Source organism: Quercus lobata, chromosome 10, assembly GCF_001633185.2.
Source record: "Quercus lobata isolate SW786 chromosome 10, ValleyOak3.0 Primary Assembly, whole genome shotgun sequence".
NCBI lineage: Eukaryota > Viridiplantae > Streptophyta > Magnoliopsida > Fagales > Fagaceae > Quercus > Quercus lobata.
Window position 1 is genome coordinate 59666929 of NC_044913.1, and position 54690 is coordinate 59721618.

General features: G+C 34.3%; 7 protein-coding genes and 2 pseudogenes across 8 annotated transcripts; 4 read left to right on the top strand and 5 right to left on the bottom strand.

The window, feature by feature from the left end:
- Positions 1–2936: 2936 nt before the first annotated feature.
- On the bottom strand, positions 2937–6516 carry LOC115962925 (2-alkenal reductase (NADP(+)-dependent)-like). Its single transcript, XM_031081808.1, has 5 exons — positions 6262–6516; positions 5153–5330; positions 4673–4839; positions 3785–3867; positions 2937–3315 (listed from the first exon to the last, which is right to left on the bottom strand). The coding sequence occupies exons 1-5, from the start codon at positions 6514–6516 to the stop codon at positions 2937–2939; spliced, it is 1062 nt and encodes a 353-aa protein (XP_030937668.1).
- A 4072-nt stretch (positions 6517–10588) lies between these two features.
- LOC115965111 lies at positions 10589–13449 on the top strand (annotated as a pseudogene).
- Positions 13450–13633: 184 nt separating this feature from the next.
- LOC115965112 (2-alkenal reductase (NADP(+)-dependent)-like) lies at positions 13634–14716 on the top strand. Its single transcript, XM_031084305.1, has 2 exons — positions 13634–13638; positions 14122–14716. The coding sequence occupies exons 1-2, from the start codon at positions 13634–13636 to the stop codon at positions 14498–14500; spliced, it is 384 nt and encodes a 127-aa protein (XP_030940165.1). The 3' UTR covers positions 14501–14716.
- Positions 14717–15607: 891 nt separating this feature from the next.
- On the bottom strand, positions 15608–22139 carry LOC115965113 ((+)-pulegone reductase-like). The gene is made up of 5 exons (XM_031084306.1): positions 22094–22139; positions 21911–21990; positions 17875–18052; positions 17139–17233; positions 15608–15769 (listed from the first exon to the last, which is right to left on the bottom strand). The coding sequence occupies exons 1-5, from the start codon at positions 22137–22139 to the stop codon at positions 15608–15610; spliced, it is 561 nt and encodes a 186-aa protein (XP_030940166.1).
- Positions 22140–22244: 105 nt separating this feature from the next.
- LOC115962919 (2-alkenal reductase (NADP(+)-dependent)-like) lies at positions 22245–27195 on the top strand. The gene is made up of 5 exons (XM_031081799.1): positions 22245–22609; positions 23997–24174; positions 24850–25016; positions 25855–25937; positions 26487–27195. The coding sequence occupies exons 1-5, from the start codon at positions 22352–22354 to the stop codon at positions 26863–26865; spliced, it is 1065 nt and encodes a 354-aa protein (XP_030937659.1). The 5' UTR covers positions 22245–22351; the 3' UTR covers positions 26866–27195.
- Positions 27196–29058: 1863 nt separating this feature from the next.
- On the bottom strand, positions 29059–33186 carry LOC115962921 (2-alkenal reductase (NADP(+)-dependent)-like). The gene is made up of 5 exons (XM_031081802.1): positions 32624–33186; positions 31719–31896; positions 30865–31031; positions 30071–30153; positions 29059–29728 (listed from the first exon to the last, which is right to left on the bottom strand). Exons 1-5 carry the CDS (start codon positions 32870–32872, stop codon positions 29350–29352), a joined length of 1056 nt encoding a protein of 351 aa, XP_030937662.1. The 5' UTR covers positions 32873–33186; the 3' UTR covers positions 29059–29349.
- A 5622-nt stretch (positions 33187–38808) lies between these two features.
- LOC115962924 lies at positions 38809–42408 on the bottom strand (annotated as a pseudogene). The gene is made up of 5 exons (XR_004085638.1): positions 42030–42408; positions 41296–41473; positions 40570–40736; positions 39788–39870; positions 38809–39311 (listed from the first exon to the last, which is right to left on the bottom strand). The product of XR_004085638.1 is annotated as a 2-alkenal reductase (NADP(+)-dependent)-like (transcript).
- A 2136-nt stretch (positions 42409–44544) lies between these two features.
- On the top strand, positions 44545–48195 carry LOC115965114. The gene is made up of 3 exons (XM_031084307.1): positions 44545–45844; positions 46041–46922; positions 47033–48195. The coding sequence occupies exons 1-3, from the start codon at positions 44545–44547 to the stop codon at positions 48193–48195; spliced, it is 3345 nt and encodes a 1114-aa protein (XP_030940167.1).
- Positions 48196–49701: 1506 nt separating this feature from the next.
- Positions 49702–53470, bottom strand: LOC115962926 (2-alkenal reductase (NADP(+)-dependent)-like). The gene is made up of 5 exons (XM_031081809.1): positions 53214–53470; positions 51925–52102; positions 51474–51640; positions 50627–50709; positions 49702–50278 (listed from the first exon to the last, which is right to left on the bottom strand). The coding sequence occupies exons 1-5, from the start codon at positions 53460–53462 to the stop codon at positions 49900–49902; spliced, it is 1056 nt and encodes a 351-aa protein (XP_030937669.1). The 5' UTR covers positions 53463–53470; the 3' UTR covers positions 49702–49899.
- Positions 53471–54690: the final 1220 nt, after the last annotated feature.

Here is a 54690-nt window from a genome sequence, read left to right on the forward strand (position 1 = left end):
TTGGGTTCTCAGAGATGGCTTTCAATGATGATTTGCAACTTACAAGTAGAAATGGACACATTGGAGGTGGTTAACCTAGTCAAGAACTCTCACTCACTGAATGTAATAATCAAAGCTACTGTTTCTTGAATGCAGGAACTTGTTGAACAATTTCCCTATATTGAACGTGTGTTCAGGGTGGCAAGTAAAGGAGCCAATGCTGGCCACTAGAAATTTTTAGAAAATATGGTCCATTTTCCCATCTCCCAAACAGGTGTCAAGAAAATGAAAAAGGTCAAGATCCAAGGGTAGCGCTTTCTTTTTTTTTTTGGTAAGTGTAACACTTTCGTTAGGTGTAACAGCTTTGTGCGCACTTGAACAATTGTCTCTGCCTTTCCAAACCACGCAAAACAACTATGCAGCCTACCAAATAGCCCGTAACTACCAGATTCTTTTGCTTCAACTAAACCTTCATCCTATGATCCTAAACAATCTAGTAGAAGAAATGACAGGAGTCAGGACTCTGTCAAACAAAATGGTTTTCAAGAAGTTGGACTGAAGGAGAGGAGTGTGATGTTGGAAGTGATGAAACTGATCATATGAGTGAAAAATGTTAAAAATAGGCTGGCTACTCAGGACAGGTTGTTGCATTTGGGTTATAATGGAGGTTCTATGTGCCTATTCTGTTGTAGGGTGATGGAGAATAGTGATCACCTGTTCTTTGAATGCTTATTTACTGGTAGGATTTGGAAAGAAGTAATGAGATGCAGCTTGATGAGTGATCCAAAGATTAGCTATGATGAAGTTGTTAGTTGGGGTCTGCATAGTTCGAAGGTTACTAGCTTCAGAGCTTTAAGCTGCAAATTGAGTTGGCATGCGGTCATGTATCACATATGGATCTCAAGGAATGCAATGAGCGTACTTCATTTTTGGAAACTTAACTTTGAAGGCAGAATTTTGTTAGGTCCCCAGTGTGGGGGGACCGACCTTGATTCTGTCGATTTATAAGCAGTGAAAGGTGCATGAGTAGTTCCAGGTACACCTCATCAGTTGGATCGATAAATTCAGTGTCTGCTGTTATGCAAGAGTGCATACCGCCTACTATATAAAAGCACATACATAGGATTACCATTTGTTCTGGACCGAATGGACCTTGTAGGATCAAAGTGGACCGAATAGAACCAAAGTGGACTGAATAAGACCAAAATGAAATAAATAGGACCGAATAAGACCAAATTGGACCGAATAAGACCAAATTGGACCGAATAAGATCAATGGGGATCGAATAAGACCAAATTGAACAAAATAGAACGAATAGGACTGAATGAGCCGAAGTGGACTGAATAAGACAAAAGTGGACTGAATAGGACCAATGGGGACTGAATAGAACCAATGTGGACAGAATGGACCGAATAGGATCAAAGTGGACGGAATGAGACCAAAGTAATCCGAATAGAACCAAGTGAAATGAATATGACCAAAGTGGACCAAATGAACCCAGGAGACTGAATAAGACCAAATAGGACAGGAATTTTTTTTTTTTTTTTAATTTATAAATATCAGTCTACACCTAAAGTATTTTTCTTATCTATATTTCCTAAGAAGTATAAAAAGTATTATTAAAGGGTTTGAATTTTATTGCTCTGTTTTTTTACTTTATTTTCCTTTACATATATGTTATGTGCATGACTCCAGTGCAATATGCAGGTTTTTTAATTAATAAATGAATTAGACTGTATAATAAAATGTAAAAAGTTACTCTATAGTGAGTAGTCTACTTATTCAATATTTTGAAACCAAATGGGTTGTAAAAGAACCACTCAACTTTGTCAATAGTCTTCTGTATTAAATTTAAGTTCTATAATAAATTTTTTAGAAAAAATGAGTTTTATATTAACATAATTTTGTGAATTTCACGACTTTCATATGACAAAATATTTTGTCAACACTTTTAAAATGCTTGAATCTGCAAAAGGTGCCCTTAAAAATTAGAACAACTAGTAATCCATTCTGGTTTTTTCTTTTCTTGTCATTCATGCACAAAAGACAGGAAAAATAATAAGTCAACTCTTTGAGCTCTCATTGTATTTTTATCTATAACAAGCTCTGCATATTGAACGTGCACGATTTTCTTACTATTGGTTGATACAGAAGTGGACAATTTGCTCCTAACAACTATTATTAAAGTGCTCTTTTAAGTAATTATACTCTTTTTTAATAAAAATTTTAGCTTATTTTTCTTTTTCTTGCCTTGGAAAGAATGACAATCCTAGCATATAGAAAGAAAATATTAGAGACAAACAAGTCATTTGTCATGTCTGTATGAGATTTATCTTGGCTGTTGGTGGCTTCCATGTGTTTTAGAGTTGTAATCTGGACAGTTTCAGGGAGACATTGGTTGTTCAAAAGATCTGAAAAAGTTTTTTGTAGAAAAATGTTGACTTAAGAAATCTCTAGCTGAGAATAGTTGAGGTTGTTCAAGTTTTGTTTAAAAAAAATTCATGTAGGTCACAATCAACTAATTGTTGAGTAGAATGGTTTTACAACCCTACAAATATTAGCAAGAAACTCATGAATTATAGCCACGACCATCAATTTGCAACTGTAGTCACATTCTTCAATGATGAAAGACATATGATTGAGTTAAATAGAGTAAGACAATTAAAATCAAAAATTTTGGCAGCAACCAAATATGTTTAAGTAAATTTGTGGATGCAAGGTCAATAACATCTGCTAGTTTGTGACCTCAATGACAAAACATCTATTCAGGAAACACAATGACAAAACATTTATTTGGGGAAAGAAATCCTTTACCTCAATGACAAAACACCTATGTAGGAAACACACTTCCCGATGAACATGGATACCTGAACACATCCTAAAAAGGTATAGAAGTACAAGGTTTATTTGCTGTAGGAATCTTCCAAGGGACTTTAGCTTTTGGTCATTGAATTCAATCACTCCTGGGTAATAAAAACTACCTGTTTACCAATATTGAGGCCAGAAAATAGGCGAATAAGTGCTGCCGGGCCACTCTCAAGGCCTTCAGCTGTGTCTTCCACATACACAATCTTCCCTTCAGCAATTTGAGGCAGAACCAATTCCAGAAACTTTGGGTAGAGGTGATCGTAATCAAAAACAAAGAATCCTTCTATACGAATCCTTTTGTAAATCAGATGCATTAAATTGTGCACACCTTCAGGCTTGTCAATGTTGTGCTGTGAGATCATGCCACAAGCAGCAATGCGACCATGGGCTCTCATGTTGAGTAGCACTGCATCAAGCATCTTTCCCCCAACATTCTCAAAGTAAATATCAATACCTTCTGGAAAGTACCTGGAAAAACAGTACAACATTCATACTAGACAGAGACCAGCAAATATGATATAGAAGTAAAAAAATAGTCCTGGTTTCCCGAGTAAATAGACTAAAACTTAATATATCATACGCCTTATTGTTTCCCTATCCTTTCCTTTTCTCTAACCACTTTTTTCTTTGAAACAGAATCAGAAAACATTTATCAAAAGATCTATTGCCAATAGGGTAGTCAAAACCCAAAACAATTTCTTTAGTTAGCCTATTAGAGAATCCCCGTATTTCTAATGAAGGCATAAAATGGACAAATTTGTCCAAAATATAAACAATGCTCTTTTACTGCAAAAGATTCAAAGGCACTAAATATGAAAGGATGTCCTCTTTCTTGAGAATAGGGATGTCTGATGTTTACTTCAGTATCAGAGCAGTTGCCTTGTTAAAGACTGAAAGTATATTTTGTATTCTGATTAGAGCATATATTACTACTTACCTTTTCAAAGCTGCATCCAAGTCAGGCTCTTCTTTATAGTTAAAAGCCTCATTGAAATTGAATTTGTTCTTCAGCAAATCGACCTTGTTGCCAAAAGGATAAAGGAAACAAACAAAAGCAAACAGAAAAATGCTGGTTAGTGAAGGTACTCACTCTAGTCAGGCACACCAACTCCTAAATAAGATCTAAAATTGCCAAAGTGGCAACCAGCAAGATTGATCAATATCTACTATGATTTTTGGAAATGGACAAGGGTGGCATATCATGACCTGAACCTTTTATGTTTGGTAAGGTGACTATTGAATTTTTAGACACAGGGGACAAAACAAGAATGTTAATTTTGTTAAACATATGTGTTTATACTTGTTATAGTGTCGGTTCGCATGCATACAAATCATCAACACCAAGAAAAATTTAAATTTATAATCATTAATACTTACTATAAAAAATACATTACAATTTACAACCAAATAGTTCTGTAATAACATTAGGTAAAGAAAAGAGTATTTCTACAGTTCAAAGAGTCTTAGGGATGACTAAACAACAGTGGCCTGATCACTCTTGTGAAACATGCTAAATTTTCTTGTTCCTTTTTCTGTCTTTTGGCTGCCTAAGGACATGGCAAATTTTGGAGGAAAGATTCCTACTGTTTATTATGGAAATAAATTTGCGTTAGACGCTAGTGTACACTTAAAAGGAAGCAACTATGCTCTAGCCATATTAGAGAAGAGTTATCAGTTAGGCATTAAAAAATATTTCAACAATAGAACTGATTCAGATGCAATGCAGATTAGTTGAAGGACACAGCTAATTGGATCAAGCAAAAAATGTTATAAACAGAACATATTAATTAAATTGTAGCATTGGCACTCATATTCAACAAGTCACCTTTTCTTTGCTTCCAGCACTTCCAACAACATAGCAACCTAACAGCTTTGCAAACTGCCCAACAAGCTGACCAACTGCCCCAGAAGCTGTTGAAATGAAGACATTCTCTCCTTTCTTAGGAGAGCAAAGCTCATAAAAACCAGCATAAGCAGTCAAACCAGGCATACCTGCATAATTGAATACCTTAAATTAGCTTTTGGCACCAAGCAAGACATAACATAGCATATTAGAAAATCTATAGCTAAATTGCTAGCATTATGTGACCTTTAATGGTAATAAGTACTATGAGATGGCCTCAATCTCCAGATATAATTACTATGAGTTAATACTGACAGTTGAAAGAATTTGTCCCACTTGCAACGTATAGTTCGACAGTCAGATTCACCATAAGAAAGGATATACCCCACATACTTTATTAGTTTCCTAGAATTGTGTATTTCATCTCCCAAGTAAATCAATATGGAAAGAAAATCGGCTTACCAAGAATGCCAGTATAGTAGGACATAGGCACCTCAGTGTGTTGGATTTTAAACATATTCTGAAAATCTGTAATCAAACTATATTCTTCCCATCCAGTTCTTCCCCAAACTAAGTCACCTTTCTTGAAATTTGGATTCCCAGAATCCAAAACTTTTGCCACACCAAGTCCAAGAATGGGCTGCATAATTTCAACATCAATGTAATTACAAAACTATAAAGTACACGACCTCTTCATGAAATCATAGTATGTGTAAATTTAGGCTTCTAGTTTGCCAAATGTTCTATGATAATCAAATCATTATTTTGTTCAATTTAATTAATGATTTTAGAAATTGACAACGGCTTGCAACTAATTACCACAAATTGGACAAAATGCAGCTTGACACATTTCTACACAAATTCACTACATATCTTTATCTCTATATATAGTAAAACTAATGGTAATTTTAATGTATTTGATTGACTAATAACTTTACAATTCATAAGAATCTGAATTAGATTTATGTCACTATACTATAACACTTTATTAATATTAATTATCAGTACCGTATCCTGATTTTCCAATAGAAAAAGAGATCAGCTAAGTTCATGTTACAAGCAATGTATCTGTTACTTTGAATAACTCTATCTATAGATATAGTTCTTTTTTTTTTTTTTTTTTTTTGTGGGGGGGTGGGTGTAATTTTGAAATTGTACATAGAATATGAGTTATGGACTAAGGTGGTCTGTGGTAAGAAAGAATAGAACATGTAATTATGTAATCAATGAATAGCTAAAGTTATTAGACAGTATGGCATTAACAAATAGCTAAGGTACAACACAATTTTTTATAATCATTTTCATAACTGTTGAGATGACATGTTGTGATTGATGTACATAAAAACGGTGTTAAATTGTTAATGAAAGGGATGTTGTTTGAATCACAACTTACCATATTGAGATGCCAGATAGTGATTTATGTTAATAAAAGTCGTTTCAATAACGGGACTATGTGAAAGTGATATTATAAAATATTGTGCAGAATTTTGTAAATTAAAAAAAAAAAAAAAAAAAAAAAAAAAGATTAGCAGAGCTATATAAGTGGAACAAGTGTGAGTCTATTGACTCACTGAACCAGGCTTGAAGGAGTCAATGTAATAATTGCCAGTGATGGCCTTGTTCTTAATCATACGGCTACGCATGTAGGGATCACAGGATAGGTAGAGGTTCTTCACCACAATCCCATTGGAACCTTCTGGGACCTTCAACTTCATGGTACCATTGCTACTCACGTACATGTCTGATTCTTTAGGGAAACCAGACACATAGTCCTTTAGGATCACTTGCTTGTTCCTCACTAGCTCATTATCATTACCACTTTCCATTTCTAATAAAGCTCCAACTAGACAAGACTACTGTGAAATCAAAATGTGGTTGGTCTAGGCTCTATTCCTTTGTTTTCAAAATTAATGTTGCTAAAAAGTGTTTCTTTTTGGTTTGATTAAATTGTTGCAACGAGGACGGGGTTGTTTTATTTTATAGTAGATAGTGATGTGAGTGAATGCGTCAGGGTTAAGGAAAAAATTGAAGTGATGTGAGTGAATGCGTCAGATAATGTTTGCATGCAGACTCTTTTGAGTTTAATTTGTGGTATATTTATACTCTGTTCAACTTTGGTCAAAGAATAGTCATTAATTAATCACTACAGCACTCTCCAGCGGCGGTTCCATGTATACTTTGGGCCAAAGTGATAAGTAATTAAGTTGAGGCCTTTTTATCGGTTTGTATATTTAAATATCAATTAAACAAATTTTTTAACTTAATAAAATTATATTTTTGATTTCTCTACTACTAATTAGTTATATATTTATTTGAAGTTAAACTTAATTTTTTTTTTTCTGTTAAAAACTAGTGTGTGTATATATATATATATGTGTGTGTGTGGAAAGAAACGAATAAATAAAATATATTTTTAATATATAAAACTTATACTATGGTCTATCCCACTCCAAATTGTGAATGCCTTTTATTAAAAAAAGAAAAAGAAAAAGAAAAAGTACTTGAGTTTAGGAGTGTTGGACTTGGACCCAATCTCTCACCTAGAGAATATGAAGATTTAGGAGCACATCCCACGAAGATTTTTTTTTTAAAAAAAATGAAAAATTAATATTTTTTTAATCTATTGGCTAATATTTGAGGATTAATGAATATGTCTGCAGTTAAAGAGATATTCCTATTGGTTAAAATTCAAGGTTCTTCTTACTCTTAAGAGGCTTAAGTGACTGCCAAACTCACCTAGTAGAAGAGTCGGCCCTCCTATTTTCTAATCATATTGGACACAACATTTTTAACCACATATGATGTGATAAAATTCAAACATGAGGTTATAAAATTATAATTTTACTATAAATTTTTGTTGACAATAATTAACTAGTTCAATATACAATATCACTCACAGTTCTCAATATAATATATCAAAGATCTTATAATTTCATATCTAATGATTTTTTGTGTTTAGATAAATTTTAGTCACCATTTACGTGAAGTTATCTTGAAATTAGTTAATAAAGATTCATTGAGAGTGCAAATTAAAAAAATTTTTAAAGTTCATGGTTTTATTTTTATTTTTTTGAAATTTAAGGTTATATTTGTAATCATGCCAAACAATATATAGGGCATTGCAATTTACTTTCTATGTGATCTATTTCATTCATATTATATCTAAAATCTGAAGTGTAGTATATATTGTTGTTATACTTCTGTTGAGCTAGTAGAATTTTGATTCATCTCAGTCCATTCGATCTACTTTGGTCAATTAGGTCAATTTCAGTCTATTTTGGTCCACTTTGGTCCAATTCAGTCCATTCATTCTACTTCAGTCCACTATGGTCCATTTTATTCAACTTCTGTCTACTTCGCTCCATTTCCATCTATTCAGTCCTTCTGGTCCACTTCGGTTCTTTTTCGGTCTACTTCATAATTTGAACTTCGTGATTAAGGCCATGGTGCAACAAAAGATCGCAAGACGTAAGGAAAATCTTTTTAACTAGTAGTTTGGTGTTGAATCTGTTGATCAAGGCAGCCATCTTAGACTATATTATATTATGCAGTGTGTCGCTCTACTTTAAAAAGTTTGTCAAGAGTTGGATTGTCCTAATAGAAATTTCCTATGGGATCACTTCCTGAGAAGAGTAAAATGCATCTCATTAGTTTAAGTATAGTACATAGCTTGTTCCTCTCAGTAGCTCATAATCACCACCACTTACCATTAATTGCTAATAAAGTAAGCTCTAACGTACAACTACTATCTTTTTTTTTTTCCCTTTATTTTGAGAAACTATAACTACTATCTTGGAGTGTTAATAGGCACGATTACTATGAAATCAAATTAATAATTGTGGTTAATGGTTAGTTTAAGACTTTCTTTTCTTTCCTTGTCTTCAAAATGTTGCAATTACGTTTGAGGTAGGGACATAACTTAGAATTAGAGGGGTAGCTTCGTTATTGGTTGTTTTAGGTAAAATTGGTTGACTAAGCTTTTTTTTTCTTTTTAGTTGTATTATTGGTAATTTTTGTTGTTGTACTAATGTTTTGGGTTTGTATATTTCTTTTTTAGATTTTAGACTTATAAATTTTTTAATGGTCTTTAAAATGAGGAAAATTTTTGAACTACAAATTTTTTATAAATTGTTGACAATATAATTGATGGGCCCAAATGTGAACCAATAAGAATTTGCTACCTTAATAGTTTGTAAAAATATTATAGAAAAATTTGTGACTATAACAATACTTTTAAAAAGATCAATGATACTTTTGAAGGGGCAAAAGTATAATTTTATAAAATAAAATTACTAAAATTAGTACTCATATACATAATAAATTTTTTTTTTTTTAAATTTGGGGTGGCCATTGCCCCAAGTCCAACCATGGCTCCGTCCATGGTTTGAGGTTGTTTTATAGTGGGGAAAAGTTACTGATGTGAGCGAATGCGTCAGATAATATTTGTATGCAGACTCTCTTGTGATGGAAAATGTACAATTTCGGATTTTCTTCGACTTTGAGCAGAGAGTAGTCTTTTTTTGATAAGGTGCCCAAAGAATAGTCTCGGATAGTCTTTTTTCTGATAATTGGGCAAATAATGGTCATTAAAAGCTATTAACTACAGTCTCGGATAGACTCTCTTGTACCCAACGTTTTTTACTACATTCAAAATTATTCATTTGTTCGGCAAAGCCCGTGTGAGGTTGGAATAAAATGATTTTAGGTAATTTATTATTAATATTTATTGTTCTCCTTTGTTACTTTAAAATGAAAAAGGTGAAGGAGTTCCATTTGTAATGAAGTTTTGGTTGTTGATGCATTTTATATTTTATTCATATATATATATATATATATTTAATTAATAACCCGTTGGCGTACTATTAAGAAGGAATGATAAGTAAATGAAATAGCATTATGTATACCTTTGAATGCAAAAAAAAAACTAAAATGGAACTCTTTCACCTTCATTTTAAATTAAAAGAAAAAGAGAAGAAAATTTTCCAAAAATAAAAAAGAAAAGTTTAGGGATACAACATTTTTCACTTTTTTCTTGTTAACATGACCTCTTGAGATTAATAAAAAAATAAAAATTAAATTAAATTTTATAAAGATATAATGTAAAACTTAAATTTTACTTTTTTAATCCCAATATTTCACATCATCATATTACATTTTAAAGAAGAGAAATGCTAACGAGCGCCTTTAGGATATTGGTTAACAGTTCATTTTAGGAAAATTTTGACATTACTTATATAGAAAATGAAAAAAACTGTCAAAATATTAATTTTTTTTCCTATAAAAACTTTCTTTAATTGGATTGCTAACTAATGCTCTAAGGACACTCGTTAGCACGACCCTTTAAAGAATAGTAACACTCATACTCAATCAATTCTAATATCCATTTGAAAATTTAACTTAACTATGAGTTTAATTATTAAGATATTATTATGTGTGGTAAAATATATTGAGTTTTAAATAAAAAGTTAATGTGTCAATTTTTAAACAAATGATATAAAACATGGATTTTATAGCCCATCCTTTCCAAATTCAGACTCAATAAAAATACTCTGAAAAAATGTACATGCCTAGAAACTATAAAGTACTCTATCGATTAATGACAAGTCTTTGGCCAAAGTTGATAGAGATTGACAATGTAAAAATACCGCAAAAGAGTCTGCATGCAATATTGTCTGACGCATTCGCACACATCACTTTAAATTTTTCCTTAACCTTGACGCAGTCGCTCTCACATAACAATTTTTTTTTTCCTACTATAAAACAACTCCAAATGTTGTTGCCTTAACCAACCACACGTTAGTTTCATTTCACAGTAGTCTTGTGTAGTTATCTCAAAGTTTTCTCTCTATATTTTAATACTTAAAGAGATAGAAGTAGTAGGAGCTTAATTTATTAGCAATGGCAAGTGGTGGTGATGATGAGCAAGTAAGAAACAAGCAAGTGATATTCGAGGACTATGTGTCCGGTTTCCCCAAAGAATCAGACATGTACTGATGTACGTAAGTACCAATGGTACCATAAGATTGAAGGTCCCAGAAGGTTGCAATGGGATTGTGGTGAAGAACCTCTACCTGTCCTGTGATCCCTACACCCGGAACCGCATAACGAAGCCCGACACTGGCAATTATTACGTCAACTACTTGAAGCCCGGTTTGGTGAGTCAAAGAGTCCCTCACTTTTTCCTTGCGGGTTTTATTTATATTTAAATCCATTTGTTTAAGTAGAAAATTTTGTGTGAAAATAGTTTTTTGTATTTTTCAATATTTGATGGCATTAGAAGTATGACTTTTTTTTAAAAAAAAAATTTCTCCTAATTTTTTTGGAAAACGTCTTTATCTCACAACAAGTTAAATAAGAAAAGTTAGGAGATCGTTTTTTAACTCATTTAATGATGTTATCAAAAATAAGAAGACAAGATAGTTTTATATATAGAAAGTGTTTCTTGAAAAATGACTAATTTTCTAGAAAATATTATGTCTAACCAAATTAACAAAGACAAAATCACTTTCACATACACTTATTGCACCATCATTAATACTACTTTTATTAATACCAATTACACCATTACTTTCACATAACTCCATTGTTAACGCCTCTTTTATATAAACCAATCAACATGCCACCTTAACAATTATGAAATCTTGTGTGTCAATTTGTGGTTAAAAAATTTATACAACCATATTGCAAAGTATAGGTAGGGGAAAATAAATGACATGGGTAATATGGATACAAAAGGTAAACCCTAACAAGAAAAACCCTCCAGGAGTTTAATGATCACCCTCAAAGGAAGAATCCACTAATGAAATCAAATTATAAAATATAAAACTACCCAATCCTAAATTGTTACTTCCAATAGAACTTACTATAGTGAACCCACGAGCTTACAGCAGTAACTTGACTGTGTTGTTTGTTGCAGTAACTTGCATGTAATTACCAATCTTCAAATCTTCAGTTTGTTGGTGATGGAAGAGTAAAAAAAATTTACATCTACTATGATTTATGAAGGGGTTGTGTCCATTAATAATGACCTTAATGTTGAAATTATGCAGCCCATTAATGGACTTGGTGTGGCTAAAGTTTTCGATTCGGGGCATCCAAATTTCAAGAAAGGCGACTTAGTTTGGGGAAATACTAGATGGGAAGAATATAGTTTGATTACAGATTTTCAGCTCTTGTTTAAAATCCAACACACTAACGTGCCTCTGTCCTACTATACTGGCATTCTTGGTAAGCCGATTTTCTTTCCCTTCTGATATACACGAGAGATGAAATAAAAATTTTTATGAAACTATTCAAGTCTATGAGGCAAATCATTGTGTGTTAAGTTCACCTAAATCATTACAGTTATGGTGATATGTAGAAGGGATTTTCTTCAAGTTGGATTTCATCTTCATTAAAGCAGCATAATCATGACTGCTCTTGTTAAGTTTGTCGATACACATCTTTTTCCTGCTTGATCAACATTCATGAGATAATCTTGTAAAACCCAATTATGGTGAGTCTGATTGTAGAACTAAGTTGCAAGTGGGAAAAATTATTTTAATTGCCAGTATTAACTCACCATTGAAGATCACATCTTGCTAGTATTAAATATGAAATGTTATGTCTTTCCTGCTGCCAACAGCTCATTTAACATTTTCGTTGTGTAGGTCCGCCTGGTTTAACTGCTTATAGTGGTTTTTATGAGGTATGCTCTCCTAAAAAAAGGAGATTATGTCTTCATTTCAGCAGCTTCTTGGGCAGTTGGTCAGCTTGTTGGGCAGTTTGCAAAGCTGTTAGGTTGCTATGTTGTCGGAAGTGCTGGAAGCAAAGAAAAGGTGACTTGAATATGAGTGCTCAATGCTTCAATTCAATTAGTATGTGCTGTTTATATCATGATGTGCTTGATCTAATTGGTTGTGTCCTTCAACTAATCTGCATTCCATCCATGGCATTTCTACTGTTCATAGTCTCCTTAATTCCTAAATGGACAACTCTCTTCTCTGATTGGGTAAGCATAATTGTATTTGTCTAAATACACATGTAAGTGGACAAAATACTGGTGAACCATTACAATCTAACTCAAATTGTTTTCCCCAATAAATAGTAAGAATTTTTCATATAAAATTCACCATGTCCTTAGGCTGCCAAAAGACAAAAAGAAGTAAAATATAAGGAACAAAAAAACTTGACATGTTTCGCAGAAGTAGTTGGGACACTTTTTTTTAGTCAACTCTAGCACTCATTTTTATTGTAGATATTCTATTTTCTTTACCTAAGATTTGCACAGAACCGTTTGAATGTAATTTTTTTTTTATAGTAAGTATATATGATTGTTAATTTGAAAATTGTTTTGCTATTGATGATTTGTAAGCATGCAAACTGACAATATAACAAGCATTAATGTATATGTTTATCAATATTAACAAATCTGTCCGGTACATTGTGTCTACATATCGTAAGTCACCATGCCAAAGATAAAATATTCAGGTCAACACATGCCACCCTTGTCCATTTCCATAAATCAGAAAAGATATTGATCACTCTAAGTGATTGCACACTTTGGCAATTTTCAATCTCATTTCAGATTTGGTGTGCCTGACCAAAATGGGCAGCTGCACAAACTAATATTTTTTTGGTTCGCTTTTGATTTTTTTTCCTTGATGCTTTTCTGCTACAAGGTTGATTTGCTGAAGAACAAATTCAAGTTCAATGAGGCTTTCAACTATAAAGAAGAACCTGACTTGGATGCAACTTTGAAAAGCTTAGTGGTAATTTAAGTTCTAATCAAAATACAAACTTTTATTTCAGTCTTCAACAGGGACACTGGATTGATACTGGAGTAAACATTCGACATCCCTTCATATATAATGCCTTTGAAATTTTTGTGTTACAAAACATGGTTTTATTTTGATTACTGATTGTCCAAACTCTCACATGTGGACCCAGACTCCTTTTTAATAAATGGGGTTCAACACATTTCATTTTCAGCTTTTTAAATGGAAGGTAGAGTTTCATAGTCTATGACCACTTGTTCTAATACCATGATAAATGTTGCATTTAATCACTAAATCATTTTTCTTAAATATTTTTGATTAATTTCTCTATTTCATTCCATCTTTAGAAATACAGGGATCTCTAATAGGGTAAATAAGGAAATTGTGTTGTTTTAAGGTGTTAACTCAGAACTCATAGCTCATTTATGGACTGTTACCCCCCTAAAGTCCCCCTCAGGGGGATTGAGAGCAGTTAAGCTCCTTTGGGTTTGACCATTTGATGATTGCTTTCCAATTCTGTTTCAAGAGAGAGAGAGAGGGACTGAAAAAGAAACGATTGGGAAAAAATAAGGAAGGATTATGAGTGCTAGTCTATTTTCTCAGCAAGAGTATTTTTTACTTCTTTGTCACATGTGCTAGTCTCAATCTACTATGAATGCTGTATTGTTTTTCCAGGTACTTTCCGGAAGTTATTGACATTTACTTTGAGAATGTTGGGGGAAAGATGCTTGATGCAGTGCTACTCAACATAAGAGCCCATGGTCGCATTGCTGCTTGTGGCCTGATCTCACAGTACAACCTTGACAAGCCTGAAGGTGTGCACAATTTAATGCACCTGATTTACAAACGGATTCGAATGGAAGGATTCGTGGTTTTTGATTACTTTCACCTCTACCCAAAGTTTCTGGAGTTTGTTCTGCCTCAGATTGCTGAAGGGAAGATTGCATATTTGGAAGATATAGCTGAAGGCCTCAAGAGTGGCCCGTCAGCACTTGTTGGGCTATTTTCTGGTCTCAATGTTGGCAAACAGGTAGTTTTAGTTGCTCAAGAATGATTGACTTCATGACCAAAAGATTTAGGTCCCTTGGAAGCTTTCTATAGCAAATAAATCTTGTACTTCTATACCTTTTAAAGAAGTGTTCAGGTATCAGCGTTCATCAGGAAGTGTGTTTCCTAAAAAGATGTTTTGCCCCTGAAGTCATGGATTTCTTTCCCCAGATAGATGTTTGTCATTGTTTTTCCTAAATAAATTTTGTCATTGAGGTCACGAACTAGCAGATGTTATTGATCTTGCAAGCACAAATACATAGCCATGTGGATTGTTTTTTGATATAAAGGACCTAGTACTTTTATGAACTTTATACTCCTCATCTATACACTATATAATGGACCTTGGATTTGATGAACTTCTTGTGAAACCTGTTGGATTATCATACTAGTGGTTGATATGCATGTGGAAATTTAGATCCTAACATCTATTATCAAAGCACTCTCTTAAGTAATTATACTTTTTCATCTGTCATGTACGTATGAGATTTGTTATCTTGGCTGTTGGTGGCTTCCATGTGTTTGGAGTTGTGATCCAGCCAGTTGTGGGCAATGGTGGGTGTTTGAACTTAATTCATTAACATTTTGAAAGATTTTGGACAAGTATTTTTTCAAAAAATTTTAGAATTGAGAATTTCTAGTCGGGTTTAGTTATAGGTTGTTTAAGTTTTGTTTGACTTGTTTTTTTTTCAAGATAGTAGGAGGAACACCTAATTATTGAGTAGATCTTGAGGAAAATGGTTATACAACCCTACAAATATTAGCATGGCACACATATTACAGCCACAATTACTGATTTGCAAGTGTAATCAACACTCTTCAGTGACAAAAGAAACACATGATTGAGATTGAATAGAAAAGAACCATAAAACACAAGAATTATTGCATGAACTTAGTATGTTGAAGTGAATTTGTTCTTGTAACATCAATAAGATCTGCTATTTTGGAAATTCATGACATCTACTTATTAAACTCAATTCTTTACCACATCGTTTATTTGCAATAAGAATCTCCAAGGGACCTAGAGCTTTTGGTCATGAAGTCAATCATTCTTGAGCAACTAAAACACCCTTTTTACCAACACTGGGGCCGGAAAATAGCCCAAAAAATGCTGCTAGGCCACATATACAATCTTCCCTTCAGCAATGTGAGGTAGAACCAAATCCAGAAACTTTGGGAAGAGGTGATCGTAATCAGAAACCACACCTTCTGTATGAACCCGCTTCATAACCAGGTGCATTAAATTGTGCACACCTTCTGGCTTGTCAAGGTTGTACTGTTAGATCATGCCACAAACAGCAATGCGACCATGGGCCCTTATGTTGAGTAGCACTGCATCAAGCATCTTTCCCCCAACGTTGTCAATGTAAATATCGATATGCTCAGGAAACTACCTGAAAAAGCAATACAGCATTCACACTAGATTAAGACCAGCAAATATGATATAGAATTCCAAAAGACTCTTGGTTTCCCAAGTAAACAGAGTAAAACTTAGCTGCTACATTATTGTTTACCATCTTTTCCTTTTTTTTATATTATTTTTTTTAATGTAGGCGTGAAATAGAAAAATTAATCCACAATTAAACCATGTTTTTTTTCCCTGTAAAGTTTCTATGGCATAAAATATATATGAAGGGATGTCCCCTTTCTTGAGAACAAGGATGTCCAATGTTTACTTCAGTATCAAACCTGTGACCCTGTCAAAGACTGAAATGAATTCTATATTCTAATTGGAACATATATAACTAATAATGTGTTCAAAGCTGCATCCAAGACAGGCTCTTCTTTATGGTTGAAAGCCTTGTAGAAATTCAATTTGTTCTCCAGCAAATCAACCTTGTTGCAGGAAAAAAAAAAAGACAAATGCTGCTTACTGAGGTTGCCCACTCTGGTCAAGCACACCAACTCCTAAATAAGATTTAAAATTGCCAGTGTGCAAGGGAGATCAATATCTATTGCGAATTGTGAAAATGGACAAGGGTGGCATATTTAGAATTGAACATTTTGTCTTTGGCATGTGACTCACAAATAATTAGACACATCATAGGACAAGTATGTTGATATTGATTGCTAAACATATATATATATATATATATATATATTTAAACTTGTTATTGAGTCTGTTTGTAAGCATATGAACCATTAATAGGAAAACAATTTTCAATTTAATAGCCATATATATACCATAAAATATGCATAAAAATCAAATGGTTGTGTAAATCTTTGGTAAAGCAACTGGATTCTATACACTTCAAGTGAGTGTTAGAAATGACTTAAAAAAAGTGTCCTGTCCACTTGCAAAACATGCAAAAATTTCTTGTTCCTTCTATTTTTTTTCCCCAAGTACATGGCAAATTGGGCAAAAATAATTGAGTTAGACTGCAATTGTTCACTAGTTTTTGTATGCTTATATATGTAGTAAGACGAATGCAATATATCAACAGTAAAACTACTGTGGATCAAATGCAGATTAGTTTAAGGAATCAACCAATTGGATCAAGCACATCACGGTATAAACAGAACGGAATATATTTATTGAATTGAAACATTGAGCACTCATATTCAGAAAGCCACCTTTTCTTTGCTTCCAGCCCTTCCAACAACATAGCAACCTAAAAGCTTTACAAACTGCCCAACAAGCTGACCAACTGCCCCAGAATCTGCTGAAATGAAGACATGATTGCCTTTCTTAGGAGAGCAAACCTCATATCACCAGCATGAGCAGTTAAACCAGGCATACCTACACATAATGAATGTCTTAAAATTAGCTTTTGGTGCAAAGCGAGACATAATATTACTAGCTAAGTTACTAACAATATGTGACCTTTAGTTCAGACAGGTAGTTAAAAGACTTTTTTTCCACTTGCAACTTATTTACAATCACTCAAAATAAGAATCAATGGTAAATAAGTTTTATTTTCAATAAATAACTAACTACTTTATTAAAATGTATAAAGAGGTACTATGAAATGGAAAATTTCGTATTCTTATTTTATAATTGTGTGAGACGAAGAATTTTGAAAGCCATCTGGGGTAGGCTACTTGAAATAGTTAGATTTTACAAGATTATCTCATTAAGGTAGATCAAGCAGGAAGAATGTGTGTATCAACAGTCATATGTTATCCGTTTACTGATAATTGGAATCATCTTGAACACAAAATTAACCAGAACAATCATGATTATGATGTTATTATAATGGAAGATGAAATTCAGCATCATGAAAATCTCCTGTTCCTTTGGATCACATATCACAATAACCATAATAATTTTTGGGGAACTTAACACACATTGATTTTCCCCATATATTTGAGTAGTTTCCTAGAATTGTATATTTCAGCTCTCAACTCAAGTATATCAAAAGGGAAAGAAAATTGGCTTACCAAGAATGCTAGTATAGTAGGACAGAGGCACATCAGTGTGTTGGGTTTTAAACAAGTGCTGAAAATCGGTAATCAAACTATATTCTTGCCATCCAGTACTTCCCCAAACTAAATCGTCTTTCTTGAAGTTTGGATGCCCAGAATCCAAAACTTTAGTCACACCAAGTAAATTAATGGACTGCATAATTTCAACATTGAAGTCATTATTAAGTTACAAAACTCCTTCATAAATCATAGTAGATGTGAATTTTCGCTTCTGGTTGGCCAAAAGATCTATGATAGTCATAGTGACTTGCAACTAATTTCTACAAAAATTACCGCAAATTGGACAAAATGCAACTTGACAATTTTTGGACTCAAATTCACAACATATCTTTATCTTTATATATAGTAAATTAAATGGTATTTTGAATGTATTTGATTGACTAGTGACTTTCCAATTCATAAGAATTGGATTCATGTCACTTCTAGTATATTAATAAGATTTTTACCCTCAATACCTTATCATCTGTTTCCCTTTAGAAAAAGAGAGCCAAGTTTTAGTTATATCCAATGTAACTCTTACGGTTAATGACTATATCATCTATAAATATAAATTCATTTTTTTTGGATGTGAAGAATCCAATATTTCAACTTGTCTCACCCAAGCATGTACCCAACTTAATTGATCTACAACAACTCTATACATCAATCGGCTTGGTCTTGCACCCCACATTCTGGAAACCCCTTTAGATGAACCACAAACAAAGCCCCTAATTGTGAAACAATTAAGTTCAACCACAGTTTTCCTTGTCACTCTCCAACTATAGCAATTAACCATCCTCCTCTTGCCTTCTCTGTTTAGATAAAAAGACACTCCAAAAGACAGGCATCTCCTTTTAGATAAAAAGACATTCTCTTAATAAAGTTTCTAATGCTAAATTCTCTTGTCGTTAAATATGAGATCTGGGTTTGATTCCTGCCTACACTAAATATCAATTGGCATCTCGGTCTAATGATAAAGAGTAATTATCAGGAGTAATTATCAGGAGTAAGTGTCATGGGTTGAAATCATCTCTAAACAAAAAAGGACATCCTCTCGCATTGACTATCACACCAATGCTTACACACATAAACCAAAGAATTTTATTTATACATTAGTGTACTTACTACAGAAGCTTTGCTTCTAAAAAAGGTTCAACGTCAAAAGAAATATCTAGAGTGACCTTACAGCAGATAGAAGATCATAAAAGGTCATCCAAATTTTATTTAGGTCTTGAATTAGCATAAAGTTATAATAAAGTTTCTCATATCTTACTAAACATTTAATAATTTACTCTATATTTATTTAAACTTGTAGTTGACTTTTTGTTAATGATATGCTATAATGGTTTAGTTAGTTCACAAAATTTCCATAGTTACTTTCAAACAATATTTTGAACAATTAGTAAACGAAACACAAGGCCACGGAATCTAGTGGTGAAGTAGGGAGCTAATTACCAGGAGCAAATAAGAAGACGAGTTTAATCAACACCTTCCCACCAAGCCATGGAAATTAAAAGCATATAACCAAAGCGTTTCAATTCTAGCAGAGCAAATCACAAAACAAGAAATAGTTCAGTTGTTGGGAAATGAGACAGACTTAGAAATTGTAATTGGAAATATACTGTGCCTTTGGTTTGTGTCGTATGGGACTTGACTTTTGGAAGTCGATTTCCATGTAAATTTTATACGTCGTTACTAGACTGAAGTAGATTGAATTAAACTGAGTGGATCGCAAATAGACCAAAATGGATTGAAATGCTAAACTAACGTTACTTTAAATTCAAAATTATTTAGTAAGGCCTGTCAAGTGTGAGGTTGGAATAAAATCACTATTAGGTAATCCATTATTGATACCATTTTTATTATTTACCATATACCAACCTAAAGATGTCATGTGAATGGTTGTGAAAAAAAAAATGTGAAAAATATTGTGGCCTAATAAACTTATTTTATTTTTTATTTATAAAATTTATTCTCCGTTTTACTTTAAAATGAAGAAGGTGAAGGAGTTCCACTTTTAGTGAAATTTTAGTTTTTATGCATTTTATATTTTATTTAGGGGTAATTACACCCACCTTCCTTGAGGTTTGGGGGAAACTCCACCCCAAACTTGAAGGGAAAAAAATAATGACCTCCTTTAAGGTTTTTAATAGATTAACACTCTCTCACCCTTTTGTTTATATTAGGAATTAAATATTCTAAATTTTTATAAGAATTTCTTTACAAGAGTGTAACTGTGACCAGTAAAAAAATAACTAATAAATTTAGAATAAAGATTCAAAATTTATCAAGTATCAAAACACTTGCAACCACAAATCTTGCCATAACCTGTTGAAAAAAGAAAAAAGAAAAAACCAAAATTTAGATTTAATATTTTAAAATGCACTTTATTTAAAAAATTAAAATAATGAATTTGAGTTATGAAATAAGATAATTTTAGAAACCTGTCCTTATGTAAAGGGTTGGTTAGTGCACAACATTTTGAATATTAATTTAATGAAGCTTTTTTAATTAAATGTCTAGGTGGAAAGTGTTTTTTTCCCTTAAAGTTTGAAGTGAAGTGTCATTTCTCCCAAATCTTAAGGGAGGGGAATGCCATTATCCCTTTTTTATATACAATTTTAATTAACCCATTGGAATACTATTAAGAAGGAATGATTAAAAAATAAAAATTAAAACAAATCTGAAAATTGGAATCATAATTAAATGATATAACATTATGTATGCCTTTAAATGCATAAAAAACTAAAATTTCACTCTAAAATGGACCTCTTTCGCCTTCTTCATAAATTTAAATAAATAGAAGAAGAAGAAGATTTTCCAAAAACATAAAAAATAAAGTTAGGGACAATATTTTTCATATTTTTCTTGTTAATATAACCTCTTGATAATTGATATTGGTACATAATAAAAATAAATGCCGTCAATATATAGCTTTGAAAAATCTATATTCATTTTTTTTTAATTGAGTTTCTTTTTAGTAATTATTATATTTTTTTTTTTCAAAGGTTGGCATATCTCAGTAGCCCATTTTGTTTAATGTTTTGAGTCTTTACTTTGTTGTGTCTTGGGCTTAGGCCCATCTGTGTCTCGTCTTATTTTGTCTTGGGCCATCCCTATTTTATCTAGGGGCATTAAGCCCACCTTTGTGTCATCTTGGGCATTAGGCCTGTCCTCACCTTGTCTTGGGCCTTAGGCTTGTCTTTTGTTGTGTATCGGGCTTTGGCCCATCTGTGTCTTCTCTAGGGGCCGTAGGCCCATCCTTAGTTTTGTCTAGGTTTTGAGCTTTCCTTGTTTTCGTTTTAGGGCCTTAAGCCCATGTTGTGTGTCATCTAGGGTTGTTACCTTATCTTGTCTATTGACCAAATGGCATAAAGTGACCAAGATATTGTGAAGCAAGTAGAGGAAATTGTTGTAAGGATAATTGCTCCTATATATCCTTGAGACGTTATGTTGTCTTGAGAGTATTTAGACCAAACATGAACAATTAGGGCAAATAGTCCAAGATCTTATCTTTGATAGATATGATGAGGGCAAAAGGAAGCTATATCTTTCTAAATAAAAAGACATCTTTTCTCTCACATCAACTGACGTACCAATGTTTACATGCATAAAGCAGAGATTTGATTTATACACTAGTACACTGACAACAGTAATAAGTTCATAAAATAGTTTTTTTTTTTTTTTTGAGAAGAAGATCATAAAAGAGTTAACCAAATTTTATGAAGTCCTGAATTAGCATAATAAGGTTATATTATATAAAACATTTCTCATATCTTATACTAAAAATTTAACAATTTACTTTTTATTTTTGCTTAAAATTGTACGTAGTTGACTTTTTGTTAATGATATACTATATATAATGGTTATTTAGCTCATAAAATTTCTCATTCTCAAAAAAAAAAAAAAAAAATCATAAAATATCTATATTTACTTTTGAATAATATTTAGAACAATTAGTAAACGAAATACGAGGCCACGGAATCCAGTGGTGAAGGAAGGAACTAATTACCAGGACTGGAGCAATAAGAAGACGAGTTTGACCAACACCTTCCCACCAAGACATGGAAGCATATAAACCACCAATAAACGCTGTCAATAGGTTTGAAAAATGTATAATCGTAGAAACTAGAAGGTACTCATTCACTGACAATTCTTTGGCCGAAGTTGATAGAGATTGACAATGTAAAAATACCGCAAAAGCGTCTGAATGCAATATTGTCTGACGCATTCGCACACATCACTAAAAAATAAAATTTTTTCTTTAACCTTGAGTCCTTGACATCACTAGCTAATTTTTTCCTACTATAAAACAACCCCAAATGTTGTTGCCTTAAACCAACCACACACATTGATTTGATTTCACAGTAATCTTGTCTAGTTATCTCATAGTTTTCTCTCTCTATATTTAACTCTTAAGAGATAGTAGTAGTAGGAGCTTAATTTGTTAGCAATGGCAAGTGGTGTTGATGATGAGCAAGTGAGAAACAAGCAAGTGATCCTAAAGAACTACGTGTCTGGTTTCCCTAAAGAATCAGACATGTGCGTGAGTACCAATGGTACCATAAGATTGAAGGTCCCAGAAGGTTCAAATGGGGTTGTGGTGAAGAATCTCTACCTGTCATGTGATCCCTACATCCGGAACCTTATGAAGAAGCCCATTACAGAAAATGATGACATGGAATCCATTGACAACTTGAAGCCCGGTTTGGTGAGGATGTATCATTTCTTTTACATAATTAAATAATGGCATACCTCCTAATAACTTTAGCTAACCATCAATTACATAATTGCATGTTCTATTCAATTTTACCATTCACCTAGGGGTGGCAATTTTTGACACAACCAAATGAACATGACACGGATTTTTGAGGGTTATGATATAGCCTCAAAAGTTCAGGTCAACCTGCAACTAACACTATTAGATATGGTGTCACTGTCAACCCGCAACTAAAATTATTAGACATAGTTATTTATTCATGTTGACACAAAATGATCCACTTTAACACAACCCGTTTCGCCGGTATAACAATTAAATATTGATGTTATGAGTTATAGGTATCTTGATGTTATGAGTTATGTCTTTGTATAAAATTTTTTGTTTATTAAATTTAAAATAATATTAATTAGGTCAAAAATGTTGAAATGGGTCGTGATTGGAGTGGGTTAAATGGGTTGTATTTGTGTCAACCCAACACAACTTGTTTAATATTCAGCGGATTGAAATGTGTCATTTTGCATTCATGTCAACCCAACATGAGTTCTTTATTAAGCATGTCCAGTAGGTTGTGTTGTGCTAACCTATTTCATAAACAAGTTGTGTTAGGGTTGAAACACAATTATTAAGTGGGTTACATTTGTGTCGAACTATTTAGTTGAATACCTCTAACTCAACATGACAACAACACGAATTCCCAAAGCTCAATCAATCGAGTGGTGTCAAGCCAGGAGTCCAGCTGAAGTGAAGTTGGATCAGTAGAGTTCAGTAGAGCTAGTAGTTTCTTTGGGCAGTTCATGAGCAGACTTTGTAGTCTTTGTTTTGGTCTTCAAACTCAACTCTTAGACCCCACAGACTTACAAATGTACTCAACACAAAGTACCATGGAAAATGTTTGGATACGCTGCAAAAATCACTTGCACAACAACACCTGTACTATATATTGAAATGGTTTGTCGGTAGAATTGTTTCCACAGGTGCCCCTTCTTTTAGTCTATCTACATTCCAGGAAATTCATATGCTCCATGGATGGAGCAAAAAGTGGAGTCTTGGTCAGAGCAACTCGCCCCAATCTATTACTATACATAATTGGGAGAAGCTCGTCCAAAACTGAATCTAGGAGTGACATGAATCTAATTCGTATGAATTGTAAAGTCATTAGTCAATCAAATACATTCCAAACACCATTTAATTTACTATATATAGAGATAAAGATATGTTGTGAATTTATGTTCAAAAAATGGTCAAGCAGCATTTTGTCCAATTTACAGTAATTAGTTGCAAGTCACTCTCAATTTCCATAATCAATTTATTTAATTTGAACAAATATAATGATAGGTTTGTGTACATTAATAATGACCTTAATGTTGAAATTATGCAGCCCATTATTGGATTTGGCGTGGCTAAAGTTTTGGATTCTGGGCATCCAAGTTTCAAGAAAGGCGACTTAGTTTGGGGAAATACTAAATGGGAAGAATATAGTTTGATTACAAATTCTCAATTCTTATTTAAAATCCAACACACTAACGTGCCTCTCTCCTATTATACTGGCATTCTTGGTAAGCTGATTTCCTTTCCTTTTTGATATACTTGAGAGACAAAATAAACAACTTTATGAAACTAATCAAGTTGTATATGAGGCAAATCATTGTGTGTTAAGTTCACCTAAATTATTATAGTTATGGTGATATGTAGAAGGGATTTTCTTGATTTTGAATTATGATCTTCATTAAAAAAGCATAATCATGACTGCTCTTGTTAAGATTGTGGTCAAGATGATTCCAATTATCAGAAAACGGGTGCTATATTTGACTGGTGATACATGCCTTTTTCTTGCTTGATCTCCCTTCATGAGATAATCTTGTAAAATCTAATTATTTGAAGTAGGCTACCCACAATAGCTTTCAAAATTCTTACTACAATTAAAACAAGAATACAGAATTTTCTAATCCTTAGTACTTCTTTATACATTATAATCAAGTGGTTAGTTTTATATCCAAAAGAAAGCTTAATTACTATTGATTCTCGCAGTAAGTTGCAAGTGGGATATTATATACAAAATTTTCTAATCCTTAGTACCTCTTTATACATTGTAATCGAACGGGACAAATTCTTTTTCACCGCCAGTATTAACTCACCATTAATAATCACATCTTCCTTGCCAAGTTTTTTAATATGAAATGTTATGTCTTGCCTGCTGCCAAAAGCTCATTTAACATTTTCATTATGTGCAGGTATGCCTGGTTTAACTGCATATGTTGGGTTTTATGAGGTATGCTCTCCTAAAAGAGGAGAAAATGTCTTCATTTCTGCAGGCTCTGGGGCAGTTGGTCAGCATGTTGGGCAGTTTGCAAAGCTGTTAGGTTGCTATGTTGTTGGAAGTGCTGGAAGCAAAGAAAAGGTGACTTACTGAATATGAGTGCTTGATGCTTCAATTCAATTAATATGTTCTGTTTATAACACGAAGTGCCATATCTATTTGGTTGTGTCCTTCAACTAATCTGCATTCCATCCAAAGCATTTCTACTGTTCATAGACTTCTTAATTCCTAAATGGACAACACTCTTCTCTAATGGGTTGGCATAATTGGATTTGATTAAATAAATATTTAAGTGTTCAAAATACTAGTGAACCATTGTAATCTAACATAAACTGTTTCCCCAATAAATAGTAAGAATTTTTCATACATAATTCACCATGTCCTTAGGCAGCCAAAAATTAAAAATAAAATATAAGGAAAAAAAATCTTGGCATGTTTCACAAAAGTAATCAGGACATTTTTGTTTAGTCAACTCTAAAACTCATTTTTCTTGTAGAAATTCTATTTTCTTTACCTAAGATTAGCACAGAACTATTAAATTGTAATTTTTTTTTTTTTATAGTAAGTATATATGGTTATTAATTTCAAAATTGTTTTGCTATTGATGATTTTTAAGCATGCAAACAGACATTATAACAAGTATAAATGTATATGTTTAACAATATTAACATACCTGTTCGGTACATTGTTTCTAAATATGGTAAGTCACCATGCCAAAGAAAAAGTGTTCAAGTCAAAATAAGTCACCCTTGTCCATTTCCACAACCCATAAAAGATATTGATCTCTCTTGCTGATTGCTCACTTGGCAATTTTAAGTCTTATTTAGGAGTTGTCAAGCCTGACCAGAATGGGCAGCCTCACTAACCAGCAGTTTTCGGTTTTCTTTTGGTTTTCTATTTTATCCTTTTCTGTTTCAAGGTTGATTTGCTGAAGAATAAATTCAAGTTTGACGAGGCTTTCAACTATAAAGAAGAGTCTGACTTGGATGCCACTTTAAAGAGGTTAGTAGTAATTTAGTTTTAATCAGAATTCATAATATCATTTCAGTCTATAACAGGGCCACTAGTTTGATACTGGAGTAAACATTGGACATCCCTTCATAATTTCAGCCTTTGAAATTTTTGTGTTACAAAACATGGTTACATTTTGATTACCGATTATCCTAACCCTCACGTGTGAACCCATCTCCCCCTTAATAAATGGGGCCAACACATTTGATTTTATGCTTTTTGAATCTAATACCACGATAAATTACCGATTATTCCAAGAGTTTAACTTGTTAGGAAAAGTTGAATTTAATCACTTCATCATTTTTCTAACAAATTGTTGATTAATTTGTCTCTGTCATTCCTTCTTTAGAAATATGGGGACTCTCTAATAGGGTAACTAAAGAAATTGTGTTGGGTAAAACCTTTTGACAATTGCTTTCCAAATCGGTTCCATAGAAAAAGTGGGGAAAGAAAAAAAGGATTGGGAAACAGAGTATTTTTTTACTTCTTTATCACATCTGCTAGTCTGAATCTACTGTGAATGCTGTAATGTTTCTCCAGGTACTTTCCGGAAGGAATTGACATTTACTTTGAGAATGTTGGGGGAAAGATGCTTGATGCAGTGCTACTCAACATGAGAGCCCATGGTCGCATTGCTGGTTGTGGCATGATCTCACAGTACAACCTTGACAAGCCTGAAGGAGTGCACAATTTAATGCATCTGATATACAAACGGGTTCGAATAGAAGGATTTGTTGTTACTTATTACTTTCACCTCTACCCAAAGTTTCTGGAGTTTATTCTGCCTCACATTGCTGAAGGGAAGATTGTGTATGTGGAAGACATAGCTGAAGGCCTCGAGAGTGGCCCATCAGCACTTATTGGGCTATTTTCTGGCCTCAATGTTGGTAAACAGGTAGTTTTCGTTGCTCGGGAATGATTCACTTCATGACAAAAAGCTACAGGTCCCTTGGATTCTACTGCAAATAAACCTTGTACTTATATACCTTTTAAGAAGTGTTCATCAGGAAGTGTGTTTCCTAAATAGATGTTTTGTTCTTGAGGCCAAGGATTTCTTTTCCTAAAATAGATGTTTGTTATTGTGTTTCTTAAATATATTCTTTGTCATTGAGGTCACAAACTAGCAGATGCTATTGATCTTGCAAGCACAAATACAGTCATGTGGATTGTGTTTTGATTTAAATGATCTAGGATTTTGATGAAATTTATACTTGTTATCTATACACTATATAAAGGGCCTAGGATTTCATGTATCCTCTTCTCTATTTTTTTTTTTTTTAAAAATCATCACTGAATTGTAAAAAAAATTAAAAAATAAAAAAAATAGCAGACTTAAAGCACAAAATAAGATTTAAGACTAAAATTACCTTTCTAATGTGGTTCAAGCAATAGTCCAGGGTACATTAATCAAAAGTAATAGCTCAGTAGTAATGACATTCTTTGTAATGTTTTATATTAATAATTTTTGAATCTCACCTCTCCCTCCTCCACTATTTATCCCTAAAAAATAAAAAATAAAAATAGCTTTGCAGATAGGACAGCACATTAGGCATTTGTGTGAAGAGATGAACAGGGACAGACCATTGCCACTTTGAGCAAAAAAATCCAAGGACTACACCAAGTGGCGGAGGCAGAAGCCATGACAATGGAGTAGGCTGCCTGCTTTGCATGGGAAGTAGGGGTATGTGATATCCAACTAGAGGAGATGCCTGATAGATGAACATCACCACTTGGAGAAGTCCTCTGATTTTCTTGCTCATGGAGGCAATGGTATGCCCCCATTCATCTCTTATTTTCAGACCAATCCAGAGATTAGTGATAAAGTTATGAGTTTCAATTGGCATAGCTTTAAGGGTACTAGTATCAGAGCTTTAATTTGCTAATTGAGTTGGCATGCGGTTATGTATCACAATTGGATCCGAAGGAATGCAAGAGTGCATACTGGCCAAATAAGATCATAGGAGTACATTATCCAAGCTATTAAATGGGAGGCTGGTTTTAGAATTCAGTTCAAAGAAGGATTGAAGAATTCAGTCCTTAACAGAGTTGTCTGCTGCAATTGGGGAATTCCTCCTTCAGTTCTGTTCACCAAATTAATGGTAAATTCTGGTGTATTTTAGCTCAATTTTCCTCTCTGGAGTATTGTGGCTCAATTGTTACAAGTCTGCATTGCTGTTATTCTGTATGCTGTGTTTGATTTAAGTCTGCTAGTTTGTAACTTTGCGTTTGTTAATGAAAAGTAAATGTTAAAAACTTAAAAATGGCTCTCAAAGCTGCCTGAGGTATCTTACTATCTATTTGGCATTGGTAGAGATGCCCCCCCTACCCCCCCACCCCCACTATATAAAAGTACATACATATGATTCCTATTTGTTCTAGTTTTTCTTCAATTTTCCTTTTCATAGACAGGCTCAAAAGATGGGAAAAAAGTAAGACAATTCGCTCTCATTATATCCATAAAATGCTCTCCATATGAAACCTGTTGGATTATCTTACTAGTGGTAGATATGCGTGTGGAAATTTAGCACATAACAACTATTAGCAAAGCGCTCTTGTAAGTAATCATACTTTTTCATCAGTCATGTATGTATGAGATTTGTTATCTTGGCTGTTGGTGGCTTCCATATGTTTAGATTTGTAATCCAGTCAGTTGTAGGCAATGATTGGTTGTTCATGATTCATTAACATTTTGAAAGATTTTGAACAAGTATTTTATTAAAAAATCTTAAAGAGTTGAGAATTTCTAGCTGGGTTTAGTTGTGGGTTGTTTAAGTGTTTTTGAAAAAAAAATTCAGGATAGTTAGTAGGGGGAACACCTAATTGTTGAGTAGATCTTGAGTAGAATGGTTTAATAACCCTACATATTTTAGCATGACACTCATATTACAGCCACAATTACTGATTTGAAATTGTAGTCAACACTCTTCAGTGACAAAAGAAACACGGGATTGAGATTGAATAGAAAAGAACCTATAAAATGCAAAAGAATTGTTGCATGAGCTTAGTATGTTGAAGTGAGTTTGTACTTGTAACATCAATAAGATCTGCTATTTATGAAATTCATGACATCAATGACATTACATCTACTTATTAAACTAAATTCCCCGAGACCTGAACACGCCCACATCAATAAGATCTGCTATTTATAAAATTCATGACATCAATGACATTACATCTACTTATTAAACTCAATTCCTTATGAACACCAAGTCCTGAACACATCCACATCAATAAGATCTGCTCTTTATGAAATTCTTGAAATTAATAACATTACATCTACTTATTGACTCAATTCCTTTTGAACACCAAGACCTGAACACGTCCACCAAAGGTATAGATGCATAAGGTTTATTTTTGCAGTAGGAATCTCCCTGGGACCAAAATATTTTGGTCATGAAGTCAATCATTCTTTAGAAACTAAAACTACCTGTTTACCAACATTGCGGCCAGAAAATAGCCCAACAAATGCTGCTGGGCCAAGTTCAAGGCCTTCAACTATGTCTTCCACATATACAATCTTCCCTTCAGCAATGTGAGGTAGAACCAAGTCCAGAAACTTGGGAAAGAGGTGATAGTAACTAGAAACCACAAATCCTTTCATTTGAACCTGTTTTAGAATCAGGTGCATTAAATTGTGCACGCCTTCTGGCTTGTCGAGGTTGTATTGTGAGATCATGCCACAAACAGCAATGCGGCCATGGGGCCTCATGTTGAGTAGCACCGCATCAAGCATCTTTCCCCCAACATTGTCAAAGTAAATATCAATACCTTCAGGAAAGTACCTGATAAAATAATACAGCATTTACACTAAATCAAGAGCAGCAAATTGATATAGAAGTCCAAAAGACTCTTGGTTTCCCAGGTAAATAGAGTAAAACTTAGCTGCTACCTTATTGTTTACCCATCTTTTCAGTTTCTAATGAAGGCATGAAATAGACAAATTAATCCACAATATAACCATGTTTTTTTTTCCTGTAAAGTTTTTGAGGTATAAAATATATATGAAGGGATGTCCTCTTTCTTGAGAACAAGGATGTCCAATGTTTACTTCAATATCAAACGAGTGACCTTGTCAAAGACTGAAAAAATTTTATATTCTAATTAGAACATATATTACTACTAACCTTTTCAAAGCTGCATCCAAGTCAGGCTCTTCTTTATAGTTGAAAGCCTCATCAAACTTCAATTTGTTCTTCAGCAAATCGACCTAGTTGAAGGGAGGGAAAAATAAATAAATAAAAAAGAGTCAGAGAAGACAAATTCTGGTTAGTGAGGTTCCCACTCTGGTCAGCCACATCAACTCCTATATAAGATTTAAAAAAGCCAAAGTGTGCAAGGTTGATCAATATCTATTGTGATTTGTGAAAATGGACAAGGGTTGCATATATAGACATGAACATTTTTTCTTTGGCAGGACAAGTATGTTGATATTGCTCAACATATATATTTAAACTTGTTATAGTCTGTTTGCATGCATTTGAACCATTAATTGGAAAAAAAAAATCAAATTAATAACCATATATACACACCATAAAAAAATCATAACAATCAAATCGTTCTGTGCTAATCTTTGGTAAAGAAATAGAATTTATACACTTCAACTGCATGTTAGAAAAGTGTCCTGTCTACTCTTACCAATTGTGCAAAATTTTCTTGTTCCTTCTATTTTTTTCCCTATGTACATGGCAAATTGGGCGAAAATATTGAGTTATACTGCAATTGTTCACTAGTTTTTGTACGCTTATATATATAGTAATACAAATGCAATATATCAACAGTAGAACTGCTTTCGATCAAACATAGGTTAGTTTAAGGAATCAACCAATTGGATTGAGCACATCATGGTATAAACAGAACAAAATATATATGTATATATTAATTGAATTGAAACATTGAGCACTCGTATTCAGCAAGTCACCTTTTCTTTGCTACCAGCACTTCCAACAACATAGCAACCTAATAGCTTTGCAAGCTGTCCAACAAGCTGACCAACTGCCCCAGAAGCTGCTGAAATGAAGACATGGTCTCCTTTCGTAGGAGAGCAAATCTCATAAAAGCCAGTATAAGCAGTTATACCAGGCATACCTACACATAATAAATACCTTAAATTAGGTTTTGGCACCCAGCAAAGCAAGACATGGCATTACATGTTAAGAAACCTAGCTAAAATACTAGCAATATGAGATGGCCTTAAATCTCCATATATAATTTCAGCTAAGTGAGTTAATACTGGCAGTTAAAAGAATTTGTTCCAGTTTCATCTTAGTTCTGCAATCAGAATCACCGTAAGAATCAATAGCAAATAAGTTTTATTTTGTCTGAACAACTATTCTCTTCATTAAGATGTATAAAGTGGTACTCAGGACTGGGAATTTTTGTATTATTGATTCATAATTTTCTGAGACATAGAATTTTGAAAGCCATCTAGTGTAGCCAACTTCAAATAATTAGTTTTACTAGATTATCTTATGAAGGTAGATCAAATGGGAAAAAAAGTGTGAATCAATGGTAGCATACAGCATCTGTTTACTAATAATCGGAATCATCTTGACCACAAAGTTAACAAGAACAATCATGAATATGATGTTTTAATGGAAAATGGAATCTAACATCAAGAAAATCCGTTCTGTTCTGTTGGATCACATATCACCATAACAGTAATAATTTAGGTGAACTTAAAACACAATGATTTACCTCATACACTTAATTAATTTCCTAGAATTGTGAATTTCATCTCTCAAGTATATCAAAAGGGGAAGAAAATCAGCTTACCAAGAATGCCAGTATAGTAGGACAGTGGCACATTAGTGTGCTGGATTTTAAACATTTTCTGAAGATCTGTAATTAAACTATATTCCTCCCATTTAGTTATTCCCCAAACTAAGTCACCTTTCTTGAAATTTGGATGCTCAGAATCCAAAACTTTAGCCACGCCATATCCAAGAAGGGGCTGCATGATTCAACATCAAGGTCATTATTAAAGTACACAACTGAAACAAGATCAATCTGAAACCCCTTCATTGATTAATAGTAGATCTAAATTTAAGTTTCTAGTTGAATAAAAGATCTATGATAAACAAATCTAGCATTATATTTATTCAACTTAAATAATAATTTTAGAAATCGACTATGACTTGCACAATTACAACAAATTAGATCAAATGCAGGTTGACAATTTTAGGACACGGATTTACATCATAACTTTATCTCTATGTATTATGAATTAAATGGTATTTTTTTGCATTTGATTGACACAAGGCTCTTAACACAATTTAGAAGAATTATATTCATGTCAAACCTAGTATAACACTTTTTTAATATTATGACACTCAATGCCATAACATGTTTCCCCGTTAGAAACAAAGACCCATTTGGTTCAAATTATTCCAGACGTAACTCTTGCAATTAATAACTATCTCATCCATAAAGTAAACAAATTATTATTATTATTTTTGCATTTTAAAATAATAAATAGAATATAAGCTATGATGCTTACACTAAATAACATTTTATTGACATGAAATTTGAGTCACCTGCAATGTCCATGATTCAAATTTATTCTCCCCAACTATCAAATTTCAAAAAATTTTAAAATAAAAATCTAGGAAGAAAAGTTACATTTTCATAATTTGTACTCCTACTACTACCGCCATCCAAACAAACAAGAGTTGACTTACCGTAACGGGGGGCTTCGAGTCGGTGTTACTGGCACCGTAATTCTTCATATTGTTAAGGTGAAGCAAGTAGGGATCGCAGGACAAGTAGAGGTTCTTCACCAATATCCCATTGGAACCCTCTGGGACTTTCAACTTTATGGTACCATTAGTACTCACGTACATGTCTGATTCTTTTGGAGAACCGGTCACATAGTTCTTTAAGATCACTTGCTTGTTGCTCACTTGCTCATTTTCACAACCACTTACCATTTTTTTTTCTTACAAAGCTCTTACTAATACTACTATATCTTTGAGTATTAATAGATAAAGACAACTGTGAAATCAAATTTGGTTGGTTTAAGGAATGTTGGAACATTTAACTGTATTTGGGGTTGTTTTATAGTGTGGGAAAATTGTAGTGATGTGATCAGCCTATGCGTCAGGATTTCGTGTTGGAAAACTAAGTGAGGTTAGCGAATACGTCACATAGAGATAGTAGTGTTACTGCATGCAGGCTTTATCTGCGTTATGTTCACATTTGCATAGACTTTGGTCAAAAAGAAAAAATGTTTGGATAAACTATAGTTTATGTTAGGATCCCGATCCTCTCCATTTCAAATTGAAATGGAGAGTGTCCAGTTAAGGGTTAAGATCTAATGTCTACAAAGTACAACCTCAATTAGAAGTTTTTAACTTAACCAACTAACAAATAACTATGATAACCAAAGTTAACTATGGTCCAAAAACAAAAACAAAAAAGCACCAGATCCTTGTATCTGCATTTTGGATCCCCTTCAAGACTCTGTTCTTCAATCCCAACTGCCCATCAGCCACCGCCCACCGGCCACCATTTCTTAAGCTTAAGAACAACTTCGACCGATCCCTCCGAGGGCTTCCCGGACACAAAAGCACCAACGCAACACTCCAATTCACTCCTAGACTCCGCCACATTATCGGGCAAATCCGAACCACCACCACCACCACCATTAGCTTCAACCGAGTTATTGACACAAGTATCCACATGAACAGACACCTCTTCTTCAGACCTATAAGACCGCCCACAAATCGGACATTCATACACATTTAGTGAATACCCATTTTGTGATCTCTTCCCAGAAGTGATCATCGAGTCAAATGGATCGAACCCGTTTGCCGGTATGCGATTTGGGGTCGAATCATTCGTCAAATCCGACCTGTCGTTGTGATCAGAAATGGGTGCTTTCTGATGCAAAGGCTTGGGTTCGGAATTTGAAGTCACAGAACTGGGTTCTTTCCGAGGCTGTGGAGATGGGTTTTGAGTTTGGGAAGAAGGGCGAGAGAGAATTGGATTTGTGGGTCCTGAAGAAGAAGAAGAAGAAGATCCCAAGACTCTACCTTGGCCCTTGATAACGAAGATGGTGGCCGGTGGCTGAAGGGCGGTTGGGATTGAAGGACAGCGTCTTGAAGGGGATCCAAAATGCAGATACAAGGAGCTGGTGCTTTTTTTATTTTTGTTTTTGGACCATAGTTAACTTTGGTTAGTTATTTGTTATTTGCTTAAGTTAAAAAACTTTTAATTGAGGTGGCACTTTGTAGATCTTAGATTCTTTTTAAGCAAATCCTAACTCTTAATTGGAAACTTTCCATTTCCAATAAAAATGCAGAGGATCCGGATCCGTTTATAGTGGAGGAAAAGTGGCCGCCCATATGGGTCTATACCTCTATTACTTATAAAGTTATATTAATAGCTGAAATCCTATTATTGTTCGGTCAAAAAATTATTATAATTTTTACAATGTCAATTTCTTGGACTTTGGTCAAAGAATAGCCATAAATTGAGTATTATTTTTTTTTTAAAAGATAATTTTAAATTATAGCATTCACTTCTAGTAATAACTTTTTATTATTAGACAAAAGCATCAATTAATTTTTGTTGTAGACGTCAATTAAACTTCAGATCTTTTATTTAATCATAAAAAACATTACCTTTTTTTTTTTTATAGGAAAAAACATTACCAGTTAAGTTAACTGAAACCCAATAATTGAGTACCTACTAGTTTGTAAGAATATAGATTTTTCAAAAATAATGACCGCATTAAGTTTATTGGTGTTTATATGCTTAAATTTACATGGCTTGGTGGGAAGGTGTTGATCAAACTCGTGTTCTTATTGCTCCCGGCATCACTGGATTCCGTGGCCTTTTATTTATTTTACTCATTGTTCTAAATATTATTCAAAAGTAAATATAAAATTTTTTATAAACTAATCATTTTAATATATCATTAACAAAAAGTCAACTACAAGTATAAACAAAAATAAAATATAAATTATTAAATGTTTAGTATAAGATATGAAAAACTTTTTATAATAACGTTATTATGCTAATTCAAGACCTTCACAAAATTTGGATAAACTTTTTTTGGTCTTCTATGCTTCTAGCTACTTTATAATCACTTTAGAAACTTAGAAGCAAAGCTTCTTTGGAGGTTGAACCTAGTTATTATTGCGGTAGTAAGTGCTATATATATATATAAAGTGTGTAAGGACTCAATTTGTAACGATCCCAAGTTGGTGTGTTGGGTTTGAACGTTAAAGGCCCAAATAATAAATTTATAGAGAGTGAGCTGAAAAGCTAGGCCTTGGTCACCGGACGGTGGTTAGTCATGGTTTTCATGGTAATCGCACTAGGATAAACCCAGCGTATCTAACAAGACTTTTTTTTCCGGCACGGCCTAAGTGGCTCCGGTCCTTAGACCTCATCCGAGGAGCTTCCTAATCTTATTATTCTCCTTTTTTGGGGCTCCATGGTCTGGGAGACGATTTGTCCCCCCCTTCTTCTTGGCTTCTCCCCCTCCTTTTATACTAGTTTTTCTCCTCTCTTATGCGTCCACGTGTAGATTTCGCTTTTTAGGGCTGATACTTGTCTTTTCAGCCCATACCCAAAGTGATTGGGGGTGGTTCTAAAAAATGAAGAGCATGGTAAAGAGTATAGACCTGTCAGACGCAGAGTACTTAATTACAGTATTGGCAGCCTTTTACTTGGGCCGCTCCTACACTGTGCTCACCCTTTCTTTTAGGAGCGCTCTGGGATGTCGAGGACAAAATCGTCCTCGGCTATATCCTTAGGTCATTCGGACTTTCATTGTATGTTCTCGGCAATGTCTCTCCTCGGCTCGGGCCTTGGGCCCTAATGTAAAGTAAGTCGAGGTCATAAATTCTCTAACCCTATAATATATATTGGGTAAAAATATGGTGGTGTTGACTTTCCTACAATAAATTTTGTTACTTGAAGGAAGTTTTGTTGAAATTAAGTACATTAGGAGACATCAAAAAGGTGTTCTCAGTAGAAGGTATTTGAAAGAGTTAGAGTGTGTTCCTAATAAAATAAAAAAATGTATACCTGGGAATGTCCAATAGAGTTTTCGGTCAAATGCACCTTGGCCAAGTCAGAAAGGTACCTAGCTAGGAAGGTCTGAAAGGGTGCTTCGGAAAGTCTCATTGTCCAAAGGAAGTCCTTGGCCTAACACACCTCGGCTAAGTCAGAGGGAGTACCTAGGAAGGTTTGAAAGAATGCTCTGAAAAATCTCTTTGGCCAAAAAGAATCCTCGGTCAAATTAGAAGAGGTATCTAGGAGGGTCTAAGAGACTGCTCCAGAAAGTCTCTCGGTCAAAGGGAGACCTTGACCTAACGCACCTCGTCCAAGTTAAAGTGATTAACTAGGAGGGTCTGAGAGAGTGCTTCAAAAAGTCTCCTTAGTCAAAGGGAGACATCTACCAAGTCAGAAAGATTACTTGGAAGGGTTTGAGAGAGTGCTCCAAAAAGTCTCCTTGGCCAAAGGGAGTTCTCGGCCTAATGCATCTCAACCAAGTCAAAGAGATTGCCTAGAAGGGTCTGAAAGAGTACTCTGGAAAGTCTCCTCGGCCAAAGGGAATCCTTGGCCTAATGCACGTTGGCCAAGTCAAAGGGGGTACTTAGGTAGGTCTAAGAGAGTGCTCCAAAAAATCTCCTCCACCAAGGGGGTCGTCGGTCCTAATGCACCTTGGCCAAGTCAGAATGACTACCTAGGAAGGTCTGAGAGAGTGCTCTAGAAAATCTCCTTAGCTAAAGGGAGTCCTAGGTCTAATGCACCTCGGCCAAGTTAGAGAAACTACCTAGGAAGATCTAGGAAAGTGCTCTGAAAAGACTCCTCAGCCAAAGGGAGATAATCTCTCAAAGGGTTAGAACTCTAAGAGAATTAAAAAGAAGGAGAGAAAGATAGAGAGATTGATTTTCCAAATGTTCTCTTCCCCTTTTATAAGGACAAAGTTTAGTTACAAAATTAGTTACAGCCTTAGGCTACAACTTTACTTAATAAAATATACATTATTTCATATTTTAAAAATCTAATTATTGAATTGCATGCTCTTTACACTCTTAGTATACATATCAAATTTTGCGTCAATCGAATATTATTTACTATATGATCTATAAACTTATATTTTATATACAATTTTAAACTATAAAAACTTGCCATTTAAATAATTTATTGATGACATAGCTATTGATCTTTAATTTTCTAGAAGTTTTACAAGCATGGAGGATATTTAAAGAAGATGTAATCTAATGGTGGGTTTATCAAAATTTACCATCAACAAAAAGATATTGAGTAAGGTTGTAGCCTAAGGCTACAACAAATTTTGTAGCTCAACTTTGTCCATTTTGTGGCCAATTTGGCTACTAAAAATATATTCTAATGTAAAAAATTCGATACATATAACTACAAGTCTCATTATAGCACAATTGGTATTTTTCATTGAGATGTTATAATTTTATATTTGATTATTGTTACATTAATACAATTTATTCCTTTTGTTATTATATTATATAAATTTATAATAAAACCGTGTAACGAATGGGTCATTAATTAGTTGTATACTAAGATAAATAATGGAACTTTACTTAAATTTCTAGAAACTCTTTAGGGGTTCATTTTTTTTTTTTTTTCAGTTGTGTCACTGTCTACAGCCTTGTGTTGATAATGTTTTGAATGTTTGCAGTTAAATAAGTTTGTTACTATTGAGACATTTTTGGCACAACATGGGCTTGTAAAATTAAATAGACAAAGCCCATAAGGTCCAACACCAATTAATGAAGAATTTTCAATCTAACTTTATTTTTTTAATATTCATATCTGCTACATGGACCAGGTTCACCTGTGAAAGGAAGAACCCAACAAAAGGGACAATTTAGGAGATGTGGATTGGAGGATAAATGAGTCATTTCATACGAATTTTGGGCTCATTCAAGATCTTTTGGGGTTTTGTTTTGTTTTTTTTTTTTTTTTTGGGAATGGTCTCTTTGATAGGCCTGGAAGTGTGGTCAACACCGTTCAGTGGTAATAGAAACACATGATTGAGATTGAATAGATAAGACCCATAAAATGCAAAAGAATTATTGCATGAACTTAGCATGTTGAAGTGAATTTGTGCTTGTAACATCAATAAGATCTGCTGTTTCTGAAATTCTTGACACCAATGACATTACATCTACTTAGTAAACTCAATTCTTCATGAACACCAAGACCTGAATCATCCACAAAAGGTGTAGATGCAAAGGTTCATACACAGTAGGAATCTCCAAAGGACCTAAAGATTTTGGTCATGAAGTCAAATCATTCCTGAGCAACTAAAATTACCTGTTTGCCAACATTGAGGCCAGAAAATAGCTCAACAAGTGCTGCTGGGCTACTCTGAAGGCCTTCAGCTATCTCTTCCAAAAATACAATCTTCCCTTCAGCAATGTGAGGCAGAACCAAGTACAGAAACTTCAGATAGAGGTGATAGTAATCAAAAACCACAAATCCTTTTATATGAACCCTTTTGTAAATCAGATGCATTAAATTGTGCACACCTTCTGGCATGTCGTTGTACTGTGAGATCATGCCACAAACCGCAATGCAACCATAGGCCCTCATGTTGAGTAGCACTGCATCAAGCATTTTTCCCCCAACATCCTCAAAGTAAACCGCAATGTGACCATGGGCCCTCATGTTGGGTGTACTCTATTACAGGTACAATTTCTTTGATGTAAACAAATGGGCTCATATTCAATATTGGGATCCGAAAGAAACTTTACTCCATTTGTATGAAGTGTCATTCTGAGAAACAAATTAGTACTTCCAACTCAAATGAATTGATGTAAAATGATTCATGACAGTTGATAGTTATGAGTATACTCAACTCCAACAACATGACGCTTTATTAAGGATATAAAACTATATTGTTACCAACAAAATCCAATAGAAGATACATTTGCAGTAAATAATCCACCTGGACCTAGAGTTTTTGGACCATGAGGTTGTATACAAAGTCATTCATTCATGAGCAACTACCACGACCTGTTTTCCAACATTACGGCCAGAGAAGAGCCCTACCATTGCTTCTGAGGCACTCTCGAGGCCTTCAGCTATATCTTCCAAATAAGTAATCTTTCCCTCTTTGATGTAAGGCAGAACAAACTCCAGAAACTTTGGATAGAGGTGGTAGTAATCAAAAACAAGGAATCCTTCTATCCGGATCTGTTTCCAAGCCACACTCATTATATGGTGCAAACTTCAGGCTGCTCAAGGTTGTACTGTAAGATCATTCCACATACAGCAACGCGGCCATGGACCCTCATGTTGTGTAGCACGGCATCAAGCATCTTTCCCCCAACATTCTCAAAATAAATATCAATACCTTCTGGAAAGTATCTGCAAGAAAAACACAGCAACCCTCTAGATTTAAGTACCAGATATACAAATGAAAGAGCAGTCACTCTTGGTTTCTCAAGGACATAGATTAAAACTTAAAAATAAGTATAGGGACAAAACATCTTTCAAAACTGTTGACATGATCTGTGATGATCGGTTCATGATAAAAGGGGTGTTAGTGGTGGTACCATGTAAAAGAGATGCTCTAATCACAACATGCTATATTTAGCAATTGAAAAGAAGTGTCAGTCTTGGACTTTAGATAATAGAGAAATAGAAAAATTAATCCTCAATATAACTTTTTTTTTACTTTAAAGTTTCCAAGGCTTAAAATACATATATATATATATATGAAGGGATGTCCACATTCTTAAGAACAAGGATGTCCAATGTTTACTTCGGTATCAAACCAGTGACTCTGTCAAAGAGGGAAATGAAATTTTATAATTCTAATTAGAACATATATTACTACCAACCTTTTCAAAGCTGCATCCAAGTCAGGCTCTTCTTTATAGTTGAAAGCCTCGTCAAACGTTAATTTGTTCTTCAGCAAATCAACCTTGTTGCAGAAAGGGGAAAAAAACAAATAGAAAAATGTTAGTGAGGCTGCCCACTCTGGCCAGGCACAACAACTCCTAAAGAAGATTAAAAATTGCCAAAGTATGCAAGGGTGATCAATATCTGTTATGATTTGTGAGAATGGACAAGGGTGGCATATTTTGCTCTGAACATTTTTTTCTTTTGCATGTTACTGGCAAATATTTAGTTACAGGATAGGAAAAGTATGTTCATATCATTAACATATATATTTATACTTAATATAAAAAATGCATAACAACCAAATAGTTCTGTGCTAATCTTAGCCTTAGGTAAAGAAAATAGAATTTATACCCTTCAAATGAGTATTAGAAATGACCAGAGTGTTCTGTCAACTATTGCGAAACATTTCAAATTTCTTGTTCCTTCTATTTTTTGGTCCTTATGGACATGGCAAATCAGGCAAAAAGCAATCTTTCACTAGCTCTTTGTACACACTAATATATGTAGCAAGACAAACTCAATTAAGCTCTAACCATTAGAGAAGAGAGTTGCTCATTTAGGTATTAAGATACAGTATATCAACGTTAGAGTTGCTTTGGATCAAACGCAGATTGATTAAAGAAATCAACCGATTGGATTGAGTATATCATGTTATAAACAGAATGGAAAAAAATATTAATTGAATTGAAACATCAAGCGCTCATATTCAGCAAATCACCTTTTCTTTGCTTCCAGCACTTCCAACAACATAGCAACCAAACAACTTTGCAAACTGCCTAACAAGCTGACCAGCTGCTCCAGAAGCTGCTGAAATGAAGACATGCCCTCCTTTCTTTGGATAGAAAACCTCATGAAAACCACAATAAGCTGTTAAACCAGGCATACCTACACATAAGGAAAATGTTAATGAGGTTTTTGCAGCAAGCTAGATAAATTACCATGAGATGGCCTTAATCTACAGATATAATTTCAGCTAATTGAGTTAATACTTGCAATTAAATAATTTTTTCCAGTTGCAACTTAGTTCTACAATCATACTCACCAATAAGAATCAATAGTATATAAGTTTTATGTTGGATAAACAACTAACCACTTTATTAAAATGTATAAAAAGGTACTCATGATTAGAAAATTTTGTATTCTTGATTTATGATTGTGAGAAAGAATTTTGAAAGCCATCTGGGGTAGGCTACTTTAAATTATTAGATTTTACACGAATATCACATGCAGGTAGATCAACCGGGAAAGAAGTGTGTATCAATAGTCACATGCAGCATCTGCTTACTGATAATCGGAATCATCTTGACCAAACTTAACAAGAACAATCAAGAAAATCCCATCTGTTCCTTTGGTTCACATATCACCATAACAGTAATAATTAGTTTCCTAGAACTGTACATTCATCTCTCAAGTATATATGAAAAGGGAAAGAAAATCGGCTTACCAAGAATGCCGGTATAGTAGGACAGTGGCACATTAGTGTGTTGGATTTTAAACATTTTCTGAAAATCCGTAATTAAACTATATTCTTCCCATCCTGTTATTCCCCAAACTAAGTCACCTTTCTTGAAATTTGGATTCCTAGAATCCAAAACTTTAGCCACGCCAAATCCAGTAAGTGCCTGTATGATTCAACATGAAGGTCATTATTAAAGTACACAACTGAAACAAGATCAATATGAAAACCCTTCATTATAGATAGTAGATGTAATTAAATTTAAGATTCTAGTTGGCCAAAAGAGCTATAATAATCAAATTTAAATAATAATTTTAGAAATCGACTGTGACTTGCAACTATTTGCAATAAATTGGATCAAATGTAGGTTAGCAATTATGGAACACGGATTTACATTATATCTTTATCTCTGTATTGTAAATTAAATGGTATTTTGAATGTATTTGATTGACAAATGATTTCACAATTCAAGAGAGTGTGTTAAGTAGCAGCTGAGCTACAAGGTTATTGGTAAAATTTAGAAGATTTGGATTCATGTCACAACTTACTATAACACTTTATTAATATTATGACCCTCGACACCATATCATGTTTTCCTGTTAGAAACAAAGTTCAGTTGAGTTAGTTATTCCAAATCTAACTTTAGAAAGAAAAGTTACATTTTCATAATTTGTACTACTACTACCACCCAAACAAACAAACTAAATCTAGCCTTGACTTACTGAATCGGGGGACTTCAAGGAGTTTGTGTCGGGCTTCTTCATTTGGATAAGAATGTAGGGATCGCAAGACATGTAGAGATTCTTCACCACAACCCCATTAGTACCTTCTGGGACATTCAACTTTATGGTACCATTGCTACTCGCGTACATGTCTGATTCTTTAGGAGAACCAGTGACATAGTTCTTTAAGATCACTTGTTTGTTGCTCACTTGCTCATCATCACCATCACTTGCCATTTTTAATAAATGAAGCTCGTACTGGTAGTAGTATCAATGAGTGTTAAATACAGAAGGAAAAAAAAAATCGATGAGATAACTAGACAAGAGTACTGTGCAATCAGACTTTGTGATTGGTTTAGGGAATGTTGCTACCGGATTGTTTATTTTATTGTGGTGGAGAATATATATGCTCGGCATATGCGAATGCGTCAGATAGATAGTATTATGTTTAGACATGCATCATGGGCTTCTATGCCTCTGGGGTCTTCCGTGTGAAGCTTTCTCTCTCCTAGTGAGACTTGTATCTTCCTTGTGAAGCTGAAGGTGGTTCTCGATCCTTTCTTCTTTTCCTCAGTCTAGTGACGCAATCAGGTGGATTTTGATCTCCTTAATCTCTCATTTTCATCAGTAAGTTTTTCTCCTCTTATCTTTTCCTTATCATATTTAGTGTATTTGGTTCTTGGTTTTGGGTTTATTTCTTGCTATCCATGGCTGTGGCCATGGATGAGACTGATGTTGACACCATTACAAATCAAGCAAAGAAATTCAGTTGGTTAAAAGGTAAAGTTAATTTAGAGGTGGTTCCCTCATCCAAAGAATCATCCAAACGGCTCCTTATTGGGAAAATACTGTCAAAAAAATCCTTCCCTAAGGTTCTGGTTAAGGAAATTCTAGTTAAAGCTTGGAACCTTATAAATGATTTTGAAGTTGCTCTAGTGGACAAGAATGTTTTTGTATTTAGTTTTAATCATGAGGCAGATGTCAGACGTGCTTGGGATAGAAGACCATGGCTACTAAAAGGGGAACACTTGATTCTTAAACGTTTCAATCCAGATCAGAGTGTTGCTGAAGTAGATTTTTCAACCACAGAGTTTTGGATTCAAGTTCATAATCTTCCTCTTGATAGACACAACATGGAGAACCTTCTTAAAATAGGGAGTATAGCCGGTCGTGCTTTGGAAACTGATTTTATTGGGTCTAGTGGAGGAGTTTGGAGGAGATATATCCGGGTTAGGGTAGAAGTTGATGTTAATTGTCCGCTTGCTCCTGGTTTTCCCCTGGAAAGAGATCATCTCCCTAAGCTATGGATTCCTTTCAAATATGAAAAGCTTGGGAATTTTTGCTTTGGTTGTGGCATTTTAGGACATGAACAGAGAGATTGCCAAAATAAGAGTGCACAATCGTTCATATAAGAAGGCATGACTGGCTTCTTTGGTAGATGGCTTCGGGCTGACAATGATGAATTTCAGCCTAGAAGGAAATTTGGAAACCAGGTTGAATTGGAGAATGAAGAATGCTGTAGGGTCAATGAATCAAACACTGAGATGGCTTCCAGCCGGATCCAGGTTAATCTAGAGTCATCGAATGACATGGTTGCAAGGGAGGAACAAGGTAGTAAAGATTGTCCTGTTGATGTCCTAGAGCCTTGTGTTGAAACGGCGGAGCCAGTGCAAGTTGATGGGACAAGTTTTGGGGATGCCACGCTTTGTTTGTCTAAGACGTTGGTAAAACTTGATTCCCATGGTAGTTCAATTAATTACCAACCAGATGGGTCCACTCCAATTACTTGTCAACCAATTGGGTCCACCTCCTTTACTTCATGGAATTTGGTATATGAGGAAAGCCTGGAACCCAATTCAGCCCAAAACATAGCCTATAACCTAACCCAAAACTCAAGTATGTGTATAAATAATCCAAACCCTCACCATAAAAAGCCTACTACCAACCCCATGACAGATGATCCACAAACTCCAAATCAAACCTAGTCCCATAAAGATTCAGAACGTTCCAAAAGGGAACTCAATTCATTAAGCCCACCCTACACCCCTAACTCTGTAAACAAAAAAACTAAGTTCTCGGCTACTCTCATACCCTCACAAACCACTACATTAATTTCCCCTCAACCATCTAGCATAAACCCTCTTGTATATACCACCCCCACCTCCATCCCAACAAGATACCCACGTTGAAGATCTCCTAAAAGAATCGCTCTAAATGACCAAGCTAGAGCCAAAGCTACTGCTCAAGCTAAGTTCAAGCAAGGTAAAGGAAGTAGTTCTGGAAATCTCAACTGTTCTTCAGTACAGAAGGATGAAGATAACTCTGTCACTGCTCTTCAGACGGCCAAGGAGGCGGGCCTTATCATGCCCCCAAGTTCGCCATGAGGACCCTTGCATGGAACTGTCAGGGTGCTGGTAGAGCCTCGACAGTTCGAGCCATCAGGGAGCTGATTCGTGAGTCCACTCCGAAGGTAGTCTTCCTGTCAGAAACTAAATCAAAAACTCCAAGAATAGGTATGATAAATTATAAATTGAAATATGTTGATTTTCATTGTGTGGAGCCTAGTGAGCGTTCTGGTGGTTTAGCTTTGTTTTGGAGGCTAGGTGTTGATTTAGAAGTGGTTTATTCAGACTTGAACCTAATTGCTGCTCTTGTTTATTCTGATCCTCCTAATTCCCCTTGGTTATTATTTGTTGTTTATGGGCCTTGCAAGAGTAGTAAGAAAATGAATTTTTGGAGGATGATAGAGAACATGGTGCTCTCCTTTTCTGGACCTTGGGTAATCATTGGGGACCTAAATTGTATAAAAAGAATGGATGAGAAAAGAGGGGGTCGATCAACTTCTGGTAGCTCTGATAATTGCCTCAAAGACTTCATGTCAAACACTAGTGCTATTGATCTTGGCTTTACTGGGCCTTCCTTTACTTGGTCTAACAGACGTGAGGGTTTGACAAATATTAAGGAGAGACTGGATCAGTGTCTTTGTAATCAAGAATGGCAATTACTTTTCCTTAAAGCCGGAGTCAAGCACTTGTGTAATTTGAATTCTGATCATAACCCAATATTGTTGGATACTCATTTTGAGTCTGAAACTTTGAATCACCCCTTCAGATTTGAAGCAATGTGGACGAAGGAAGATAGCAGTAGAGTTGTGGTTGATAATGCTTGGCAATTTGATGTAGAGGGATCTCACAGTTTCCGTCTTGCAAATAAGCTGGAAAAGACGAAGAAGGACTTAAAGAAATGGAATAAGGGGGTTTTTGGCATTGTCAGGGAGAGAATTAAGTTGCTTCAAGCTAACATTGCTAGAATTCAACAAAAACCCCCCACAAAAGAAAATTTAGAATTGGAAGCTGCACTTAGTCTTGAATTAGATGATTGGTTGTTGAGGGATGAACTAAGATTGAAGCAGAAGTCTAGAGAATTATGGTTGAAAGAGGGTGATCGAAACTCGAGATTCTTTCACCTTTCCACTCTTATTCGGAGGAGAAGGAATCGCATAGAGAAAATCAAATTGGAGGACGGATCTTGGATAACTAACAGGTCTAACATCCAAAGTTATTTTGAGGAAAATTTTAAGACTCTGTATCGAACCAGTGAACCCCAAGTTCCTAGAGACCTGGAGAATTTAATTGGCCCTTGCATATCTAAGGAAGAAAATCAAGAGCTTTGCAGAATTCCTTCTAGGGAAGAAATTCAAAAGGTGATTTTTGGAATGAAGTCTCTAAAGGCTCCTAGCCCTGATGGTTTCCCAGCTTTGTTTTATAAACACTACTGGGATATTGTTGGTGATCAAGTGGTGCTTGCAACTCAAAGTTTTTTTAGAGACGGCTGGCTATTAAGGAATCTTAATCGGACCTTTATTTCTCTTATTCCAAAGAAACCAGGAGCTTGCAATTTTAATCAATTCCGTCCGATAGGCCTTTGTAATGTTTGTTATAAGGTAATATCCAAGATTTTGGTGAATAGAATGAGACCTTTACTGAATAAGAGTGGATCGTGCTCAAGTAGCTTTTGTTCCTAACAGAAGTATTACTGAAAATGTGGTGCTTGCTCAAGAGATTGTTCACAGCTTCAAGCAGACTAGGAAGAGGAAAGACTATTTAGGAGTGAAGCTAGACTTTCAAAAGGCCTATGATAGGATGGAGTGGAGCTTTCTTATGAAGGTTCTCAAGCCTTTGGGCTTTAATGATAAGTTTTCCAACCTCATCTATCAATGTATCTCCACAGTCCAATATTCTCTTTTACTGAATGGTGGAGTCCGTCAAAGTTTTAATCCTGGCCATGGCTTAAGGCAAGGCGATCCACTATCGCCATATCTTTTCATTCTTGGAAGCGAGATTCTTATGAGACTTATTAACAGAGAAGTTGATCGGAAAAATATCTCAGCAATTAAAGTGGCCAGCACAGCTCCCCCTATTTCAAGACTTTGTTATGCTGATGATGTGATTATTTTCTGCAAGGCAAAGCATTCTGAACTAGTTAGTCTAAAGAAATGTTTGGAAAAGTATTGTTCTTGGTCTGGCCAGTGTATTAGCATAGAAAAATCTGGTGTTTTTCCGTCAAAAGGAGTTAGTATTAATTTTTTGCGCCAAGTAAAAGGCTGCTGGGGTCTTAATTCTCTTCCTCAAAGTACCACTTATCTTGGAGTTCCCCTGTTTTTATCCAAGAATAGGTCCAATGACCTCAAGTTGGTGAAAGAAAGACTAGAGAGCAAGTTGAGTAGCTGGAAGGGTAGGAATTTGTCATGGGCTGGGAGAGCAACTTTAATTAAATCTGTGGCACAATCTATTCTGACATACACTATGGCTGCCTTGCAATTCCCCAGGAAGTTATGCGATCAACTAGATTTAGTGGTTCGTAGATTCTGGTGGAACCCCAAAACGGAGTCAGGTCACTTCTGGACTCCTATTGCTTGGTCTACTCTATGTAGATCCCAAAAGGATGGTGGTTTGGGTTTTAGGAACTCTTGAATTTCAATCAAGCCTTGCTTTCCAAATTAGCCTGGTGGATATTGTCGGACAAGAACTGTTTGTGTGTTAATGTTTTAAAGGCAAAATATAAGGTTAGACACAATTGGTTAAACCACTGCTTCCTGGGTAATGCTTCACCGGTCTGGAAAAGTTTGGCTGGTGTTAAGCAGCTCATAGCTAAAGCAGCTTGCATGTTCGTGGGGGATGGTAATTCCATAAGGATTTGGGAGTATCCTTGGGTACCAGAGCTTCACGGGTTCATTCCTACTCCAAAGAATGGTGTTGACCCAAATGGTATTCTCTTAGTTTCTCAACTTTTTAATTCTGATTTTTCTGGTTGGGATGTTCATAAACTAAATTGGTGGTTTGAAAACTCCACAGTTGATCTTATTTTGAAAATTCCTATTTTTCTGACCAGTTACAAAGATCAGTGGGCATGGACTTGCACAAGCTCAGGGGAATTGTCAGTGAAGTCAGCTTATTGGAGTTGCCGAGAAACAGTGCATCACAATATTGAACCTGTTTGGAACTGTATTTGGAAAGCTAAACTCCATGAGAGACACAAAATGATGATTTGGAGGATTGCTGCAGGTTGCTTGCCCACCAAAGATAAGCTAAGCAGGTTTGTTGATGCTGCTGATGCTTATTGTCCCCTCTGTAAGATGGAAACTGAAACCTCCCTTCATCTTTTTGCTCTTTGTCCAGTTGCTAAGGCAGTTTGGTTTAGTAGTAAATGGGGACTGAGAATGAATTCTTTTGGTTTCTCTTCAGAAGTGGATTTTATTCATTTTTTGTGTTCATCCACATTTCCAAACCAGCTCTGTCAAAAGGATGAGCTTTTATTATTTGGGGCCATTCTTTGTGATGGAATTTGGAAGTTGAGAAACCAAGTCATTTTTGAAGACCTTCCCTTGAGTTGTGATGATCTAATAGCTAGAGTTGGGAAGTTATTTATGGAATTCAAAAACTCTAGATTGACTGCTTCTGATTTTGTAAATATCTCTCATCCTTTGCAATCTTGGGCCCCTCCAAGGCGTCTATCTGTTAAAATTAATGTTGATGCAGCTATTGGTCCATTTCATTCTTCCTTAGCTTTGGTGGCTAGAGACTGGAGAGGGGACTTGGTTTTTGCTTGTTCTCAAAAAGCGAAAACCACCTTCCCTCTCCAGGCAGAGGTTGAAGCTATGAGATAGGCTATCTCTTTGGCTGCAAAGTTGGAAGCTGACAATGTTATTATTGAGACAAACTCTAAGATTTGTCATGATGCTATTCATGAGCTGATTTCACCCCCGCCTTGGAGAATTGCTTCTATCTTAGCGGACTTGAAGTCTCTTCTTGTTTCTTATTCTAATGCGTCTATCGTCTGGGTTCCTAGGCTAGCTAATATGGCAGCTCATTCCCTAGCTAAATGGTCTCTTGCTTGTAATTTTTTTGGTTCTTTTGATTGGGGTAGCTGTCCTCTTTGTTTTGCTTTTGTAATTAAGAAGGAAAGGCTGAGCTAGCCTTTGTTTGTTTTTTGGTTTCTCTGTTCAATAAAAATTTCGGTTCCATCAAAAAAAAAAAAATGTTTAGACATGCATCGACTTTGGTCAAAAGGTGGATGAGGTGAGGTCTCTAAAGATAATTTAGTTTTTCATTCGGCTAAAGTTATACAACCCAAGAGTCTGGTTGCTCACTAGCATAGTGGCATTACGTTCTTTCCAATTATAAGGAGAGCTAAGCATTACAATCCAATTATAAGAAGAGTTAAAAGCATTCACATCAGTTTATATATAATAGAAAAATGTATAAATTTATATTGTTTTGCCTAAAAATGATCCACACCAATCTATATATAATTGTGTAAATTTACAAATTAACTAAAATAACTGTATAAATTTACAATGATACTATTTATTTTACATTTAGTTGTTTTTTTCTTTTTTTAAGGATGAAAAAAGAGAGTGGATAGCGATTGACTGGTTGTTGTGTGTAAAAAAAGAGAAACAATTTTAAAAAAATCAAGAAAAACTTATAGTTTAATGAAATGTAGTATAAAATGGATAATTTGACGTGAGGTTTTTTTAAAAAATGAGTATATAAAATAGAAAAAGTAAGTTCTTATACTAAAATAGAGAGAGTTTTTTGCAAGAGCTTAATTGAATGCTAAGGGTTTAAAACTTTAAATTCTTTCTCTCCCATCCTTATAATTCTGGAATTATTTAAAAATTTAAATAAAAAAAAAGTTATACATGATGTCTCAAGAGCATTATAGTTCAATTGACACTGTTTAGTATTTCCAAGAGAAACATTGAGGTGGCTTCCAAATGTTTAAAGTTGTAACCCAGCCAGTTATAGGGAATGGTTGGTTGTTCAAACTGGATTCATTAACATTCAGAAAGATTTCAGACAAGTATTTTATTGAAAAATCTTGATTTAAGAAATTCTAGCCAAGTTTAGTTGTAAGTTGTTTAACTTTTGTTTGAAAAAATTGAAATTTTTTCAAGATAGTAAGGAAGAACACCAAATTATGGAGTAGATCTTGAGTACAATGGTTTTACAAGCATGAGAATATTAGCATGACACTCATTAGTTACAGCCACGATTACCGATTTGGTGTAGTCAACATCCTTCAGTGATAATAGAAACACATGGTTGAGATTGAATAGATAGGAACCATAAGATGCAAAAGAATTATTACATTGCATGAAGTTAGTATGTTGAAGTGAATTTGAGCTTGTAGCATCATAAGATCTGCTATTTCTGAAATTCTTGACGTCAATGACATTACATCTACTTAGTAAACTCAATTCTTCATGAACACCAAGACCTGAAACGTCCACCAAAGGTGTAGACGCTTGAGGTTTATTTACAGTAGGAATCTCCAAGGGACCTAGAGCTTTTGGTCATGAAGTCAATCATTCTTGAGCAACTAAAACTACCTGTTTACCAACATTGAGGCCAGAAAATAGCCCAACAAGGGCTGCTGGACCACTCTCAAGGCCTTCAGCCATGTCTTCCAAATATACAATCTTCCCTTCAGCAATGTGAGGCAGAACTAAATCCAGAAACTTCGGGTAAAGGTGATGGTAATCAGAAAACACAAATGCTTTCATATGAACCCGTTTGTAAATCATGTGCACTAAATTGTGCACACCTTCCAGCTTCTCAAGGTTGTACTGTGAGATCATTACACAAACAGCAATGCGACCATGGGTCTTCATATTGAGTAGCACTACATCAAGCATTTTTCCCCCAACATTCTCAAAGTAAATATCGATACCTTCAGGAAAGTACCTGAAAAGACAATACAACATTCACGCTAGATTGAGACCAGCAATATGATATAGAAGTCCAAAAGACTCTTGGTTTCCCTTGTAAAGAGAGTAAAACTTAATATACCATGCTTCTACCTTATTCTTTACCTATCTTTTCCATTTTTAATGAAGGCTTGAAAGACAAATTAATCCACAATATAATAATTTTTTCCCATAATAAATTTCCAAGGCGTAAAATATATATGTAAGGATGTCCTCCTTCTTGAGAACAAGGATGTCCAATGTTTACTTCAGTATCAAACCGGCGACCCTGTTAAAGTCTGAAATTATATTTTATATTCTGATAACACCATATATTATTTCTAACCTTTTCAAAGCTGCATCGAAGTCAGGTTCTTCTTTATAGTTGAAAGCCTCATCGAACTTGAATTTGTTCTTCAGCAAATCAACCTTGTTGCAGAAAAGGCAAAGGAAAAAACCAAAAGCCAACAGAAAAAAGCTGGTTAGTGAGGCTGCCCACACTGGTCAGGCAGATCAACTCATAAATAAGATTTGAAATTGCCAAAGTGTGCAAAGGTGATCAATATCTATTAAGATTTGTGAAAATGGACAAGGGTGGCATATTTTGACCTGAGATTTTATCTTTGGCATGTGACTTGCAAATATTTTGACACACTATAGGACAAATATGTTAATATCGTTGAACATATATGTTTATACTTGTTACAGTGTCTGTTTGCAAGCATATGAATCATTAGTAGGAAAAAAAAACTCAAATTAATCACCATAATACTTACTTCAAAAAATGCATGACAACCAAATAGTTCTGTACTAATCTTAGGTAAAGAACAGATAATTTCTACACTTCAAATGAGTGTTAGAAATGTCTCAAAAAAAGTGTCCACTAGTTTCTTTTTTTGTCCCCAAGGACATGGCAAATTGGAGGGGAAAATTTGAATTACATTGCAACGCTACACCAGTTTTTTGTACATTTATTATATCTATTAAGAAGAATGCAATTACGCGCTAGCCAATAGAGAAGAGAGTTGTTCATTTAGAAATTCAGATGTATCTCAAGAGTAGAAATGATTCAGATCAAACCCAGATTAGTTAGACACAATCAATTGAATCAAGCACATCAAGTTATAAACAGAATGGAAAAAAAACAATATTAATTGAATTGAAACATTGAGCACTTATATTCAACAAGTCACTTTTTCTTTGCTTCCAGCACTTCCAACAACATAGCAGCCTAACAGCTTTGCAAACTGCCCAACAAGCTGACCAACTGCCCCAGAAGCTGCTGAAATGAAGACATACTCTCCTTTCTTAGGAGAGCAAACCTCATAAAAACCACTATAAGCAGTTAAACCAGGCATACCTACACATAAGGAAAATGTTTAATGAGCTTTTGGCAAAAAGCAAGACAATTGTTAACACAGCATACCAAAAAACCTAGCCAAATTACTTGCAATATGTGATCTGTAATGATCTGTAATGGTATTAATTACTACAGGATGACCTCAATCTCAAGATAAAACATCAGCTAGGTGATCCAATAATGGCAGTTTAAAAAAATTGTCCCACTTGCAACTTAGTTGCTACAATCAGGCTCTTCATATATAAGAGTTAATAGAAAATAAGTTCTGTTTTGGATAGACTCACCAAGAATACCAGTATAGTAGGACAGTGGCACATCAGTGTGTTCGATATTAAGCAAATTCTGAACATCTGTTATCAAACTATATTCTTCCCATCCAGTATTTCCCCAAACTAAGTCACCTTTCTTGAATTTTGGATTCCCAGAATCTACAACTTTTGCCACACCAAATCCAAAAATGGGCTGCATAATTTCAACATCAAATTCATTATTAAAGTATACAATTAAAACAAGATCAATCTAATACCCCTTCATAAATCATAGTAGAAGTGTTTTTTTTTTTTTTAAATAGTAGATATAACTTTAAGCTTAGGGCCTGTTTGGATTGAGGGGAGGGAGGGGGAATAGAGTAAAATTGACTGAAAATAGATTAATTTTGATCCAATTCTTATCTACTCTACTCTCCTTTCTTCCTCCTCAATCCAAATGGACCATTATAGTTGGTCAAAAGATTTGCGATAATCAAATCTATCATTATATATATATATATATATATATATATATATATCTACATGCAATTTAAATAATGGATTTAGAAATTGATAGTGACTTGTAACCAATCACCACAAATTGGACACAAATTCACAAATTATCTTTATCTCTATATATAATAAATTAATTCGTGTGTTAATGCAATTGATTGACAAAAGACTTAACCATTAAGAATAAAACTTTATTAATGTTATGACACTTGATACCAAATCATGTTTTCTCATTCCGAACGTGGAGCTAATTTCAGGTTACATCCAATCTAATTCTTACACTTACGAAAGTCCTCTATTAGTATATAAACCTTTTTTTAATTTTAAAATTCTACATATATGGATTATGGACTCTATTCTCAAATAAAATCTTAAAAAGAAAAAATAAAAGGAAACTTACATTGACAATTATACCAAAACAAACAAGATAACACATTAAAAAAAATAGAGTTAAACAACTAAAAATCAGTTTCCCCACTTTAAGTATTTTCTACCAATCACAACCTATAATCATGCCATGTGTTTGATTTTTTGTTATTGCATTTTAAATTTTAATGATTTTATAAGGAAAAAAGAAAAGAAAAAAGAGAGGGATGTGTCCCCAGTTATAAAGTGGAATACTTGACCAATCTATGTGCAGTGATAAGCCCATATGTGAAAAAGTGAAAGCCATGTTAGCAGATGGAAAAAAATGGTGAACAAGTTTGTGTCTTTTTGGTTTTACTCAACAGGATAAGATTATAAATATTCATAAGAATCATAGCTATAATTTTGGGAAAAAAAAAAAAGAGCGGGACTCTGCTTTGACTCACCGAACCGGGCTCAAAGGAATTGGTGGTGGAACTGATTGGCTTCTTCATAAGATTACACATATAAGGATCGCAGGACAGGTGCAGATTCTTCACCAAAAGCCCATTTGAACCTTCTGGGACCTTCAACTTTATGGTACCATTGGTGTTAAGGTACATGTCTGATTCTTTAGGGAAACCAGACACATAGTTCTTGAAGATCACTTGCTTGTTGCTCACTTCTAGCTCATTATCACCACCACCACTAGCCATTGATAACAAAGCTCTTATTATATATTAGCAATACAATCACTTATCAAAAAATATATATATTAGCAATACAATCAAATTATGTGGGTTGATTTTAAGGCTCCTCGCTTGTCTTTTTAAAGCGTTGCAAGAAAGTTGAGGTTGTTTTATAGTATGGAAAGATAATTGATGCAAAAAAAGTCGAGAGTTTTATTGTGTGGAAAAGAGTATGGTTCTAGAACCACATAAAATGCCGCAATTTTTGGAGGTTCGTTTTATAGTATAATTTTTTTAATTTTTCGTTAATTTAAAGTTATACATGATGTGTACTTTCTAAAGCTTATTTTATTCTATTTTTGGAGGTCCATTTTTTAGTAAAAATTTGTTAGTTTTTCATTCATTTAAAGTTATACATGGTGCTTTCTCAAAAAAAAAAAAAAGTTATACATGGTGTGTGGTAAAAAGTTACGTAGCTAAAAATGAAGTAAAAGTCAACGAACTAAATAACTTTTTAATTTCATTCTTTAATGATAGTATGCTTTTTTTATTCTTATAAATTCAATAATTACAAGAGGAGAGATTTGATTCATTTGAATACTAAACCTTTTCATTAGAAATATTAGGAAGTGTTAATTAAGTTTCAAAATTTTTGAAATTTTGTAATAGCATGTGACCACACATGTCAATTAAAATTCATATATAAGTTTAATAAAAGATTTGACTAATATCATAGAAATTGAATAATAAATATATAGAATAAAAATAAACGAAAAAAAATTAACATAAGTTACATTGTGATGTAAGACTAAATAAATTAAAAAATTAGTAACATAGAATTTTAATAGGATTTTTTTTTCCTTTTTAGGAAATATAAAAAATTTCATTGCTCAGCCTATTACTTTAACCTTAACCCAAAAAAATCTTAAACCTTTCTCTTTTGCGATTTTTTGAACGGTCTAAATCTAAAAACCAAGCTTAAGAATTGCAAGACATGTAAAGATTTTTCACCACAACCCCATTAGTACCTTCTGGGCAAGTGAGTTTGAGGCAAGTGAAGTTGCCATTGCCCTAAAACAAATGGCGCCCCTTAAAGCTCCTGGCCCGGATGGTATGCCCCCGCTCTTCTACCAACATTTTTGGAGCACAGTGAACCAGGATGTTACCTCTTCCATTCTGTCTTGGTTAAATTCAGGTACAATACCAACCAATTTGAACCATACTTTTATTACTCTTGTGCCGAAATTACACTCCC

Coding starts and splice junctions, on each gene's coding strand:
- LOC115962925 (XM_031081808.1), bottom strand. CDS start 6,516: ATGGAAAGTGGTAATGATAATGAGCTAGTGAGGAACAAGCAAGTGATC. Junction 5,331..6,261: donor ACTCCTTCAAGCCTGGTTCA/GTGAGTCAATAG, acceptor GAAATTATGCAG/CCCATTCTTGGACTTGGTGT. Junction 4,840..5,152: donor CTACTATACTGGCATTCTTG/GTAAGCCGATTT, acceptor TCAATTATGCAG/GTATGCCTGGTTTGACTGCT.
- LOC115965113 (XM_031084306.1), bottom strand. CDS start 22,139: ATGTGTGCGAATGCGTCAGACAATATTGCATTCAGACGCTTTTGCG. Junction 18,053..21,910: donor TTCTTATTGCTCCAGTCCTG/GTAATTAGTTCC, acceptor GAAATTATGCAG/TCCATTAATTTACTTGGTGT. Junction 15,770..17,138: donor AGCAGATTCTGGGGCAGTTG/GTCAGCTTGTTG, acceptor ATGATCTAACAG/TACAACCTTGACAAGCCAGA.
- LOC115962919 (XM_031081799.1), top strand. CDS start 22,352: ATGGCAAGTGGTGTTGATGATGAGCAAGTGAGAAACAAGCAAGTGATC. Junction 22,610..23,996: donor ACAACTTGAAGCCCGGTTTG/GTGAGGATGTAT, acceptor GAAATTATGCAG/CCCATTATTGGATTTGGCGT. Junction 25,017..25,854: donor GTGCTGGAAGCAAAGAAAAG/GTGACTTACTGA, acceptor TTCTGTTTCAAG/GTTGATTTGCTGAAGAATAA.
- LOC115962921 (XM_031081802.1), bottom strand. CDS start 32,872: ATGGTAAGTGGTTGTGAAAATGAGCAAGTGAGCAACAAGCAAGTGATC. Junction 31,897..32,623: donor ACTCGAAGCCCCCCGTTACG/GTAAGTCAACTC, acceptor TGAATCATGCAG/CCCCTTCTTGGATATGGCGT. Junction 30,154..30,864: donor GTGCTGGTAGCAAAGAAAAG/GTGACTTGCTGA, acceptor CCCTTCAACTAG/GTCGATTTGCTGAAGAACAA.
- LOC115965114 (XM_031084307.1), top strand. CDS start 44,545: ATGATAAATTATAAATTGAAATATGTTGATTTTCATTGTGTGGAGCCT. Junction 45,845..46,040: donor AGTGGTGCTTGCAACTCAAA/GTTTTTTTAGAG, acceptor GTGCTCAAGTAG/CTTTTGTTCCTAACAGAAGT. Junction 46,923..47,032: donor GAACCCCAAAACGGAGTCAG/GTCACTTCTGGA, acceptor TTTCCAAATTAG/CCTGGTGGATATTGTCGGAC.
- LOC115962926 (XM_031081809.1), bottom strand. CDS start 53,462: ATGGCTAGTGGTGGTGGTGATAATGAGCTAGAAGTGAGCAACAAGCAA. Junction 52,103..53,213: donor ATTCCTTTGAGCCCGGTTCG/GTGAGTCAAAGC, acceptor GAAATTATGCAG/CCCATTTTTGGATTTGGTGT. Junction 50,710..51,473: donor GTGCTGGAAGCAAAGAAAAA/GTGACTTGTTGA, acceptor TTCTGCAACAAG/GTTGATTTGCTGAAGAACAA.